At 36.7% G+C, this 53111-nt stretch overlaps 1 protein-coding gene across 1 annotated transcript; it reads left to right on the top strand.

Moving 5' to 3' along the window:
- Positions 1-10984: 10984 nt before the first annotated feature.
- nrtn (neurturin) lies at positions 10985-33130 on the top strand (the record flags this gene model as incomplete). Its single annotated transcript, XM_084395567.1, has 3 exons — positions 10985-11061; positions 29135-29408; positions 32703-33130. Exons 2-3 carry the CDS (start codon positions 29162-29164, stop codon positions 33128-33130), a joined length of 675 nt encoding a protein of 224 aa, XP_084251693.1. The 5' UTR covers positions 10985-11061; positions 29135-29161.
- Between the last annotated feature and the right edge of the window lie 19981 nt (positions 33131-53111).

The raw sequence follows: 53111 nt of genomic DNA, 5'->3' as shown, positions 1-53111 counted from the left end.
ACTGGTTTTTGTAATTGTGACTTTGTGTTGTGTGTTTCTCATAATTGCAACTTTATATCACACAACATGATTTTATTTTTCATAATTGTTGTGACTTTATATCTCACAATGTGACTATTTCTTATTGTAATATAATAGAAAATACCTTTTTAGTTTTTACTTCACTCTTAAAAATAAAGGTTCTTTATTGACATTTATATGGTTCCATGAAGAATGTTTAACATCCATGGAAACATTCCACTGCACAAAAGGTTCTTCATAGTGGGGAAAAAGAAGGTTCTTTAGAATATTAAAATGTTCTCCTCATGAAGAAATAGAGATGTGATCTCTGAAAGGTTCTCTGTGGAACCATTCTTCTTTTGGAACCTCCATTTCGAAAAGTGTCGGAGGCTTTCATATGGTCTATGTGTCTCTTTGTGTGTGTGATATTTAATTCATACATTCTTATGTTATGCTCTTTTTTTTTTTTGTCATCATGACAGAGGTAATATTTGCTTAAGTACTTTATTTTACAATGATTTTTGTTTTAACTAAACCATGAACAATGTGACCACTGAGCTCAGTGAACATTTATGGAGACATTTAAATAGGCAGGAAAATAACCTCCCACCAACAAATGACAATTTAAGCAGAACATTGCGGTTGTAAAGTAAATGAAAATGAGGGCTAATTAACTGGAAATTGTAAAACACAATCTTTTCCTTGTTATATAGAATTTTCTCACCCTTTTTAATTAAAGACATACAATTAAGTAAATGGATGTTTTGTTGACACAGTGATCCGACAACTTTTGTTGTGTTTCCAGCTAATGCTGGACAGAAGTCTGCATTACAGGCCCAGTGGTTCTCCTGTACACACATCTTCCAAACATTCTGATGGTAACGGTTATATCATTAGAAGGCTATTCGCACTCATGGCTCCTCCAACTAGCGTTCCGTTTTTCTGAGCGCAGATGTTAGCGCTTGCACAGCTGTGAAGCCGCTCTCATGGTTTACTGTAGTGTTTACACCACTGCGACCCTCTTCATTGCCTCACCTGCTCCCTGTCCTCTGGCCAGCGCTCAATCTGACCTCCCATTAGAGAAAGGGAGGTCCGTCTCTTCATCTTAATAACGGATGATAAACTGACGGCGGTGATTAAGAGTGTTGGAATGCAGAATCGCTCAGTTCTGCTCAGGCCTCCAGCTACAGTGGCTATTTTATGGTTTTTGCTTTTCAAAGAACAGAACAAAAGTTTGGCCTCTTGCATGTTTTGTTTTTCGAATCACTACATTTCCTAGAAACCCAAACACAGTGTGAGATGTATTTGGTGTCGCAGACCCATAGAAGTCAATAGGGTCAATACGAATGCCTCGGCTTGTTTGTTTTAGAGATTTTTAAAGTCAATTTTGGTCCAATTTTAAACGTTCTACCAGTAAAAGAAATATGTGCGTCTCAAACTAAATAAATACATTTTAAAATATTTTGGGTGTCTGTTTAGAAAGCTAACAGGGTTGACCGTTTTACAATTTAATTTGACATTACAAGCCTTGTGCTTAAGATCATAAAAGTTCAAAGTGCTTCTTGAAAAGAGAACGTCATACTAATATTTCAAAGAACTATTCAATGTTGTGAATATCCAGTCTTCAGTGTCACATGATCCTCGAGAAGCACTTCTAATATGCTGATTGGTACAGAACCCCGCACATGACATTCAGGGAAAAATATGGTTTAAGAATTAAGAATTTGTTCCCACGACTTAATACGTCAGCACGTTTTACTAATCCGTTCCCTCATTTTAATTCAATCAGGCGCACTATAAAATAATTTGTTCCCTCGTTTCACTAAATTGTGGCTACGTTGTAATAATTAGTTCCCTTGTTTTGATTGTGTTTTTATTTAAACCACGATTTACTAAAATTACGGAACAAATGAATAAGTCATGAGAACGAATTCTAAACACATGCCACGATTTAACTAAAAACTAAAACAAGTGAACAAGCTCTTAATCCATTGACAAGAGATATAGATATAGTTATATGTGGGGCTCCATAGATTTATATGTTGGTTGCAAACATGATTTTTACCATAAAAGTTTCTGACAGGCATTTCATTTTGAAGTTATTTTATGGATTTAGATTTTCTAAAATTAATTTTGTTTTAATAAAATGTTATGAATTAAACAGCTCATAAACATACTTTATCAGTCAAAAAAATGGAAATAATCTGTTAAACATGAACGTATTATGCAATAATTTCAGACATTTCTCCTTGTATAGAACCTTTTCGGTTCTTTAAAATGTAATCAAAAACCCTATGATTTGAAACCCCACTGAACCTTTTTTCTTAGATGCGCATGAACTAGCAAGGGCTAACTGCTAACATGCTAACCAGCCAAACTTTGGCTTCTTGAGTAGACCACACAAAAGTTGTCCTTTGATTCAAAGTGAGATTTACTTTACCTAAATAATCCATATCTCTTTTATGCTACATTCCTAGTCCTCTTGTGAGACACAGGCTTAAATTTAAATGGTTATTTCCTGAAAAACTCACACGCTAGCATGTACATTCAGATGGCACGCCAGGTTTGACGTCAGTGATCCGTGACCATCGCTGATTTCAAAACTGGTGCAACACGTCTTAACACGTGTAAATTTCCATCTGCTCCTCAACACAAAGCTATCATGTGGCTTCCGAAGATTTGGAATATCGTCAAATCTCTATGGAGCCTGACAGCCACCCTAAGAAAATTTGATGGGTTTTACGCAACACGAGGGTGAGTAAACGATGGCAGAATTTGTATTAAGGGGTGGACTGTTCCTTTAATTCAGAAACTTGGTAGACTTATAAAATACAAAATTAAATTTTACCTAAAAAATTCAAACATCTGTGGATTCTGGTGTGTGCGATTCACATTGTGCTTTCAACTCTGATATCCATGAACAGGTCAGTGATGTTCCTGCACACACAGCACTCCCAGTACCACAACCATCCCATGACTTTAAAAGCATTTATGAATGGACAATCCTCACAATGGCCTGTGTCTGCTGAAATGGTTTAACGCCACTCCCCAGAGATCAGTCATCAGGCTAAATTAGTTTCTATGGGAACTGTAATAAACAGCCATCGCTTTCTGTATAGATTGTATCCGATAAATAATGACCTAAACATGTTGAATCAAGACTCGTCTGGGAGAGACAGCTGATTTAATCCGGCTATACACCTCGTCTATAGTGTCTTATAGCATAGCTCTTAAGCATTTTAGGGCTTTGACTTTCCCTCTGTGTCAAGGTTAAAGTCTGTCATTCACTTTGACATCATGAGGTTTTCTTGTCGTCCTGCAGAACATTTGTGGCTTCAGGAAGCTTAGAGCATATCCACAGAATTGCAACGCCCCTAATTTAGCCGTAGACATCCATAACTCCTTTGTGTGCTTGCTTGTTAAATCATTTTTTGTCATCATGTTTTCGTCTACTCTAATATAGTCGCTGTATTTAACACATTTTTATCCCATGAGCACAGAAAAAAATGTGGGGAAAAGTATGCAGATTTATCTCATGCCATTAATGCTTGTATTAAAGAGTATTATTTTTCTAATTTAATTGAAAAAGCTACAGTTAAGATGTCACAAATTTGCTTTTTTGATTAGTAACCTATACTGCAAATCTTAAAGTCCCCTAGTCTATAATTGTAACCCTTAAAACTCATCTTTGATCACCAAAATGCACTGTGGATTTTTTTTTTCTTCATGCCTTAAAATGGCTTGAATGCATTATGGCAAGCCGTTTTAACATTTAATCCTTAAAACTTACTAGTATCTATTTTCATGCTACTAGTTATTTCTTTAGATACTAGTATCTATTCCATTAAGTACTAGTGCTTACTCTTTAGGTACTAGTGCTTATTCTTTAGATACTAGTACCTTTTTAAAAGATACTAGTAGTTATTAATTAGATACTAGCTTTAGAGACTGGTACTCATTCATTAGCTACTAGTACCTATTAAATAGACACTAATACTTATTAATTAGATTATAGTGCCTATTAAATTGGTACTAGTACTTATTCATTAGTTACTAGTGCTTATTATTAGACACTAGTACTTATTCATTAGATACTAGTACATATTAAATAGATATAGTTCTTATTCATTAGATACTAGTACTTATTTCGATAGTGACTAGTAACTATTCTTTTGTTACTAGTAACACATTTTACATTTTTGCCATTGACTTCTATGGGGATCAGTCATTCAGATATCAACTATTCAGTTCTGACTAGTATGCATTCTAATTGTGACTAGTACGTTTTTATATACTAGTAGTTATTCATAATCATTAGGTACTAGTACTTATTTTTTAGATACTAGTACCTATTACTAGATACTAGTACTTGTTCAATAGAGACTAGCACTTATGCATTAGATACTAGTACCTATTAAATAGATACTAGTTCCTATTAAATATATACTAGTACTTATTAATTAGCTACTAGTACTTATTCAATAGATACTACCTATTTATGAGATACTAGTATTTATTCCAAATGTTACTAGTAAGATTTTTTTATTTTACTGGTAAGATTTTTAATTGAACTCTACAGTATGGCAAGCCGTTTTAACATTTAATCCTTAAAACATAATAGTCTCTATTTTCATGCTACTAGTGCTTATTCATCTCTACTAGTGCTTATTCTTTAGGTACTAGTGCCTATTCTTTAGATACTAGTACCTTTTTAAAAGATATTAGTAGTTATTCATTAGATTCTAGTACCTATTAAATTGGTACTAGTACTTATTTATTAGATACTAGTGCTTATTCATTAGTTCCTAGTGCCTATTAAGTGAAGTGATCCAAGATCGCACGTGCATGAGACTGAAATTGTTATTAAAAATGATAACCTACAAAAAGATTGCGATCCAAATTGTCTGTGTGCTGCTTTGCAGCGAAAAAGAGAGAAAAAAAGAAGAGATTATGCAGGAGGAAATGGTTGGGGTGACGCGGGGAGCAAGGATTGTGTGTTCTGCAAAGAGAGTTGGGGGTAAATAAATTATTTTGCAATGTGCTGCTGGTCAAGCAAATGTTTGTGCTTTGTTTCTGTTTGATATAATTGTAAATATGTCTTTTAAAATACTGATATTCTGGTTTATAACTCCTCCCTGAACATCCCGCTGCCCTGTATTGCTCTCTCATTGGCTGTAGGTCATCGCTGATGTAGTTTTCACTGACAGATACAGATATTTAGCATGCCAAATATCTCAAGGGAGTCTGCGACTCATCGGCGATCACTCACGTGAACGAGAACCGATTTGCCTATGATTTTGGGGCATTTGTCGGCGATCTCACAAAACCAGTCAGCGAGCAAAAATCGGGCCTAAAATCGTTCAGTGTGAACTCGGCATGAGAAATTCACTCGGCCAACTTACTGAGGTAAACGCTGCACAATAGTAGCCTATCGCTCTCTACAACGTCAGACACATAATGGTAATCAATATGATTAACCTTTTGCTTGACTATGTTATAAAAAAGCTAATAATGTGTTGCTAATGTTACACAAACCATGTTCCTGTTCGCCATCTCAGAGTCAGGAAGCTGCCTTCTAGCAATCATCAGAAACACTTTGAACAACTCAGAACGTCTGTGGAGAAAGGCATAGAGTTCATCATAACATCGTAATATACATCATGTACACCCGCCATATTGTTAAATCTACCCGATTTTTCATATCAACAGAAAAATATACCGGGATAACCTGGGTTCTCTCGAGACTCCCCTGCTAGTTCGCTGTTAATGATATGCTAAAGCCCGCCGGCACGCTGACGTGATTGGTTACAAGGTAGTTTGTGACGTTAGAAACATCAGCGATTTCAAACTGCGTTTTTGAGACTGTCTTTAGATCATCGCAGTTTTAAAGAGAAAATAATCAGCAATGGTGTTGACTTATGAATTTGCACATGGTTTGTCTTAAAGCACATTAAAAACACCACATAGACATATAAACAACTTTTTTTTTTAAATTCACCACAGGGGGACTTTAAATCTGTGTAGACTATTTAAAATCTTCTGTATTAAAGTTGAAATTTTATTTTGGACCCTGTCATATTTACCTTATTTTTAACGTAAAAGTAGTTGAGAACGATTTTCACTTGAATGTGCAAGGCTTCCACTTCCAGTTATTTTACCTGTACAAAAACAGCAGGCGTTATGCTGCTTGATGTTGCACATTGGTATTTGTTATAGTATTATTTTAATTTAGTATCCTAAACATAAACACACTGGTTTGTAGCGCAAATAGTTTTACCTTTTACTGCACTTGGTTATTCTTAGTAGCAGCCAATGAATCAGAACTCTTGCACATTCTCCTGAAATTTCTTCTGTGTTGAAAAATAAGGTGGATACACAAGATGAAATATTATTCTCACATGATCAGTGAATTTAAACACTCATTTCACGCTAATGTATTGGAATGTATATAAAATGAGAAGTCGCTTTGGATAAAAAATATTTGTTAACGAATAAGTGTGACCGTAAATAAGATGAATTGAAAAGATCTTTAAATACTGCTGAAAGAAATCATGTTTTAAACCTTGGTTTAAGCATGTAATATGACATGAAATGAGTCATTCATAGAGATTACATTTAAATTTATAGCAAAAATACACACATTGTGTGAATCATGCATTGCTCTTATAAAACGCTGTTCATTTTTTGGTTTCATGCTTGTAATACAACAAGTCTCCATAACATTACCGCAAATATCTAATTCCAATTTAAAACCTAATAATAAAATAATAGTAAAATTGTAGGTTCATTTATTGAAGCTGTGTCACTTTGGAAGTGAACGATGTTGAAATAAAATGCAAACAGTCGATCATTTTTAAATTGTCAATATAATAATACAAAGTGTTATAAGTGTAAACTTGTACTCTTTACAGTTTGCATGCTTGATATAACAGTCATTGGGCCCTATCATACACCCGGCGCAATGCAACACCAGGCACAAAGTGTTTTTTGCTAGTTTCAGCCCGACGCAATTATCATTTTCACGTCCTGCGCCACCTTGTTTAAATAGTAAATGCATGCAAACGAGGTGTGTTCTTTTTTGTTTGTCTTGATTGTTGGCGAAATAGACTGCACCATTGACCAACAATATATATTTTTTGTTATTTAAAGAGCACATTAGTAATGTGCGCTTATTCGCTCCGTGCACAATATGGCGACCGTTGACGTTCGAACTTGAGTGTGTGGGCCAGTACTTCCGGTGAAAACTTCCGGTCATCTGACAGCGAGAGAGGGAGACAGCGAGAGCTAGAGACAACAGCAACCGAGTTCCATTACCAGAGAGATCATTTTTTACAATGAGTGTTTTTAGGATTCAAGAGAGGCGACTTGCCTTTCAGAGGGTGACAGCCTCTGCACTTCATTGTTGCATGCCGTTATGTACCGTTTCGTCACGTTACAACAAAGAAGTCAGCTTTCATGCATTCCCCGGTGACGCTGCGGTACGGGCTGAGTGGATACAGAAGATCCGGAGGGATGACTTCAACCCGACCAAATTTTTAAATGCATATAATTTTCAGTGTATTTCACCTGTGCGTTTCTATGCTTTTTATTACTGCATTTATTTTGTGCAAGTGAGATGAGTAAAGACCATCTGTTTCATAAATCATTATCTGTCTGGTGTTTATAGAGCTGGTAAGTCCCGCCCCTTCCGCTAACCCCACTGGACCTCTAGGTTGAAAAATCGTCAATGCAAGTGAATGTGAGAAAATAATTATTTTCTGGTCCCGTTTGAATTTTGCCATGAATGTGAACATATGTTGTCTGTGAATTTTTTATATAATTTTTCGTGTGAAGAATGCTACAATTTAGCGGGTAGAAGTTTGATACGGTTAGACTTTGTGTGAGAGCACTTTGTGGACTACAACTCTTCGCTGCTAGTTTTTACATCAGACGGGAATCTGAAGAAAGAACAGCCCATTTGGTTTGAATGGTGACATTTGGGTACAAAACACACAGGCATCTCGATCTGTCTCCATAGATTATCGCAGCATTAGCACAAGTGGAGGGAAAATGTGTTATGGGGTGACGTCACATAGGCGACATGTAGTCTTTCTCGTTATGTCTTTTCCACAACTGCTAGCCAAAGAACCATACCATATACTGTCAAACTCGTAACATGAAAAATTATATACAAAATTCACAGACAACATATGTTCACATTCATGGCACAATTCAAACGGGACCAGAAAATAATTATTTTCTCACATTCACTTGCATTGATGATTTTTCAACCTAGAGGTCCACTTGGGGTTTTACGGATGGGCGGGACTTACCAGCTCTATAAGCAGCACATACAGTATTTTACTACATGTAAAATATACACAAACTTAGCTATATTAAATTGTTTGTGGTACCTACAGTTAAAAATGTAAATGTAAAATATGTGATAATAATATTGATTGAGCAATTGCTGTAAGGAATTGAGAAAATAGTATTTACGGAGATAAATTGTAGCCTATCACAGGGCAAACGTGTGAATGTTCACGGTGCATTTTATGCAAACAACTCTAATCGTAGTTGTAACTCTATATTTACAGTAGGCATAATTGTCATTGTGTATGCAGCATGAGTCAAATACAATCTTCTGTTTGTGAACAGTTGTATTTCATTCATTAATCAGACTATGCATCCGTGCATTTAATTGTCATTGGCTCGTGTGATAGTAATATGGATCTTAGTAGTATTTTAAGTGATATAATTGATTCTATAAACAACTATAAGAGATCATTTTCGGCTTTCTCCGGCTCCCTGCACGGGGAGTAATTCTGATCGGAAATCCAACATGGCGGCCACGTGCAACTAGCCTATAGGCGGTTCCACAACGCGTGTACACTTTGTCCCGTAGATGGTCTGCTTGCACGCTTTAACCTTGCGCACGAGCAGATCCGTTTCCTCGCTAGAGAAGCGTTCAGTTTTTCCGCTTGCAAATTCCGCCATGTAAATAATGAATCCGCCATGGCGCGAGCGCAACTGGCTTTTAAAGGGAGATGAGACTCTGATTGGTTTATTGCACGTTACGCCCAAAAACACACCCATTACTCATTAAGAGAATAGGGACAACCCTTTTGGACCATGCGCCGTGCGCGCCGACCATTTTTCTCGTTGTTAAACTAGCAAAAGTGGATTCGGACACGGCCTAAGTGCACTTGCGCCGTGCGCTTTAGACCCTGTGCTTAGATCGTTAAAATAGGGCCCTTAAACATTACAAATTGCATATGCTTTCAAAGAGAGAGTTCATTTTGACAGACCAAGACCAAAGAAGATCAATTGCAATTGCCAATAAGAGAACTTTAATCTTATATGTCTAAAAACGTCATATAAATGTTTTCCAAAAAATAGTGTCACAATGTAAATTTCGCAAGTACAGAGTTTGACTATACGGATGTTAAATACTTATGGTTAGGGTTTAGAACAAACTCTAACCACAGTGTTTAAGGAATATCAACAGTGCGCCGTATTGCAGCCACTCTAATTAAGAAATAAACTAAATAGTACAATTTTGGCAGGACTTTGTTTACATCTGTAGTACTTAAACCAAGCTAAAGTAAATGTCCACAATGGACAGGGGGTGGAGCTCGTGTGTGGATATAAGGAGGGGGAGGTAACTCATGCCATCCGCCCTCACAATACCTCCACCAAGCACCCTCCCTCTCCTCTAGTCATCCACCCCTTTCTCCAGCTCTCCAGCAGTTCACCAATCTCATCTCTAATGCCACAGTGCTGCTCTCACTGTCATCATCTCACGGTGGAGTGGAAATAAACACTGTGTCTGTTTAATTCAGTTGAGTTGTCAGGGCTGCTTCATTACGTGGCGCAGCAGGTAGCAGCTGCCAAAGGCTTCTAATCCTCTGGTGTGGAAAGGATCAGGGAGAAGGTGGCGTGTCCTCTCGGCGAGAGCACAGGACACGTTGGACAGGTACCTGACTCTGGGATCCTAATCTCCATCTGTAATGAGGCGTAGGGCCGATGTCAAGTATTTGAAAACTCAGCTTCGGGTGACAGCGGCAAAAGTAATGGAATACAGATTTGGACATGTTCACGCAGAAGGACAGATCTGGCTTCATGGCAACATGAATGCGCCTCTCTCAGAGAGAGCGTGATGGGATTTTGGCTACTGTAGGGACTTGCAGTCAGCGGCTCGCAGCAACACAGCTTTTCCTCGCATTTATGAATCATTACAGAGGAATCTGTTGGATAAACATCTGTTTGAAGCTGTTTTTCGAAGTGATTACTTCTTTCGGAGTTGTGTATATGAAGGATGTAAGACAAGAACCTGCACAGTAAACATTTAAAGAACCGCCCATGAACAGCTGCTTTTGTAAACAGGTGAACGAGCGCTTCCAAATATATATATATATATATATATATGTGTGTATTTTTTATGAGTACTAGTTTGCAGGTGTTTTGAGTGACAGATGGTTGGCATATCCTTGAATTACTGGTTTTTGTGTGGAAGTGTAATGTTGGCTAGGAGAGCAGCTAATGGGTTTCTATTTGCAGCGCTCATTATTTGAGGCTGGTTACTCATCACAGTACAGATTGGGAGGACATTCTTCCATATTTACTTCTTTTTTCCTCCCAATTTATGCAAATAAGAAAGAACTCGTAACAAAAAAAAAAGTGCTTTTTACAGGACATTGGCTTACATATTGACCAAAACACCGTTCAAGAGTTGCACTCTTGTTTAAGGCTGGTTACACCACAGATTGTGAAGACATTTTCTTATTTTTTTTCCCATTTTGGCAAAAAAGATTTAATAGCTTAAAGCAGCATGAGGATATTCATATGTTTTTTACACTCTCGGCATCCCTGGATTTCTAGAGGATCTTGTAACTGAGGAATGCAGTGCGTATCCTGGACGAGCTCACAAATTTTCATAAACACTGCGCAGGATTCATCCATGTTACATAAAGAGAGAAACTAAAACACTCTTCTAAAGAGCTGGAATATTGATCAATGCCATTTTTACACAGAGGTCAGCTGAACAGGCACGCTGTGGAGTCTGGATAAGCCGGGCAGACGGTAAGAACACATCCTGTTCAGCTTAACTACAGCTTAAGAACTGAGGTTTTCTCAAACACTCAAATTATGGACAAGCAACTTAAATGCAATGAAAAATGACAACACGTATTGGTCTGAGGTGTGTGCGACAATTTGATTAGTACAATTAATTATTTGGAAAAACATAACACACGAAACCATAATCGCTGTGAGTAGACAGCACAGAATACAATCCCACTTTATATCAGGTTTCTTTAACTATAATGTACTTATACAGTAACTGTGTTCATTTTGTGTTGCAAAAAAATGTAGCACTTTCTTTTACAGTCCTCTTCTATGTACTTATTATAGTAACTACAATACCTGGGTAATAACAAGGTTCTAACCCTGAACCTACCCATAAACCTAACCGTAACCAATGTTGTTACCTTATATTACCCAGCACTTTCTTATGTAAGTTCACTGTAAGTACGTGTACTGTAAAATAAAGTGCAACCAAAAACACTTGTGCTTCTAATGAGGTGGATACGGGTAAGGTTAGTAACAGGTTTGGTGGTATGGGTAGGTTTAAGGGGTAAAGAAGGATCAATGGTGTAATTGTAGATGTAATTACAGAAATTATTATTTTTTTAATGTACACCATAGGTGCACTGTATCAAATGATTGATTTAAATGTTAGTGAATAGTAGTTAAAGACACCAAATATAAAGTGGGATGCAAAATACATATGGAGTGCAATTTGATGGAATTGCTGTTATGGAATTATGTTGAACCCAGGGGTCTCAAAAATGGTTTTCAAAAGTTATTTTTTTTTAAGTTTGTATGTTTAACTTGTCAGACCATCTTTAAAAAAAATTAGTGCTCATGGTGTGAGAAACTAAAAATAAAAGACACACCAACAATTAAAAAAAGAAAATGCAATTGCAAAATAAATCACTGTGGACTGTACATCGGTGATAAGCTTATGTTTAATGATATAAAGACAACCAGTATATTGACTTATATATTGATTATATATTATTGATATATAATTGATAATTTTCGTAATGCATTTTCAGTAACACTTTACAATAAGGTCTCATTTGTTAACATTAGTTAAAGGTGCTGTATGTAGGATCCAGCGGCCTCTAGCGGTGATGTTTCAGATTGCAACAACAGCGCTCGTGCTCGTGAAAAGCAATAAAGTTACAACTGTAGTCTTTCACATCAGATAACGTTAGCAAATGGTCGGCGTTAGCTGGCGAACTAATGATGTCTAACTTGAGCCAACTAAAGCACAAAATCACAATATATTTTACATGCTTTGAAGTATTGTTAGCTTACCTGTCCAAAAGGATGAAAGCCAACTCAGGGTCTGTTTTTATACCTAAAACAAAGCGGAGGTCTCTGCATAATTCAAACGCTCTGCCAATGTTGATCCGTGTTTTCGTCCTGAGTCGATCCGATTGACGTTTGGCCTGACGAGCTTCAGCAGATTTTTTTTTTATTTTTTTTTTGGAGTTTGTGTTGGAGTCTGTGTTGTGCTGGAGGCAGGTCGTTTTTTTGGTGTTATCAGACTCCATGTCGTTAGCTGCAGTGCCGTCGCAATAGACTGTATATAAAACGGAGAGGCTCGGGAGCGCGCATGCACATCACATCCGGTGGATTTCGCAGAAAATCCGACCCGGAGACTTCACATAAAAATAGGAATACTGGCCTTCGGAGGTAATAGCAAAACGCGAAAAGTGGATCATTGTAATGTGTGATTACAACCCATTCACAGACGGGCAATAAAAAAAGGATTCATTTGATAAAAAAAGTTACATACAGCACCTTTAATGCATTAACTAACATGAACTAAAAACAAGCAATATATATATTAACCTTTGCTAATGTTAATTAATAAAAATGTTCATGTTAGTTCACCATGCATTAACTACATAAAAACAACTTCTGATCTTAAAAATGTATCAGTAAATGTTAAGATTAACATTAACTAAGATTAATTAATGCTGTAGAAGCATTGTTTATTATTAGTCCATGTCAACGAATGTAGTGTTAACAATGCTTTACTCATCTGACACAATGATGCCCTTGAAGTATCTCTATAAATGTTTCAGATTTATCAGTCGTGAGTCACTAGTGTGCCTCTTAGATCCGAGGAGTGAGGTTTACCAGCACAGCTTTCACTAGCTGGCCTTCATTACATCAGCACTATAATCAGAATGGAAAAATATGAAGCAGAAGCAGCTCATCTGACCCTTCTCTCAGATGCAGTTTACACTTGGTATTAAGATTTGTCTCAAGGGATTATATCAGTGCCATATTTCTCCCAAATGTACTACAATTTTAATCTCACAACAGTAATTTTAGGCAAGCGTTCCTGCATGTATTGCACAATGAAATCAGGCATACTGTAGAAGTATTCTGTGTGCATATGTATGTGTTTTTACAAATGTTTCGATCAGACTGTAATGTCCTGTTTTTTACAGTCTATGGTTTAAACCCGGCAAAGCTTAAAACCTTTGTTTTAGGTTACTTGTTTGATACACCTGTCCTTAGTGTAATTTGAAAGCATTCAGACACATAAGCATTCGCACCACAACTGAAAGGGGTTTCAAACACCTCCAGATGGGGTTGAAGTGGACAAATTTGAAATACCTATGCCGCATTGAGCAGCTAGTTCCCTTTTTAAAGAGCTTGAGGAAAGATGCGATTTCCAGTCTACCAGCTGCTGCTAATTGGCTGTGAACTTTTGATGTGCTTTGTTAAAATCTGATGTTTCAATTTCATTGTCTTTGGCTCTGTTCACTTACAGTATAAGAGTTCAGCATAGACAAAGTCTTTAGGTGTCACTCTTAAATGAAGTATTCATTGTAACCATAGTGGTTACAGCTCTCTGGTTCTGTTCAGTTAACGTTCAAGTTTTATTTCTCAGTCTCCAACCACACAATTCCTTGTATTCCGCCATTTTCATAACCCAAGAGAAGCTGGCATAACATTTGTAAACATTAGCAAAGAATAACTTGCGTTGTGCATGCCTCATTTTGGTCACCGTGACAAAGCATTCTTTTTTTTTTTTATCCCATAACAACATTCCTTTCCAAAATTTTTGTCTTGACCAGTAACTTATCTCTAAAATCAGAGGGAAATGATCGATGAATAACACTGATGTAGAAGTAGGTTGTAAACCTAAACTTGACATAAACTGTAAACTTGTCCCTCAAATCTGATTGGTTGATTGGTATGTTGCTCCAGATATTGATCCAGGAACATGTGGTATTTGGTGAAATCATGTTCACCGCCTCATATCATATGTGTAAACTTGGCAAACTTGCGCTCAAAAATCGGTTGTGACTCCTGAAAATGGTATCTTTTTTATAGAATGCAATTGTCACTCTCGAAACTAACCGAACTGTGTATATATATAAAAAAAAAAAAACGACTGGCAATGGAATTGTGAACATAACCTTATAGTTTGCATAGATTTTTTTAGTGAACCATGTAATGTGTGTGGGCTCCTGTGGTTTGAATTCAGGACCCATTCCATTAATCGTTCACAGAAAAGCCCAATTGAGTCATTCAGTACCTCAACACATCTTATCCATAACTACTGTTATCACTATCTGGATAAAACAACATCTGCCCAGAGATGAAATTGTACAGCGTTCTGCATTGACAGACGCTTCTTCAGAGTTAATCTTCAAACTCAGATTCCATGTCTTTTGTGTGTAACAGTGTGCTTTTACATGCAATGCCAATACTTTACTCTACTAACTTCAGTTCAATGGCAAATGGCCATTTGTACAATCAATGAGAGTGAATTTAATGGCCATATGATCAATAAGAGTCAGCATTAATCCTGAATCAGAGTGATGGCGTTTTGATATAAGGCACATTTCAAATGGGCAGCCTGACATTAGCACAACCTAATAGATAAATGGGTATTTTTTTCTAATCAAATATCAATTGTTTGTTATTTTGAAATTTTATAATAAAATACTATATCACTTAAGCTTAGATGAATGAAAAAAAAAATCTATATATTTACATTTTACATACATTTTAAATGAAATTAAATGATTTTATATTAAACCCAAATAATTTATAGTACTCACTTACAGGGAAGTCTGCTTTTAATCAGTTGATTGGTGTGGACAGGGTGTGTTAAGGTCCGTCAACAGTTTTTAGAGTCTCCACATCTTCAGGATGTTTAAAAGCCTCTTAAACTCCCCTTGGGAGCTTCTGAGATTCATTGTGTTAAAGACTGCAGTATGAAACATCTTATTCATGCATGTCTCATGAATGTTTCATGCATTTGCAATTCATAAACACAAAGCTCTTATGTTACACTCCCATCCCTAACTGCAGAAATAAGCAATGTCCTGAAATCGAGCCATTCATAATATAGCTGATAAACATCAGGGTGGTTATGTTTAATTTAAGAGGCGTTTGTTCATTTTCTATGAGTTTTATTCTGTTGTTTAGTGTGTAGTGAACACAAGCCCAGAGCTGTGAGGTAACCTGAAACAGTTCTGCCCGTCAGAAGTAACAGAAGAAGAAGACAAGCCAAGAGCAGCAGAGTGATTGATTTTGTCCTGCTTTTAGCACCTCAACTTCCTCTGACTCTGCAGATAAAGAGAAACGTCCACTCTTTGTACCGTCATTTGAGTTGGATCGCACTGCATGATCACCTTGCATTGCTTGGGATGGAGGCAGAGTTTTATCAGTCAGAATAGCAGATTTCTCAAACATTGCACTAGAGAACATATTCATCTAAATGCTTCATTTGTACATGAGAGCTTTGGGCTGATCACAGTATTTAAAAGTGAGGCGTGTCATTTCTGGGACACTAGCGTAACCAAAAGCAATTGCAAAAATTTCCCAAACCAATGTGCCATTGGTCAAACAAAACTCACGCCACTGGTTGCCAGTGTTTCTGTGTCGGACCAGTTGAGACCAAAGTTTTGCAGCTGTATAGTTGTCTCTTAAAATACTTAGAAGAAAGTATTTCCAATGAAACCAAAATCAGAGTGTTGAGGCTTTAAAGGGGTGGTTGATTATTATTTCCCTTTTTTAACTTGAGTTAGTGTGTAATGTTGCTGTTTGAGCATAAACAACATCTGCAATGTTACAACGCTCAAAGTTCAAAGCAAAGGGAGATATTTTATTTTACAGAAATCGCTTTTCAAAGACTACAACAAGCGGCTGGTAAGGACTACAATGAGCTTCTTCGCAGTTAGTGACACCACCAACCCTAACATTTACATAAACCTCGCTCCCGGGAACGCGATTATCATGACATAATATGCTAATCAATGACTTGAAGATAGTTAACTCCACATAAGCTACACAAATTCATCAACTAACCATTCAGAAATGTCCTGTTGCATTCTACATGTTGTCAATTCTTCTTGAGTCTCTCCATCTTCGTCCGACTCTGGTTTAAACATAAAAGGCTAAACATTGTTGAAATTTTCAGTGAGTGTCTGTGTGAGGTAATCGAAGATGCTAACACTGGAGCACTTGAAGCTCCGCCCTCTGTGCCGCATTTAAAGGGACACACACAGCGTTAAACGAAGCGTTTTTGCTCTCCCTCAAAAAGTGACCATTTTAACATGCTATAAAAAAAATGATCTGTGGGGTATTTTGACATTAGAGACTTATTTTACATCTTGTGAAAAGGGCATTATAGGACCCCTTTAAGTCCATGTATATTCACAAGTCATCTATATTGTTAGTGCACTCCTAAAAGCTAAACCTTAAGAAAGGTTGCGTAAAAACGACAATCTTTGACCTCTAAAAAAACTGATCAAAAATATTGATGACTCATGCTGTCCAATCAAATCCTCAAATGAGAAAATACTGCCTGCAACCACCTAGCTACGGCTATGATGTAACTAAACCCTATTGGCTAATTAAAAACAAGAGGACTGGACATTCAATATCCCACCCATTTCCTATTGAAACCTCCAACCTAGGTTCATTGAAAAAAATGAGCTGGTGACGACATTTCTGCAAAATGATATTATGTTTCTTCTTGCATGTTGGGCAACTTTCAAAGTGAAATGTCTACACTTTTATTCTGTTGGCTGTTTTATGTATTGCAGCAGTTCGGCAAGTAAATGTCCAATGAGTGGCACTAAACGTTAATGCTCTATCACATTTGAAAATAATGTACCACCTACACTAAACTCTACTCTAAAGCTAACTGAGAGTATTAATAAAATCAAACATGAGATTAAAACACATTGCTGAAGCAGCTATGTCATTTTAGCTTTCATGGGACTCTGCTCGCTCTGCTCCGCATTGCAAGAGCAATGCTGTACCGGGTGAGCTACGAAGCAAGTTTACTGTCACAAAGCACTGGCTTTTGATTACGTGACGCAAACGTGAAAAATGACAAATCATGTGAAGTTTACAGATCATGTGCTATGACAAATATTTAGAAATCATAGCATAATTTTGTGCAAGGAATCGTGTGAAAATAAGTTCTCATCGATAACTTGCTCCTATCATCATAATTTGTATGAAAAGGAATAAAAGTTGTTGGTGTAGCAACATGATGACATATTATATCACTCTTCCCAAGGTTGCTGTAGGGGGACTGTGTTTAAAAATAGTGTACTGTAAGTTACTTTAGATAGAAAGCATCTTTGGGCGCTGTGGTTTAAAGTAATGCTGAGGTTCATGCCCTCTGCTTATGGGTAAAGTAGTAAATGTAGTTCACATCTCTGCTGCTGCTCAACTGGGAGGTATTAGCATTAATACCTCCATGAGCTGATTCAACTTGTTTTGTTTTTATAAAACTTGCTTTAAAATATTTCCTAAGCTTAAAGGGATAGTTCACTTTGAAATTAATTTTTGATATGTTTTAGCTTACCTCAAGGGCATCCAAGATGTAGGTGTCTTTGTTTCCGCAGTAGTTTCAATTGTGATATTTTTAGGTCAAACCGTTCTTGTCTGTCAGTCATATAATGCAGGTCTGTGGTCACTGTCTCAAAACACAAGCACAGAGTCCAAATTAAAACAATTCCCCATCGTCCAAATGAAACAATTCCCCATCATAAGTACACATTGATGGCCTAAGACACGAAACGAGCGGTTTGTGTGAGAAAACGAACAGTATTTATATAGTTTTTAGCTCTTGAAAACAGCACACGTCCAAATGGTCTGACGGCGCGGGCGAGTATAGATGTATACATAGATGTCGCCTTGGCTACTGCAGTTCATTGGAACGAAACCGTAGCAAAGCGACATCTAGTGTATATATCTATGCGGGTATAGATGTATACACTAGATGTCGCCTTCGCTACTGCAGTTCATTGGAACGAAACCGTAGCCAAGGCGACATCTATGTATACATCTATACTCGCCCGCGCCGTCAGACCATTTGGACGTGTGCTGTTTTCAAGAGCTAAAAACTATATAAATACTGTTCGTTTTCTCACACAAACCGCTCGTTTCGTGTCTTAGGCCATCAATGTGTACTTATGATGGGGAATTGTTTCATTTGGACGATGGGGAATTGTTTTAATTTGGACTCTGTGCTTGTGTTTTGAGACAGTGACCACAGACCTGCATTATATGACTGACAGACAAGAACGGTTTGACCTAAAAATATCAAAATTGAAACTACTGCGGAAACAAAGACACTTACATCTTGGATGCCCTTGAGGTAAGCTAAAACATATCAAAAATTAATTTCAAAGTGAACTATCCCTTTAAACAAAAGGAGTGTGCTGCAACTATTCAGTACAAGAGTATTCCAACTGGATAGCCTGTTTTTGATCTTTGAGTTTCACACATGTTTGAATTAGGATGTAAATCTTTGATTTTAATGGTTTGTTATTGACATCCGTGTATGAACAGTTCAAATTAAAATAAATAAAACGGTAATAACTATAGAAGCAGTTTATTTTCCAGCTTATAAGTAGGTAAACCATAATCAGTGTTGTTACAGTAGCTACAACTAAAAGTATTAACAGTTGGTAATTCAAATAAAGCTGTAATTTAAGCATTTAAGGTAGTACCACAATTATGTCAGCTTCATGGCAGTTGCACATCATAGAAAAACAGATGCTTTAAAAGTGCATAAAGTTTTTTGGTTTGTATTTTGCTGGCTCAAGGTTTGGCCTGTTAAAATTAGCAGTTAGCCCCCCGGAGGCGCTATAAATACCCCCTTATAAAAATCTTTCTCAATTGATATAGATTCAAAAGTAGCCATCTATTCTGAAAAAAGAAAAAAAAAAAGAAAAGAAAAAAAACATTTTTGGAAGTAACATATATTTTGCTAATATTTCATTACAGTATATGTTTTCCAATGTCCGAATGAGGGCCAACCCACCCAAGCAGATACAAACAATATATATATATATATATATATATTAATTATTTCATTGTGTTTCACTGAAGACATTGAAGCTCGAGGAACACACAGTATAGAAGAGTGTTGACTGTCTATAGATGACATCATCTGCAGTACATCAACAATTCAACAGACAGAGTCAGAATATCAAAACACGTGCTATTTCTATTTTCTCTGAAGCCTGAGAAACTTATTTTAGGAAAGGTTGCTCTTGGGATGCTATTGTAGCCATCTTGTAATTTTTGAGTGCCCACTTGACTAGACAATTTACTTTTTGTATGTTCCGTAAACACAGATCTGCTCAAGTCCACTTCCCTTGAAAAGAATACACATTTAGAACAATCGTCTGTTTCCTAATAAGGAGACAGTGTGCTTAATAGTGTGATTTGTGTAGGGTGTATCCTGGCTGGAGACTATGTCTGATGTCTGAGAAGAAAACAAAGAGGCAGTTTTTCTAAATTTCATTTGAGGGTTATTGTTATGTTTTGTTTACACAAGACTGAAAGAATACTCTGTCTTTCATTTAGTCAATGAGTGTTTCTCTGTCCCTGCTGTGAGCAGCCTCATGAACCAGCATCCGATGAAGAATAATCCAAATGAATATCTGCGATTTACTTGAACAGTAAAAGAGTCCTGGGTTACACTTCATTTAAAGGTGATCTTGTTGGAATGTAATTATGCATTTACGTTACAGATGAACTTACTATAGGGTTAGGGGTTGGTTTAGGGTTATTTGCATGTAAATATGCATAATGTATAGTTATTACCATAGAAACTACATGTAACGTGTTACAAGCACACTGTAAAATAAAGTGTTACCCAGTCCTTTCGCGTTTCGCGTGTACTTACTGTAGTACTGGCAATAATAGGTACTCTGAAACTACTCTTAATCCAAATCTTAACCCATATTACGTGTACTTTCTTGGATAAGTACACTGTAAGGGCATTACTGTAAATGTCACAGTCATGTTTAGTTTCTGTCTTGTTTAGTTTAATTGTTCGACATTGCCCCTATACCCTCGTTAACTATTCTCTACATTAGTCCACTAAGAGAGTGAATGAAAACAAGTGAGTGAATTCGGACACTGAGTTCGCTGAAAGGGCTGCCACTAGTTTGTGCTTGCTGTTTAATAATCATAAGAAACTTAGCAAACTGGCAGCTCCAGTAGTAATGAAAAGATTTATCTTCAACTCTGTCATGGAAACTATGCATAAACTTTAATTAAACAATTGAATAATCAATTAAAAAGGAATTTATACCTGTATGATATTACGCTGTAGCCACATCGGACAAACGGCCATCTTCTGGCGAGACGTGAGAATTAATTTGGCATTATGGGTATTCTCTAGCCGTTGAGCGTATACATCGGTTGTACACTCATTATTGCGGTGCATTGTGGGAATGAATGAGTAACTCACAATAACACTCACTATGGTTTTGGACACCACTACAAATGGCTGTTCTCTCAAATAGTGCTTTATTTAAGGGTATAGGGGGCAATTTTGGACACAGCCTTAGTTTTCATCGTCACCATTTGCTAGTTCTAGTCATTCATTCGTTGTCATGGTTTCGAATTAGTCCACACCTGTTCCCTGTTCTGGTGACTACCTTCCTCTGTGTATTTAAGCCTTCTGGTTTTTCTCTGTTCTTTGTCAACATTACATTGGTTGTATGTTAGTTTTGTTCTCAGTGTTTATTTAAAGTCTTAGTTAATATAATTCATTTTGAGTCACGCATCTCTCTTCTTGGATTATCTACACGAAACCATGACAGTAAAATTTCCATCACAAATTATTTTTATTTTACACTATATATTATGATCATAATAACGTGAATTGAAAAATTCAGATCAGAATTACTAGTATTTTGTTGTTTATACTTTTAAGCTAGAAAACTAGTTCTACAGTTTAACTGTTCATATTATGATCATAATAACTTGAATTAAAAATGTCTAGTATTTTGTTGTTTATGTCTGATTAGTGGCTTAGGTAGTTAGTAACTGTATATCGTTTGCGTCTGGTGGATTACTTTTATTAATAGTTAAACACTGTGCTGTCAAAATTGATATTGTGGCTTTATGTGTGATCAGACAGTTTCATGTGTCATTATATTATTCTTAACATTTTACCGAAATCCAGCTCAAATGGAGTTACAAGGTTTTTGACCAGTATGAATTTCGGTGAATTCCGGACATACATATTTTGTCCGTCATTAGAACAGCCTCATCTGAGGCAGTAAGTGCATCGCATTACATTTTCATCAACTTGCAGGTTATAAAGTTTACTGTAGCTATGTGAGTGCTCAGTTTTTTTTTTCTGTCATTTAGCCAAAATCTTATTTTATTAAAGACTTGACAACAAATTAAATCACTCTTCTCCACTTTTCAAATAGCCTACATAAAACGGTAGCGGGGGGACCAAAAATGGAGATACAAGGTTTTCTACCCACCAGCCATGATATATAATACCATTTAAAAGTTTGGGGTCAATAAGATGGATGGATTTTTTTGGAAAGAAATTAATAGTACTTTTATTCAGCAAGAATGTATTACATTGATCAATGTTTCTATTTCTATTTCTGTTCTTTTGAACTTTGTACTCATCAAATAATCCTTAAAAAATAATATATCATGGTTTCCACACAAATATTAAGCTGCACAACTGTTTCCAACATTGATACTAAAAATGTTTACTTGTGCAGCAAATCAGAATATTAGAATGATTTCTGAAGGATCATGTGACACTGAAGACTGGAGTAATGATGCTGAAAATTCAGCTTTAATCACAGGAATAAATGACATTTGAAAATATATTCAAATAGAAAACAGTTGATTTAAATGAATAATATTTCTCTAAATTACTGTTTTTACAAAAAAATTTAGACTTCTTTCAAAAACATTAAAAAAATCTCATGACCCCTGTGACGTGATTGAAAGTGTACTCCAGACAGGAGAGCTGATGTCAAAGCCGAGATGAACAGAGGTTATGAATCATCATTACTCACATTCAAATTCATCTTTACACATGCACACACAAACTAGTAGCCTATACTTTTTTTATGAAGACCTCCCATTAACTTCAATTGTTCTTAAATTAAGTTAATTATAATCACTATAGACTACTATCTTTATATGGCAGAAATAGTAAGAGTATATGTTATTATGCTATTTTGTTTGTTGACTTTTTTATTCTGACATCAGCATCTGTAGACCAATGGGAATTAAAGAGAGGCCGTCCCCTGTACTTTTGGAAATCCAGTTCACTGTTTGATATTAGACTGACCCGTCTCTTTCGACAGCTCAAAACAACAGTTTAAAGTGTTTGCATTCATATACTAGACATTTTTTGTACCTGCATTCACAAAATTTGATTTTACACCAAACAACTAAACTCTACCCCTGTATTTTAGAGTATACTAAACCTTATTTAGTCCCATTTTCTGGACATTTTTCACACATAAGGATTGAAACAAGTACACATTTACCTACACACAAATGATTGGAATTCAAACAGGCTCTTTATTTACGTTCTGGCATGTTTGCTGTTGCTACCATGATATTTTCACGTATAAACAGCAAAGCTTTGGCAGGCAAATCATGGCACATCCACACAAAACCTTGTCATGTACCGCTCCATATCTTTCTCTTTCCATGTTCTTCTGGACCAGAACCAGAGTCTAGTTTTGCCCAGTGCACTCTAATAACGTCTGGTGAAGTGTTTGAGAGCGTGTGGTCTGGTTTAGTTCTTAGTCTCTGGAAGACAGGCCGAGACATTTCCTGATTTCAGCTGCTGAATTGTTTGGTACCCCCTAGCTGCTTTTTTTCAGTCTTACAGAATCTTACGGGAATGGGATCAATAACTATAATTCCTATAAGAATTTAGTGTTTTAAAGGCAAGCAAAGGCACATCCATTGGCACAAACTCTTACAAGCATATGGAATTAATATTCTGTGTCTTGTTATGTGACAAGCAAAAGAAACATCTGTATATTTATGGTTTGACACATTTATAACAGAAAGAAAGACATTTCAACATCTCTATTTAATAAGAAGAAAACAAATAGTGTACCTACTCATTTCTTTGTGTTAATGGAATCGGGCTAATATTTTAAGTAGGTGAATAACACTATCAAAACAGTACTAAAAAGGACTCTTATATATATATGTGTATGTGTATGTGTGTGTGTGTGTGTGTGTGTGTGTGTGTGTGTGTATACAATATCATAAACTATTCAACCCCCATTGCAAATCAGGTTTATTGGCAAAATTTACAGACTTACAGCTGTCTGCAATGAACAAGTCAAACAAAAGTAACTGAAATAGCTCAACACAACAAATGTTTCAAGTGGTTTGGCTAGGTTTGTTGAGTGTCACGTTTGACGTTAGAAATATGGCTAAGACAAAAGAATGGTCCAAAAAGTTAAGAGAAGATATCATCACCCTTCACAAACAAGGAACGGGATACAAAAAGTTAGTGAAGGCACTAAATGTAGAGACACCGTTGGAAACATAGTTCGCAAGTTCAAAGTTTAAAGGAGTCATAACCTAGTATTACATTGGATACCTACTGCTGTATAATAGTCTTTCAGGCCCTTCTAAAAAAGAAAAGTGGAAAAAAAATAAACACAGACCTACTTTTACCCTTATTTCTGAAGGCATTATTGTCTCGCGAGATCAATGCGATGTTTTGGCTGTCGTGGACGCTCTATATGGCTCTGCACGCCAGTTGAAAGGGTTGTTGGGACAGCGTCATTAAAAATGAATTTCATCCACTGGTCCCTGATAGTTTCGTCCGATTTTGGGAGATAAAACACATTTACATGTTTTTTATGGCAATCAACCACAGAGCAAGTCCGGTGTGCATTCGGTTTCCCCATCTTTCTCGACTGAACTGAATATGAGGGGGAGAGGGGAAGGGGGGCTTCCTGCTGCGGTGTCCATATATGGTATATCCTACTACCTCATGACGTCAAGAGGGAGCTGAAATCAAAATCTCGTATTTGAGTGCGCGTGCACGCGCGCTGGTTTATTTACCCTGAGGTAAACAAACGCTTCACTTTTAAATATCGGCTTCCCGGCCAGTGTATAATCGTTAGTCGATCATAACATACATTGATTCTCGTGGAAAAGTGAAAATTGCAGGTTATGACTCCTTTAAGGAACAGTGGTGGTTACACTACCTAGATGGGGCAGAAAAAGGAAAACAAAGGAAGCTATCAACAGCTGCAACCAAGAACACTCTGCCTACAGTTAATCATGATGGTGCTCGGTGATGCTCTGGGGCTGCTTTACACCCTCTGGCACTGGAAACCTGCAGCGTGTGGAAGGAAAGATGGATTCATTGAAGTATCAGGAAATCATAGGAGAAAACATCATGTCATCAGTGAGGAAGCTGAAGCTGGGGCGTCATTGGACCTTCCAACAAGGCTTGGTTGCGGAAGAAGTCCTTCTACAGTGGCCATCACAGTCATCTGACTTGAACCCCATAGAAAATCTCTGGTGGGATTTGAAGAAGACGGTTGCAGCATGCAAACCCAAGAATATTACTGAACTGGAGGCCATTGCTCATGAGGAATGGGCTAAGTACAAAATATGCTTGCCATGGAGGGGTTGAATAATTTTCAGACTGCAGAAGCCATTAAAAGTTGAATTTTCAGTTGAATTTGGGGAAACCACTTGAGACATTTGATGTGTTGAGCTATTTCAATTACTTTTGTTTGATTTGTTCATTGCAAAAAGCTGCAAGTCTGTAAAGTTTGCCAATAAACCTGATTTGCATTGGGGGTTGAATCATTTCGATTACAACTATATACAGTTGTGGTCAGAATTATTGGCACCGCTGGTAAATATGATCAAAGATGGCTGTATAAATAAATCTGCATTGTTTATCATTTTGATCTTTCATAAAAAAAAAAAATCGCAAAATAAACTTTTCATTGAAGTAAAAGAATTGAAAGTGGGGGGTAAATCACATTATGAAATAAATGCATTTTTCCAAAACACGTTATATATATAATTTGAGGTAATAATTCGAATAATTAAGTATTTTTAACTTTAGTCACCATAAATAAGTAAACTTGGTTGAACTTTTTATTTTATTGCTGAGGCAAATCATTTTCAAAGAGTTGGAGCAAGCAATTTTTTCTCTCTTTTTTCCAATAGAACAGACAAAATATTTTTGTGATGTCATCATTTGAAATTATTCTGTACACTCAAAAAAAAATTGTACAATGAACTTAACTTAAGGGCAACTATTTTACGCCTGTACAATAAGACTAAAACGAGTTAATTTAAACAAATAATGTTTTGTTGAACCCACTTAATAGATTTAAGTTACTTAGCGAAAAGCTTGTTAGCATGCTAAAAACAATCATGTTTATCATAATTATTATTATTATTATACGTAGCATGTGATAAGCAAGTAAGAAGAAACTAGTCTCATACTGGCATAAGCTTAGTAATTGCTAATTGTGTGAAGCAAGCAATACAGATCTTGGTTGTCATGTAGCCTCCCACACACACACCTGGGCGTTGGGTGGACTGTATAAACATGATGGTTATTGTAGTTTTAGACTATAAATGTGAGCATGCATTTGTTCAGCTCACTTGCACAAAAACAGATTCGGTATTCCTCAAAATGAATAAAAACAGCCAAATGCAATCTCGGAATATTACGCAAACCTGCAATAATTAAATATATTAAATAGCACAAATATACTTTATGTATTTAATCTCACTTTATTAACCAATGTCTTTGCTGCTGACCTTCGATGATAGCAATAAGCCAAAATGACTAGATAAACATCACACTTTTTTTCATTACTAAGAGTGTTGATCTGTCTTTTTCTGCATCCTATTCTTCAGTAATCCAGAACAGCAGCACATCTGAAAGGTTTGTTTGAGCTGTGCCCTCTACTGTACATGAATGAATTTGCTTTTCCTTGTGCATTTGGAATTTTGGTTTGAAAGGGCCTTTACATTTGCCAAAAATATAACTTTTTTTGTAATTAAAAAAAAAGAAACAAGCAAGCCCAGCCCAGATGAGAAAAAGTAACTCAAAAGTTACTAATACATTACTTATGATAAAAAGTAACTAAGTAACATGATTAGTTACTTTTTAGACAGTAACACAATATTGTAACGCATTACTTTTAAAAGTAACTTTCCCCAACACCGGTTATTACCGTCTGATACTGATCACCATATCTTGGTATCACCACTTATTCTAGTCCTGTAACAATAAGCCCACTGATCCTAAAAACATCTCACTCAGAAATAAACATACCTGACAGATATGTGTCTAACAGAGCAAAAATGGAAAATAAATATTTATGTGGATGTAGGGAAATCACTGAAGAAAACCTACTGATGTACTTCTCTTGTGTTTGTTGTGATGTTGCCAAAGGAGAAGCTTGTGATCAGAGTAACACTACAGCCCAGGAGTAAACGCAATCTGTTTTGCTTGGAACTCACCATTTTATCCCCATCTGATAAATTGAAAAAGTAAAACAATACACAAGAGCGCATCGGCAGCATGTGGCAGTTTTTGTGTGTTCTGGATACAGTCAATTTGGGCCACATGAAAACGATGGACAATCCACACCTGTGTGCGCTCCGAGACCGGCGACCGGAATGAGATCAACAGAGGAGCAGAAAAGTTACGGATGGCAAAACCACTTGTGCAAACATCTGTGAATGAAATCTTTGGAATAACAACTTGGTTTGCACGAGGCTGCTCATATGTAGCTGAAAGATTTAGAATACACAATCTAAGATGTTTTAATTTGATTTGGCGTTTGTTAGTGCAGCAGTTCTGTAATTGTTGGACTGCTGTCCTTGAACCATTTTTTGAGAATAACAATAGTGTCAAACATCAATGTCAATCATCAGTGCAGCCAAAAAAAGATGAATAAGTGATTGTTAATGTGGTTATTTGAACAATAAATGGAATTTAAGAAACATAATCCACCCAAGTATGAGAATTAAGCTTCATTGTTTTCCCCAAATGTGTCAACACATTGTATTTTCAGTGTTGCCACAAGGGGTGCCATATGGGGCAGTTAGCACATTATGGGCCCTATTTTAACGATCTAAGCGCATGGTGCAAGTGCACTTAGGACATGTCCGAATCCACTTTAGTTTAACGACGGGAAAAATGGTCGGCGCGCGCGGCGCATGGTCTAAAAGGGTTGTCCTTATTCTCTTAATGAGTAATGCGTGTGTTTTGGGCGTAACGTGCAATAAACCAATCAGAGTGTAATTTCCCATTCCCTTTAAAAGCTTTTCCAATTCCCTTCTTTGCACTCGCACCATGGCGGATTCAATATACATGGCGGAATTTGCAATTTGCAATTGCAACGCTTCTCTAGCGAGGAAACAGATCTGCCATCTACGGGACAGGCCGGATTCCACCATGTCTTTATGTACACAATATTAATCTTTTACAATGTAATAATTTTAGTTCAAATATTTGGCTAGTTTGTGTGCTGCTGCGCGTGTGCCCCCAATAGCACCCCGTGTGTGTAATAAGCAGAGTGTACACGCGTTGTGAACCCGCCTATAGGCGCATATTACTAACGCGCTCTTTAAATAACAAAAAAAATACTGCGCCATTGACTTTAGACCAGGTTTGTGTTAGTCAATGGTGCAGTCTATTTCAGTTGCCTCAAAATAGCAACGCGCCAACACACCTCGTTTTCAGACCAACACGCCCATAGGCAAACAGAGGGGCGCAAATGCATTTGCTATTTAACCATGTGGCGCAGGATGTGAAAATGATAACTGCGTCGGGCTGAAACTAGCAAAAAAAGCCCCAAACTCATGCTTGTCACACTTTCTGTGGTAAGCAAACACACACGAAGACGAATATTCTTTGAAAACACGCAGGAGATCGTTGGAGATTAACAGGAATAATAAATAAGCAAAAACCACATACTAAACAAGGTTGAGAACTGACAAGAAACAACTGAAATACATAGCAATATACACAAGAGGACAGCAAAGGCAACTTAACTAGACACAGGTGACACTAATCAATAACTAAGGCAACTAACAAGGGTAAATCAAGCATTAGACAGAAAGCAAACACAAGCAACAGAAACACAAGAATGAAATGATAACTGATACGTTCACACGACAACAATGTACTAAAAATGTAAAAGATTTTCCTTTAAGTTTTTCACGTACAGATGACAACGTTGTCAAAACAATCCCCATCCACTTGGATCCACGAAAATGATTAAAAACACTGTAGCTATTATGCTGCCAGGCCAGTAGTTGCCAGGCTCTCCCGTGGCCTCATGGGATAGTAAAGTGTCCATCGTATGCACACTTCAGAATCTCGCCGGAAGAAGTAGGTCATCCAGTTACTTTTTGCCTACACTTTTATGAGTACTGTGAATTCGGACATTCCGGAATTGTCTCATCCTGTTTTTCGCCTATTATATAAGTATGCGATTTCGGATGCAGCCATTTACTTCCCGGTTTAACATTAGTCAAACTATTAACATGCTTAGCTGGCCAAGGGGTTAGGATTTTGCTGGTTAGCTTTAACAGTTAGCTTCTGCTAGTGAATCATTATTAGACATCTTTCTCCAATGATGACCATTCAGCATTAGCGTATAATCTGACAAAATTAAAATTATGTCTAACGTTTCTGATGTGTGATGACAAAATCTAAATAGAATAACAAAAAATAAAAAGGTGTTTGTTTTACATTTTGAGTGATGGATGTTTGGTTGTTTTGCAGGGGCCCAATGCTTCTCCTCATTCTAAGATGAAGTTATGGAAGTTTGCTGCCATCGGCCTGATTCTCTGTGGTGCTGCACTCCCCCTGCTTGTCATTAAAACCACTTCCTCTTCCAGAGCCCCGCCCCCTCCTCCCCACCGCAGAGCTTCATCCTCATCGTTTTCACCACCATCATCTTCATTACACACCAGCAATCCGTCGCCTTCCATTGGGGTTGGTGGCCGGCAACGGAGGGTCAGATCAGCTGACGGAGGAAACTCTTTCGTCTCAGAATGTAAGATCATACGCCTTTATGTTCTCATATTATAGCGCAACTTATATCTTTGTTTAAATCAGACTGCATTTAGCATGCAGGCCACCCAGAAATCGTTATAGCAGATAATCACGATAAGGAGAATTTCATGTGAATTTAACCATCAATCTGATAACTAGGATATTCCCTGCAGTTCAAAATCACTGTGGTCACCAAACAAAAAACAAACAAACAAAAAAAGGTTTCTCAGTTTTTTTTTTTCTGAGTTTTTATCTGTATTTCAGATAAAATGTGGTTCTACTATGCATTCTTTTACTTAGATTTACACAGACACTAAAATGTAAATATATTATTGACATCATCTAAAAGATCAATATTATGTATGAACAACTTAGTTTACAGACATACAAATGTTCACGAATCTATGACTATTTAATTGGTTGACTATATTGTATTTATGAGCAATGCGATTGGTTTCAGCCAAATGTATTTGTTTATTTTAATTTGAAATTATATCATTTCATTCTGCTGCCAGCACATTTCAAAAGATTAAATCATGTTAAACAAGACCACACTTCCAAATTCCAAAATGAATACAATTTCTGTAATTGTTTAACCATAACTTATGTAATATTTATTATATCTGCCATAGGCAGTTTGGGAAAAAATGACCATGTGTACTAATATTTTGGGAAAAGGGCTGGATTTAGAAATAGCAAATGAATTATGTATATAATTGTATATTGTAACAAATTATTGTTTGGTTTTTTTTATACATATTTTTTATAAGGTTTTAGATTTGTTTAGATTTTAGATTTGCGAAAAGAGTAGAGGGATCTAAAATATATCTATAACTTGGTAAAATCAGTAGAAAATCAGCAAGATTTGTTTCTCTCTTCTGTTGAAGATTAAGAGATTGAAGAATATGAAGTACATCAATGCATTTACACAACAAGAAGGCAATATGTTGCTATATCAGTGCAAATGAAAGTTGTGAAGTTAGTTTATATAGCTGATAATCATACAGGTATACAGAGACTCAGTCATTTTTAAAGCTTTATCTACCGATTCCAAATCGAATTTTTATTACATATATTATCTGTAAATATTTATGGTCATTTAAACTAAATGTTTAATAATAATTGTTAAACTTATTTGTTAAACTGGATTAGGGGTATAATAATTATTTAAATAATATATAAATAATCTAAAATAATTATAATAAATAATCATTGTTAAAAGCCAGACAATTTTGTATTTAAAAATCTTTTACAATGTAGTGACCTTTAATTTGAAGCAAGAGAATCTGGGGGAGTGACTTTATTGCATCAAAGATGTATCACTTTGCTCACACAGCTAATTGGTCCAATTTCGGTTTGAGATCTCTAACCCAGAACACAACCTGCCCAGGAGCAGGTTAGCTGTGGAGCGTATGTTACTATGGCGATGCACACCGCTAAAAGCCAAGCCACTTTCATGGTGCCTAAAACCCAGGGTTGGCGCAAACTAAACTGAAACATACCTGGCAATCCACCTAAACCAGCTTCATGGTATAGGCCCAAAGCTGTGTTTCCCCCTGTCTGCCATTTGCTGGGTAAACATATAGCTCCGCCCCCAGACTCACACTATTGGTTGAGACAGTAGTCGAAATGCTCAAACAGCAAGGCTGTTTGAAAAGGTGCGTTCACACCAGGTCGAAATTACCGTAATGTTTCTGAACTGTAAAAAGTCTTTACATGTTTGTAGAAATTGTAATTGTACAATGTGTAAACTCATAATTTTCTGAGAGCTACGACTTGTAACACGTGGGTGCTGTACCCACTGCAGATTTAAGGTGTGTCTGACTTGAAGTGGCGCTGTGCAGACCGATCAGTGTATGACATCAAATTAACGCTATAACGATTTGAAAGCACACAGAGTTTTAAATACGGTAATTACGACATGGCGTAAATGCAGCATAAGTAGATCGTAGAACCAATGCCACCAATGGTCTCTAAAATCAACTTAGTTCACAGTGATTTTGGGAAACACAGCCCAGATTGTTTTAATAGTTAATCAGCCTATTGTCTTATAATTGGCACTGAAAGTGATACACTCGATGTTTCATCTGTCTGAAACTCCAAAAAGTTAGTTACATACAAATTTTACATTAGCCAAGGATCACATTTTCTCTTTAATGGAAGGAATAACAATTTATGTAAATATCCACCCCAATACATCTAAGGCTCTGTTTACACCTGGTATTAAGATGCGTTTTGGTTGATCGGCACAAGTAGACGAGGGAGACACATTCCCGTTTACACCTGGTGTTTTAATCCGTCTGTTTTGTCCACTTTCAACCACTTCTGACCTGATTTCTTCGACGGGAGGGTCTATGGGCGGGAAAATGTGTGTGTTTTTTCAGATCTTTCAATCTAATAGACGAAAAAAGCTTGTGCCATTTAGATATGAACACGCCCGGACACTACGGAAAAAGCATGCAGCTTTCATTTCTGCTCTGACAGCCGCAAGACCACGCCGAAAGCGGTGAGTGTGTGTTGGGAATGGTGAGAGAACAAACCCATTTGTTTTTCATCTTCAAACCAGACTTGGGTCTTCAGCCAACAATGTTTAAATCCCATCTGGATTGCGCACTTCCCATAATGTTTACGCGTTCGTCAGTAGGCGGAGAGCAGACGGTCTTTTGTGGCTGTTCAAACACATATGACCACATGAGCAGATGCGCACGGTCAGATGCGTTTTCGACTACCTCTGGGACTAGTTTACTCATTTCCAGGAGATGGCACAACACCCTCCTAACATTCACGTAAGCCACCTAACATGGGTTCGAATTCATTCAATAGTATTAGTGCACAGAAAGTGAAAGTGATGTAGTTGAGTGCGATGAAAAAAGGGCCGAGGGTCTCCACAAAATCCGAATGCGAGTGGCCACAGAAGACGCATTTGAAACACGTGATAACACCAGGTGTAACGGTAATGCATCTTAATACCAGGTGGAAACAGACTTTCTCTCTCGCTCGCTCGATTTCCGGGATGTTATATATAATTTGTGGGTGTCGGGGAGCTGCTATCGACATGCAGGAGACTCACGGACCTCCCGGGAGAGGTGGGATGTCTGACACATTCAAGGGGTTGAAAAGCAAAATATGTGCAGCTTGCATTTGTTAATTACTATTTCAGCTGTTAAGTTTAGGTTAGCACTTTTGGTCTATTAGCCTTATAGACTTCCATTGAAAACTGCATAATATAATTGGAACAATGCTAATGTTTTTATTATGCTAAATGCTAAAAATAAATGAACCCTTTTTTTCTCAGTCATGGAGATGTTCCAGAGCTTTACAGAGGGCGAGCTGAAGCAGGTCATTGGGACACTGGTGGAAAGGAAAGCCCGTAGAGATGCCCAGCAGAGCAAAAGGACTAAACGGGCTAAAAAGCGAGCGAAACCCTGCTCGCTGCGGGAGGTGGAGGTGACGGTCAGTCAGCTGGGGTTAGGCTACGTCAGTGACGAGACTATAGTCTTCCATTACTGCAGCGGGAAGTGCACCACTAGCCGCAAAAACTATGACCTGACGCTGGCGTTCATGAAGCGCTCGCGGCTGCTCACAAAGGACCAGAAGGACAAGGCACGTCACAGCCCCTGCTGTCGGCCCACCGCGTACGAGGAGGACATCTCCTTCCTCGATAACTTCAATCGATACCACACAATCCGAGAGTTTTCGGCCCAAGCATGTGGATGCGTCTGACTTTGAGGGTCAAAACTCATCTGAGTCCTCAAAACATTTAGGAACCATCAGATGTTTTAATCAATCAAGACAAATTTAAATGAAAAATATAGACCCCTAATTCTGAGAAGAACATCTTGGTCTTGGGTTAAAAGCATACAAGAGCATAAGTCTTGCATTGCCTTTACGGAAAATACTTGGCTGACAGATTCTCAGAAACTTCTGCCAGTCCTGATGAAGAGAAACAGAAAACGTATCATACAAACAGTAATTATTCCCATGTTAAGTCATTGCTAATGAGATGCTGCTGTATGTCTTGTTTATATTGCCTTCGTGGGTCTATTTCAAATAGCTTGAAATGATGGGTGAAGGTTGAGCTCAGAGTTGAAATGCAGAACACCTCTAGAAAATGAATTCAGGGCTTCGGTAAACAAAGCAAAATACACAAAGGCACACCCAATGCTGAACATAACTTCCTCATTGTGCTGAAAAAGGAAAGGACCTGACATGTAAATGATTGCAGCAATTCTGAAAGGTTTCAGTTCTGAGTCTCTAGTATTTCAAAGTCAAAACATTCCCAACATCAACTTCAAACTAACATATTAATTATACTAAACATCTACCTCAGCTTTGATATAGTCAACATGGCTCTGTAAAAGAAAATTGGGAATCATGCACTTAAAAACTGAGGAACGTACACTATACCAGACTTTCAAATCCTTTCGAACACTACAAACTCAAGGAGACAATATCCCTGCACATGCCTAATTCCCTAATATATAACAAGTTAAAAACAGTAGGAGCAGTATGTCCAGTGTTCCCAGATCAGGTAGACGATTTCCAACCCAAAAGCTCTCAAAAACCCGCCCAAAACAGAGTTAGATATATTTATAAAGAGCCTTCGAGTCATCTCCAACCACAGGTGTAATCCACGTTTTGAGAGTTGGGTCATTCTCCCACTCTTTACTACAGATACAACTTGGCATAGCGATCCCTTACATATACAGCTACAAGTTATTGCACTAAATACCCGTCACTCATGAATGATCACATGTCCCTGCTAATCGTTGGTTGGCTAAAAGTGCGTACTCGTCGGCGACGTCAACACCAACGGCAGCCGACTCTGCAGTGGGAGTGTATGCGTTTAGTAACGTCATGACTGATTTTATGGAGTACATGCACACTTGAGCTTTGTTTATTAACCAATTAGACTACAAAATTTTGAACACCTCAAAATTGACCAAATTTTGTCTACACAGCTCTCATTGCTCATTGCTTCCAGCCATTTCAGGAATCCCTCCAGAAACGGTTGCAGATACCAAAGGTTCCTCTCATTGTCAAAGGGTTTTTATTCCTTCGGATTCTTGTAAGTGTGTTGGAGTCGAAGGTAACCTCTCAGCAGCAATCTGTGTGTTCTCAGAGCGCTGTCAGGAAATCTGCACCTGAGGTCTTCCCTTAGTTAACCTGACCAAATCCACTTAGTTTGTGTAAATCCTATAACACATGAGTCTAATCCACTTAGCTCCTGTCAAGCCTTGGCCAAAAATACTGAGAACTAAAGTGGGAAGAACAATACCTGCAAAAGCATCAAATGAGCCAAAATAAAAGCGTGTCATGATTTTAGCCCTGAACTCCACCGAAATAATCTCCTGTAATCAGGCATTAAAGCACAGATATTAGTTAAACCAACTCCTCGTTTCGACTTTCCGTAGTCAATCATGTTTGCATTGGAATAAAAATAATACTATTTAATAATATTATATAATACTATACTTAGTGGATTACAGCTGCAATAAGACACTTATGTACACATGATGTCAACAGATTGCAGATGTGATAATCGCATGTAAAAAAAAATCGGAGACTAGTATACATGAAGTCGCTCACATTTACGATGAATCTAAATGAGAGCTGAAGTGGTTGTCTTGTGCTCAGGAAGCAAATGAGTGTCCCTTTAAGCCACATGTAAGTCTAATGAGTTCATTAGAGCACTGATATAATTACAGGAGAGGACTTAAGCCCTAACGCGCGCCCGGCCTTAAAACTCAACCAACCATGTGCTTACAGAGGTCTACAGACTTTGTGCTGCTGTAACAAACATTAATAGAAATTGTTTTGATTTATTTTGTTTTTACATATGAACAAATATATATATATATATATATATAAAACTAAATTGAAGATTTATGCAATACACTTGTGTGGTAATGTGCATGTATATGGTTTTAAGAATCTTTTAGCATGCGGAACTAGAAAAAAATTATGAAATCGAATCTCATTTCACCTCAGAATATCCTGTATTCCACATTCATAATCAAATACCCTATGCATTCGGAAACTTTATTTAATGTTTAAGCAATATCATGCAAGAGTGCTATATTGAATATTAGCATGGTTTCTAGTATGATATTGCTTTTATGCAATAAAGTTAAAGAGATAGTTCACCCAAAAATGAAACCAATAATGTATTCACCCATGTGTCGTTTCAAACCTGTATTATCTTTTTTCTTCTTCTGTGGAACACGTGAGAAGATATTTTGAAGCATGTTGGTAACCAAACAGTTTTGGTGACCATTGACTTCAATTGTGTATCCAAAAAATATATAATAATAATGATGATTTCTAAAATATCTTCCTTTATGATGACAAAATGGTCCTTTTGAGTGAACTATCCCTTTAACTGATATTTCATGCAAGCTATTTTTTTTTTACACTATAAAAAATGTATCTAAATTAGTAACTGATTTTATTCACGTTAAAAACAAATAATTTGGCTGATTCAACTTGGCTACATTGTTACACACACACACACACACAAATAAGGTCTGGTCAAGTAAGAATAACATATTAAATGCACAGTTTCACTTTTTTAAATGTACAAAATAATTCCAATAATGATCAAGCTGAGAAATAACAAAATATCAGCACAATATAAAAATGTTGTTGTATAATCCATTTATATCTTAATCTGTCACTCTGCGGTTAATCGTATTGGTTCTTTTACTTTCTTTGGAGTAACTGTAAACAGAGTTTATCTGTCCATCCATATGGCCTCAGTCTTGTTCCACCTGCTGCAGTGGGACGTCCTGTTAACCCAGTGTGCGCACTGACACACACACACACACACACACACACACACAGCCTTTCAGCTCGAGCATTGTTGGACCCTGTTGACCAACTGCAATAAACATTGATGCAATGCATCTATATAACAAAGTATGTATATTTATTAAAGAGTAAGTTATGGTATGTTTATTTATTTAGATGTAGAATCACTGACTTAACGAGAACATATTATTTATTAATTTTTTTGGTGCCAAAAAGATCTCATATGTATTACATTCGATATATAACATGTTTAATAAACTGTATCAGCTTTAAAACCAACCCTTTGTGATTTATACTGTCATGCATTTACTTTTTTTATTTTTATTTTTATTGTTACTATTAAATGAATAAATATCAATTAACTTTGTACAGTAGCAGAAACATTATGAGCTTTTACGTCTCAGCCTCTGACAAAACATTTTTAAACCAGTTACAAAAGCTGTACATTTTCCTGTTTTGTCTATTTTATTTGTTTTGTTTTCAGAAGAGCAATTTTGTGTGGTTATATTGTAACAGATGGACAAGAGTTTGAATGCTTGTGTGCTACACTTGTCTAATCAATGTTATTAACTGCACAAATGTGAAAAGTCATTGTCATTTATATCGAAAGCTGTCAACAGAAAAACAAGCGTTCCAGCAGGAAACACAACTTTACACTCTTTCCGTCTGCTGCAAGTCTCTGAATGTTGTATATTTTAAAGTGAGGTTTCAAGAACTTCATTTCCATCATCCTCTCGGTCTCACAGGTGGATGATAAATGTAAGTTGAGGAAAATGAATCTCTTCAGGACAACACATTACCCATAATCCCCCCCGAGTCTCAGTTCAAAGTGAATGGCCATTCCTGACACAGATGCATTACTGTCACCAGCTCTTGGTGTACGTGAATAAATGCCAGTGTAAATATACCTAACACACACTTGCAAACTCTGAGACTCAAAAGACTGTGAGAGAAACTGGTCCTTTAAAAATGACATGCATTTACAGTACATTGCAGCATTTAAATTACACAGTTGTGGGATCATTCTTAGGAAACTATCATTTGCCATTGTGCCTTCAGTGGGAGAATTCTACTGTCTAAAGCTGAAGGAATGTCACACATTGTTTACCCAACTTTATATCTTTGGGTTGACTTTAACAACTAATCTATCGACTCTCTTCAAATAAGTTCATATGGAAAAATAAGCTGGAACACATCACTAGAAAATCTTTGATAAAGCCGTACTCAGAGGGAGGACTGAACGTTTTAGACGTCGACAATGAATTGGGCAGGAGTTTTGGATTTGGATGCCTAATTTGATTTTTAAGAAGGAAATTAAAGGTATAGTTTCACCCCATAATGAAAAGTCATAATTTACTCACCCTCAAGTTGTTCCAAACCTGTATGAGTTTCTTTCTTCTGCCGAACACAAAAGAAGATATTTTGAAGAATGTCGGTAACCAGTTGACGGCACCCATTGACTTTTATAGTATATTAATCAATGGGGTACATCAACTTTTTGGTTACCCATATTCTTCAAAATATTATTTATTTTATTCATTTTTTGTGCCCAGCAGAAGAAAGAAATTCATACAGGTTTGGAACAACTTGAGAATGAGTAAATCATGACACAATTTTCATTTTTAGGTGAACTAATCCTTTAAGAAGGAAGCATTCAAACTGGCTTTCAAATAAGCAAGCTTGAGTCATGGCAGCTGATCTTTAAACTTTTCACCTCATTGCATTTGAAAGAATCCATATACTGTATATTACCAGCTCATAAATCTTCAAGCAAGCAATACTGGGAAATTTTACAGAACAATATGGGGTAAATGCATCTAAACAGAACTTTATAACAAATATTATACATTATAATCTGTTCTTGATTAAATCTTACACATTTTATAGCAATATGATTTGGAATATCGGTCAACCATTTACACAAGGTGTAGCATTTTGGATATAAAATATACAAATCAGTTTATGAGAAATTACTGGTAATAATAACTCAATTACTAAAGCCTATTAGAAGTCTGTTTATAAATTAATCATTACTACCATTGTAATAAAAGTTTAAGTTCAACCAAAACATTTCACCACTGTCTTCCTTTTTCCAAGAAGTGAAAGAATCTCTCACTCACCTATTTTATTTTTGTTCATACACTACACATCTTTGTCTTCAAATATCAGCAACTTTATTTCTTATGTTTTATCAGACTATCAGACTGTTTTATCAGACTGTTTTTTTTTCCCAGTTTCCACAGTTTGTATGATGGGGAAATACCACATTCACAAAGCAAGACATCTTAAAAGTTAAACCTAACTGTAAAGTAATAGCTTTAGATTTACATTTACTATTAACATCAATTAAAGGAACACTATGTAACTTTTGGCCCTCTAGCGGTTAAAAACAAAACTGCATGCATTTTGCAGAACAACATTGTTTTGGTTGTGAATATGACCCTTCACAATAGATCATGCTTTACAATGAACTCTGTTAGAGAGCTAGTTGTGGTCAGAATTATTTTAAGATTTTTTTGAACGATGAACAATGCAGATTTTATGTTTACAGCCATCTTTGATCATATTTAGGGGTGCCAATAATTATGACCACAACTGTACCTATGGCAATTCATCTGTTCAATAAAATACCTTACTCACTTGAGTAATAAAAACACCATCACTGCGTCGCTTTTACACCTTTTCAAATCCGCCGGTTCTCGGCATCTCCAAAAAAACAAGCCGATGTTGATTCTTGTTTTATTACGAGCTCTTTTTGCGGCAGACTCTCCTCTTTTTTTTTTTTTTACGGGTGATTCCCCGGAGCTTCAAGATTTAGCTGCTCCATGTCAACCTTTCTCACTCATTGTGACATCTAACCTCTGCCACTCCCACGCCATACATGCGTCAAAGTAGCCAGAGCAACTTTTCTCTATTTACTAATATGACAAGACACGGACAGGCGAGTGACGCATGCACACAATTTCCCACGATCCATCCAGAAGGGTTTAAAATATAAACACTTATAACAGGCTTACCATAGTGAATCAGGGTAAGACAAAAACACGTTTTGGAAGAATGATTGATGATGTATTGACTCATTTGAATTGTGTTAATTTTGAACAAAAGAAAATGACAGTGTTTCTTTAAAACATCCCACATTATTGACCTACTTTTAAACAAACTGTATTTTTTTTTTTTTATTCCCCACATGTTCTAATTCTGCGTAATGTTGTATTATTATTGAAATAACTCTTGTAATTTTTTTTTTTTTTTTTTAGATATAACAATATTGAATTCCCAGACGGCAAAATAGTGTCGGCCCAGATCCGGCCCACATCTGGGCTGTGTGGAATCCATGTGTACCAGATGTGGGCCGGATCTGGGCCGACACTATGTTGCTGTCTGGGTTTAGTCACAGTAGTTGATAGATTTAACTTGGTTATGCATGTAATGCAAACCAAATTTTAAAATAAGTTTACATTTATTCTTCCTAAAATGAGCTTTTATTTAAATGATTTTACCGGATTCCTAACTATGAATGTTGATGGCCCAGTTACTTTGGGTCTGATGTGGGAAAATAAGTTTTCTTGACAGATTCGCAGTACCTTTTCAAATGAAACTCTAAAAAAGGTTTTGCCCTGAAATGTTCAGGCACAAACGGTGCCGTTTCCTGACAAATGCTTCAATAGGCAGTTGTGATTTAACATTAAAGCCTGTAAGAGCCTTTCAAGACTCATTTATGACTTTTCTATTTTTGTATTGCTTATCTAACCATAAGATTAGATTTCTTTTTCCCCTTATGTGGTTCTTGCTGTGTGCTAAAAGAGTCTAATGCAGTGTAGCCTGTAATCTATAATATAAATTAAACAATCCAGGCTTTACTTCCAAACATTTCAAACACAAGTTGAAATAGCCTACATGGTGATGCTGTAATTGGCCGTGTGCTGAGCGCCCTCTGCTGTACACTGACAGAGAGAAGCACGTAGTAATAGGCGGCCACAGGCTTGTTTGACTTTGAAATGAGAATGCAAGTAGACGAGAGATTCTGGCGAGCCTGCAGGGTGATCACACTAAGCAAACACTGATCTGCTTTGAGGAATCGATCACTGTAATTTGGATGGTAAACTCCTTTGACCCGTGAGAGTGTTACGTTATCTTCTCAACACAAACATCATCTATCACTGCCAGGCCCTTCTGTTTGCCTGGACTCTGTTCTGTCATTATATGATGTCTGAATCTCACTGGCCATCTGAGTGGGTCACTGAGTGGTGAACCCAGACAGACTAAACATGTCGTGAGTCATTATTTCCGGTGACGAAGCTGGTCTCGATTACCTGAAATCAAGGCTTTGGGCTCAGTTTTCATGTTAAAGTGATCACTGATTTGGTTGTCAGTGCATGAGAAGGTTTTCAACCAGAACAGTCTCATTACGAGCTCTGATTGTCTAATTTTGTATCAAGAGGACTTCAGCGTGAAACTTATGTAACACTGCTCAGAAAAGTATCGTTGCCCGTGTTATTTTTTTAAGTCACCATGAAATAAAATCATGGTGGTTATTGCAGTATTTATTGTAAATTATTTATCCATGCACGTATTTTTTAAATTCATGTGCACTCGTAATATTTAGAGAAATTAACTTCCCCTCCCTCTTGCAGTGACATTTCTTCTCTTCTCTGATGATGTGTTCACTGACAACCTGTCAATCACATGAGATCACAGCCAATGCAAACCACAACCATACGATCAATTCCCAAAGGACAAAATCAAGTCCCGCCCTACTTTTTTGTTTGTTCCAGAATCCCAATAGGGATGAAAATACTATCGCCAGTTCTGTTTCATGCTGACTTCAAGCAGACAGTTTTTCTTTTACAGAGCCCTAAAATACATCTATCACAGAGTCTCTAAGAGGACAAGTGACAGGAAAAAAAAAATTTGAGAAGGGAGGAAAAGTTATATTTTAATGCTTCTCCATTCTCCCGCAAAAGTATCGCGTTCCCCCAAGAAACTTTGCGTTCACTCGCAAAACATTTTGCTTTCTCTCGCAAAAGTATTTTAAAACCCCTTAGAACCTTTGCATTCTCTCACAAAAGCGCTGAAATATATTCGGATTACTAGTCAGACTCTCTAACCATTAGGCCACGACTGTATTTCAATGCATTAGTAAGTTCACATTCGCAAATCCTTTGCGAGTAAACGCAAAAGCATTTAAATAAAATGTTTACTCCCATCCCAGTCTGCAGGATACTGGCACTGCAGGACTGGAGTTGGAGAGCCCTGCCCTTTGGGGACATGATGATGGAAAATATGAGATGGGAGGAAAAATTAAATTTCAATGCTTTTGCTTTGCTGCGCTCCCTTGAGACACTGCAAAAAAAAACGCAACTACTGTCCAAATGTCCATTTTATACTTTCAAAACTAGAATCAGGATCTGGTAAAACTCTACAGAGCCCCTAAAGGGACATGGTTTGGGAAGTAAAATTATCTTCCAACGCTTTTGTGTTTCTACAAGAAACTTTGCATTCAGTTTTGTGTTCTTTGCAGTTTGTCAGGGAAGCAGAGCAATTGCAGAGGAAAAACTTTTTTTTTCTTTTTTCTTAAAGGGATAGTTCACCCAAAAATGAAAAATCTGTCATCAATTACTCTCCCTCAAGTTGTTCCAAACCTGTATGAGTTTCTTTCTTCTGTTGAACACAAAAGAAGATATTTTAAAGAATGTTGGAATTGACTTACTATAGAAGTCAATGGCTGCCGTCGACTGTCTGGTTACCAACATTCTTCAAAACATCATCTTTTGAGTTCAACAGAAGAAAGAAATGTATACAGGTTTGGAACAACATGAGGGTGAGTAAATTATGACAGAATTTTCATTTTTGGGCGAACTATCCCTTTAATTCTGATTGTATTCAATTAGACAGTCAATTACACTGACAAACTCCAATTTATGGCAAGATAAATTTTCTGTTTAGTTATCACAGTTACTTTTGCTAGCACGTCCACATTGGTTGTGATTGTAATGAGGCAAACAAAAATGTGTGAGACTTATGTTTTTCACAAGGGTAGTCTCCAAATCTGAACACATTCGTCGCACACAAGAGAACTGATTGTGTGGAAACGTGTCATACTCTGGACTTTTAAAGAGGACCGTTGACTGGCTAACATCTAATTGTTTGAGAAGTGATTTTAATCATATTTAATCTTAATTCAGATGCCTCAGAATTTAGTTTGGATCAAGCTCATACAAATATGACCACCACCACCACCCCCAAAATGGATTTGATTCGTATCCTATTTTCCTTCAGTTTATGTGAACATAGAGTGATTCATCAATGTGTTACTCATTCCACATTTGAAGCGGATATTTTGCAGAAAGCATTGAGAACATAGACAAATATTCAGGCACAGATTTGCCCTTGTCTGCTAATAATTAGCTGATTAAAAATGACTCTCTTTAGAATGTAATCAAAGATTAAATGATGGCTCAATGTGAGCAGTACAATTCCAAACGCTTTAACCAAATGAGCCAAATCTCATAAAACAGAGAAAAATACTGAGATTAGGAGATTAGTAAACTGACTTTAATACAGAAAAATAGATTTAAGTTACACGATTCAGTAGAGAACAGTCGGCATAATATGAATCCAAAATGAATAAATAATAAGTCAAAATTGAACGGATTCCACAGCTCCACCGCGAGCATGCTAATGGAGAGGGTAATTATCATCATCTCTGTCGGTGATTCATCCAGGGAACATTTTCTGTGGTTGACCACATTTGTTTTGAAAGGGAACAGTGAGGAAACCCACAATCAGCGCTGAGAGACGCCACACACACGTACTCATTACACTCACGAGTATGACTACGTCCATGTATACAAACGTGCGTTTCAAACATCTGTATCCATAAACATTCGGACAGAAGCGAGATGTGGCACTGAGGCTTCCACCACCTTATTGTGTCTGGAAGAACGAAAAATAAGGTGCTACAATTTTAGACTTGAAATCCTGCAACGTCATTTGTTGCTGCACAAAAAAAAAGAGGAATATTATAAAGGGTCATTTTTGTCAGTGGCACAGTAAAATAAATAACATGAAATTACAAAATGAGTTAGCCTTAAAAAATTAGTTAGCCACAGGAATCATCCACATCAAGAGACATGACTGTATATTTATGAAGACTTTTCTAGAACTCATGTTTATTGTCCTAAAGCTGTTAGCATGAGACACTTTAGGGGAAAGTGTTCCTCACAGTTCATCTGAAATGCTGCATTCACGGCCTCACGCATGCAAACTCTTTCTCGGCCGATCCCAGATCTCACCAAAGCTGACGTATCACACCCTCACTGTTAAAATAAACTGAACTGAAGCTGTCCAGAATGAGTGACGAGTTTCAGAACTATGGAAAATTACAGAAATGCCCCAGTGGTGGAGAAGCACAAAGATATTTTCACATATCAAACCAAGCATTGAGGATAATTGCTCTTTGTGTACTTTCTTCTACTGTACATGCTTTCAGTCACTACATTGTTATGGTCAATGTAATTTTTCCAAGTGCAACATGTTCCTGGATCAATATATTCAGTTGTAAGCCTAAACTTTACATAAACTGTAAACTTGTCCCTCAAATCTGATTGGTTGATTGGAATGTTGTTCCAGGATCAACAAAGATGTCGATCAACATGTTGCATTTGGTGAAATCACAATCAACACATTGATATAGTCAAAAATACTTATTTATCCTGATAAAAACAAAAAATAAAGTTACATTGGATATCAAACCAAGCTTGATCAAATCAAAGACTAAGGGGGTTCAGGAGTTTATTTTAGTAAATGTTTGAAGTCAGTTTCACTCAAGTTCACTCAACCACAGGTGTAGTTCATTAAGTTCAATACAAGCACAATCACCAGCATTTGTTGCATATAATGTTGATTACCAATATTGTCAAATAGTATTACAATTTAAAACAGCTGTTTTCTGTAATATATAGTAAAATGTCATTTATTCCTGTGATCAAAGCTGAATTTTCAGCATCATTAGGCCTACTCCAGTCTTCAGTGTCACATGATCCTTCAGAAATCATTCTAATATGCTGATTTACTGCTCAAGAGATCCATGTTGAAAACAGTTGTGCTGCTTAAATGTTTTGTGGAAATGGTGATACTTTTTTATTTCAGGATTCTTTAAAGAACAGCATTCATCTTAAATAGAAAGCATTTGTAACAAACACTACCATTCAAAAGTTTGGGGTCAGTAAGAATTTTTTGTTGGGGGAGAAATAAAAGAAATCAATCCTTTTATTCAACAAGGATGAATTAAATTGATCAAAAGTTCATTATGAGAAACTTATTTCAGAATTAAAACAATTGGAACTTTAACATAAACAATGCAAATAAAGAGGTGGTGGCTCAAATGGGAGAAATGAGAAAGGAAAGTAACAGCTTGTTGCAGTCAGAAGTGGAGAAAAAGGCCAGATTCTTGAAACAAACTCACTATGAATCAGGACCAAGAGCACTTAAATTATTGGCAAGACGAATGCGAAAGCAACAAACTGATAATTTAATCTCCAAAGTACAAGACCCCAAAACAAACAGATATTAGAAATATATTTAAGAAGTACTATGAAGAATTATACAAACAGACCTCTGGTATGAATAGAACAAACGCACTAGAGTTCCTTGATACATTAGATATGCCCTCTATTGGTGAATTACAAAATAAAAGTCTAACTGCAGAAATAACCACTGAGGAATTACAACAGCTCATGGGCAAATTAAAATCAGGCAAATCACCAGGGAGCGATGGATTCCCTTCAGAGTGGTATAGGACTTACTACAAAGAACTGATGCCATTACTAAGGGACACATTCATTTGGGTCATAAAAGAAGGGAAAACTCCTCCATCATGGAAAGAGGCTATCATTTCTGTTATCCCCAAGGAGAAAAAAGACAGGGAACACTGTCAAAACTATAGACCCATATCACTTCTTAATACAGACTATAACATTTTTTGTTCTATTTTGGCATCCAGAATACAATTGTTCTTATCAGACTTGATAGATGAAGACCAAATAGGTTTTGTTAAAGGTCGACAAACATATGACAATATAAGAAGAACTCTCCATATAATACAGTGCTATGCATAAGTTTAGACACCCATGCTAAAGTTGACTAAAAAGAGGAATAAAAAAATCATCTTTTGGAAATTGAACTTAATGCCTTAATTTAAAAAATTAGGAAAAATCCAACCTTTAAGGACACCAATTTTCTTTGTGAATGAATAATGTATCATAAATAAATAAATGTTCTTCCTTAAAACACAGGGTGCATAAGTTTGGACACCCCTATGTTAAATTCCCATAGAGGCAGGCAGATTTTTATTTTTAAGTATTTTTTTTAAATTTTTTGTTTAGGATACTATGCATCCTGATAAAGTTCCCTTGGCCTTTGGAATTAAAATAGCCCCACATCATCACATAGCCTTCACCATACCTAGAGATTGGCATGGGGTACTTTCCATAAGATCATCTCTCAATGCAAATCAAACTAGCTATTAGGCTAACTGAAATAAAACCATGCCAATCTCTAGGTATGGTGAAGGCTATGTGATGATGTGGGGCTATTTTAATTCCAAAGGCCAAGGGAACTTTATCAGGATGCATAGTATCCTAAACAAAAAATAAAAAAAAATACTTAAAAATAAAAATCTGCCTGCCTCTATGGGAATTTAACATAGGGGTGTCCAAACTTATGCACCCTGTATTTTAAGGAAGAACATTTATTTATTTACGATGCATTATTCATTCACAAAGAAAATTGGTGTCCTTAAAGGTTGGATTTGTCCTAATTTTTTTAATTAAGGCATTAAGTTCAGTTTCCAAAAGATGATTTTTTATTCCTCTTTTTAGTCAACTTTAGTATGGGTGTCTAAACTTATGCATAGCACTGTAGATAGGGCTCATCGAAATAAATTCCCTGTAGGTCTAATCAGTCTTGATGCCGAGAAGGCCTTCGACAGGGTCAACTGGGAATTTCTTTACTTGGCACTAGAAAAGTTGGGTTTTAATGACAAATCTGTCCAGAGTATCAAGTCATTATATCAAAACCCAACAGCTAGAGTAAGAGTAAATGGGTCTCTTTCAGAGAGATTCCTCCTGGAAAGAGGAACTAGACAGGGTTGCTGTCTCAGTCCCTCTCTATTTGCCATCTATATAACCACTGGCTCAATTAATCAGAAAGCACTTGTTGATTCCAGGGGTTGAAATTAACGGCATGGAACATAACATTTGTCTTTTTGCAGATGATGTTATGATTTATTTAGCTGAACCCAAAAAACATTTCACAAACCTTATGCAAGTATTTTCCACACACATATTTTTTGGAGCTGTGAGAAAATTCTGTCTTTTTGGGACGATGTGCAGGTGGTTATGTCGGAAGTGTTTGGATTTAAAATCCCTTTTTTTTTACTTATGGGAAATATTAAAGGCATAGTTCCTAAAAGTGATCAATATTTATGTAAGATCCTTCTTGCGACTTGCAAAAAAACTAGGAACTGGCTTAAAGATACTACTTTGAAGTGTAAACAATGGTTTGGAATTATTGAAGAAATCATGGTTATGGAAGAACTAACATATATTCTAAAGACGAAAAAAGGTGCTTTTAAAAGGGACTGGGAAAAGTGGTTGATATATAAAGAATGTAAAGACATCCTCAACTAAGTAAACAGTAATGGTTATTAGAATGGTTAACCTCACCAGTTTGGCTTTGTTGTTCAGCGTCCTTTTTTTCTTTTCTTTTTTTAATAGGGGGGTCAGTGCATACATATAATTTTAGGTATGTAGGTATATGATGATTGATATTTAAGAATATGCGTGGATATGTATAAGTATAAAGCTGTCTATGCTATGTAGCATATATCTGCGATGTATTTATGCATAAGTCCTTCTACTCCCTTCTGTTAATATTGTTTTTACTTTAATTGTTCATCCTGTAAATCAAAAATGAAAAATAAAAGTGTTAAAAAAAATTGATCAAAAGTTACACTAAAGGTATTTATAATATTAAAAAAGATTCTATTTCAAATAAATGCTGTTCTTTTGAATTTTCTATTTGTCAAAGTTTCCTGAAAAAAATGTGTTCACAACTGTTTTCAACATTGATAATAAATGTTTTTTGAGCATCAAATCAGCATATTAGAATGATTTCTGAAGGATCATGTGACACTGAAGACTGGAGTAATTATGCTGAAAATTCAGCTTTGATCACAGGAATAAATTACATTTTAAAATATATTCAAATAGAAAACAGTTATTTTAAATTGTCATAATATTTAACAACATGACAATAGAAGGAAGTCACTTGCGCTTCAGCCTGGTTGGTGCTCACGGAACAGGACACAATGTTCAAGAGAGGAAACCCAAGGTCTATCTAGGACCACGGAAACAGAACCAGAGCACACAACGTTTTTAATAATTTATTAATAAATAGCGAATAACGTTTCGACGCTCATGAGTCTTCTTCAGAGGCGTGAAGAAGACGCATGAGCGTCGAAACGTTAGTCTCTATTTATTAATAAATTATTAAAAACGTTGTGTGCTCCGGTTCTGTTTCCGTGGTCCTAGATAGACCTTGGGTTTCCTCTATTTAACAACATGACTTTATTTTTTAATCAAATAATACAGCCTTGTTGAGCAGAAGAGACTTTTAAAAACATTAAAAATCTTACCGATCCAAAACTTTTGAACAGCAGCTGCAAAAGTGGACCATTGAAATAAAGTGTAAACTGACATGTTCCATGTTCTGTTTGTCAAATATCAGTTACAGTTGCTGCTGCTTTGCCTTCATCACAGAATTAAACTTTTCTTTTGTTTTAGTTCTGCATTTAGTGCTTCAAATTGATTGTAATCAAGGAGTTAAACAGCAGAGGATTTAAAATGACCAGATGTGACTTTACCTTAAAGTAAGCATGAAACCGTAATCTTTTCTTTTCTATTGTGACATATAGCAGTGAAACGGCTTATCGTAACAGGTTGCTGGAGAAGAACAATTGAAACTCGTCTGGCTATTAGACAACCCAGCCCTTGTGCCATAAAAATAATAATTGTCCATTTTGTATGTGACTAACAGTAAGTGGCAGATTGGAAGAAAATTACCGTCGTTATTTTATACCGTTGCAGTAAAGCAAATAGCAGTGGGCATGAACATTTAAATCTCTTCACTTAAACCTGCAGTTTGTCTAAATAGCAGAATGCAGCCAATATCTGTTTTTATTCTGTGGCTATTTGTACACAAAGCCAACCGTCAAAGAGTTGCTGGTGTTTCTTAACCATGCAGTTATAGTATAAATGAAGCTATAATTAGTTTACAAAAAAAAAAGGTTCCAAACATCCATTAACAAAAATAACTTGCCCTTGACCTTTAAACCGTTTAAGCGTGAGAGAATGGAAGAAAACAGTGGATCTCTTAAAGTATACAGACCTCCACTGTGACCTCTGCTTAACCATGGCTCTGTCATACTAAAATCAAGTTAAAAATGGAGAGTTTGTGGCTTTTAGTCTATGCTTGAGAAACTGAGGTCATCTATATGGTAGTGAACTTCTAAAGCTGACAAAAGTAATAATAAATATAGCTGCAATCAGCAATTATCAGGGCCAAGCAGAATAAGATGACAAGACATGGCTGAAAGTGTCAGACCAACTGCAAGAATGAGCAATTAAAGACATTTAAAGAGAATTTTAGGCGAAATGGCTGAAAAATCATATAAACAGTAATTAAAAATATGATTTAATGGATTATCACTTTCAACCAATAGGTGGCGCAGTTACAAAACTGATGTGATGTGGTCAGAGTTAAGTGACACTAGCTGCGTTTACATGGACACTTATAATCGGATTGACGGCTCAATCGGACTAAAAAACCTTCATGTAAACACCTTAATTGATCCGACTGAGCTCGATCCGAATGAAATTTCGATCGGATTGAAAGGGGTGGTTTATCCCTTTTGTAATCCGATCGAGAGAACATGTAAACACTTGATCGGATTGAAAACCGAAACTGAAAGGACTGCGCATGTGCAATGACGTTAAATAGCGTAATGACGTATGACGCGCGGAACGAGCTGTTCTTCCTGTTGAATAAAGTGTCATATTAATAAGTTTCCCGTCATTCTAAAATTCTCATTTCACTCGCGCATCTGTGAAGTGAAGCAGGACAACGTCCCACCAGTCCTTGTTTTGGATTCTCATCCACAGACGTCTGGTTTTGGCCGCGGGGAGGGGCATTTTTACTGCGTGATCAATAAGCAGCACGGCAAAACGGTTAATGTGCTCTAAATTATGACCAGAGACGAATTAATATTACGTCTGCTGTTTAAAACAAATAAAGATCCAATAGAGGAGAATATTTATGCGCGAAAAAGCGGGAAACTCTGTATATTCGTGCAGTGTGCGCATGTCAAAACATCAGATCCGATTTGAAACTTGTGACATATAAACGCGCGCATCAACCCGATTACTTTATTTATCATTCATGTAAACACCTTGTTCGGATTCATCAGTCGGATTGATTTCATTCCGATTGTGTCCATGTAAACGCAGCTAATGACACATACAAAGTTTGGTGTCAATATGTCAAGGCATTGCAGAGATAAAGCCTGAATAGTGCTTTTGGCATCATGCCTCAACTTTGCTGCTGCGCTATACGAAAACGGTTTCGTTTATCGACACAACTAACTTTTAGTCGGCACAGTCTGGAGATGATCTGGTTCAATTTTCGTGAAAATTGGAGCAACGGCCTAGGAGGAGTTCGGAAAAGTAGGTTTTGAATGAAAATCAAGATGGCGGACAGGAAGTTCGGCCAAATAAGGAAAACTTGGTATCTATGTTATTGGTGTGACCCAAGGAATCTATTAAGACCAGTGGCATTTCAATAGGCCAATTTATTCAAAAGTTATTAGCCTTTTTGGAAATTTTGTTATAACTTTTGACCACTAGGTGGCACTGTCTCGAAATATTTTGGGTACCTTCAGGGGATGGTGCTGATGGCACATTCTGAGTTTCGTAATATTACACCAATGCGTTTGTTTAGTATAGCATTTTATTTCACAAAACTGTATTGAAGTCAATGGGAATTTCATGTTTTGTTCTATTATAGCGCCACCAAGAGGCTCAGTCCCACCATTTTTTTTACGTGTCCTCAGAGTGAGCCCATACATATGCGTGTCAATTTTGGTGAAAATATCTCAATTCACTTCGGAGTTATAGACATTTATATGAAAAAACACGTAAAAAATGACTGACACATGACTTTGTATTTTACTACCCCTTACTATCAATATTTTCGCATTTGGGCATTGGCGTTTAGCTATCGACCTATGTTTCCAAACTTCTGACGGTGGTTTCGTCTCGATCGGACTAGCGGTTTCGAAGATATCGGCAAATGTTTTTTAAGCGCTAAATCACAACGCTACACAAACCATAAGGCGAAACCTAGCATGTTTGGTATCGTTGGACTCGGCAAGGATTCAGGATGAGATGAGTCTCATGAAAATAAGTCGACCACACCCAAAGTTCTAAGCATTTGAAAAAAAAAAAAATTAACCACTAGGTGGCGCTGTTTCGAAACTTCTCACGCTCCTTCAGGGCATCGTGCTGATGACCCATACCAAGTTTCGTAACAATCCGTTCATGCCTTCTTAAAATACAGCATTTTAGCACAAAATTCTAAATAGCCGACAGCCAAAATGGCCGATATAGCAAAAATTGGATATCAGTCGACTCAACATGTTGCCCTGAATCTAACGAGACCTATTTTATGATTTTTGGACAAACTGTTCAGAAGTTATAAGCAAAAATAGAAATGTTTCATATCTCCGGACCAGTAGGTGGCGCTGCGCCAAAACACAGCATGTAGCCTCAGGTCATGCTTGTGATGACATGTACCAAGTTTGGTCTGAATACGATAAACCGTTGCGGCGATACAGCCTTACGACTGTTTTTGCAAGCACTAAGTAAAATTTGTTCGAGCGTTTATCGAAAACGGTTTGACGAATCAATTTGAATTCCATAAATTTTTATCAACACTGCCTGAAGATGATCTGGTTCAATTTTCATGCAAATCGGACAAACCGTCTAGGACGAGTTCGAAAAAGAATCTTTTTCGGAAAATTCAAAATGGCGGCCATATTTTTATGACGGAAAATGACGTCATAGGGTGCAATCGAATCGACATGAGCTCAGGAATCAGAGGGAACAGGAATTTTGTTGATTGGCCATACGGTTCAAAAGTTATTAGCATAAATATGAGTGAAACTTTGGACAGGTGGTGGTGCTAGAGGGAATGAGTTAGACACACCAAAATTGGTGTATTTAATGTTGGGACTGTCCTCTATCAGAATGTCAAACCGTTACAACTTTCCCGCAAACGCTACCATAGGCTGCCATAGACTCCCATGGCGGAAGAATAATAATAAGAACGGGAACAGATACAATAGGTGCCTCCGCACCTTCGGTGCTTGGCCCCTAATAATAATTTTCAACAGATGTACACATTTATTACATGGCTCTCTGGAATACTTTAATGTGCCCCCATTATGCTTTTTTGGATATTACCTTTTATGTAGTGTGTAATATAGCGTCTGTTTCATGCTAAACCTCAAGAACAAGATCATTGCAGAGGAATATTGTTTTGGTGATTATGGGCATTGGTGAATCCTATATTTTAGTTTGCTTAAATAATCTGCCATAAAATAAACCAGCCATTGAAATTGTCAACTATGAGTTTAGCGTTGTCAAGTTTACATTTTTATTTCCATGCACTTTCAGTTTGTATGTTCCTGTTTTTCCTTGGTTTTAGTTTCTGATTCCTGTGTTCCCAATTCTAGTTTGTTTCCATTGTAACTTCTTATGTTCACCTGTTTCTAGTTTAGTTCTCGTATGTAGGACCTTGGTTTGATTCTGCCCTTTGTCCTGTATTGTCTTTGTGTGAGTTGCATAGTGACCTATGACTTTGCTCCGTGTTGGATTGCCTTTGTTGCTGTAGTCGCTATTCAGACTGTCAGTCCTAATCCAATTGAAATCCGATCATATTTAGCAAGTGTGAACGGCAAAAACATCACATGAAATGCGATTTTCACAAATCCTTTTTGAGCTACATTCATATGTGGTTTGAAATCCAATTTAAATCACATTTCTGAAAATCCATTTTAGTCTGACTGCTCCAATCAGATTTTGCGTGGATTTTACACAACATGTTGTAAATAAGACAACATCTGTATTGCAAACCCCTCCACGTTGCTGTTGTTGTGGGGTTTGCCTACCAACGCAACGTTATTGGCATAGAAACCATTCTGGAAAACGAAAGAGACGAAAGGACACACAAATCGAATCTGAACAGTTACGATTCACAAAGTGGACAGTCAATCATTTAGATCAGATTCCAATCAGATTTGGACTGACAGTGTGAACATAGCATATGCAGAGCCAACTCTTAGACAACGGTTGTCATAAACGTACTGTGTTGATACGGACTTTATCAACTGATAACGAAATGTTGGCCCTAGATTGACTTTTTATAATAAATTATTTTCTGTTTTTTTGGAGACAGAGTTTAAGTGTGCATGAGCTAACAATGTGTACAATAGTTAATGTGGCCAGTCAACTATATTACTTGTGGGGGGGAAAAAATCACATTTAAAAAAACTAGAATGCAGCTTCTCATATCCTTTCAGAGAGCATTTATCTCCACAGGTTGACGTTTTGCATAACATATCTTAAAATGACCAAAATGATGAATACTTAAGTATTCATTACTTCAACAAGCTCATTGTTTCTGCATTTAATTAAAACATTTTTGTATTACAAAAATACATAACTTAAACAGTTACCTCTGATAACAGATCACTCAATAATATGGACACTTT

This window comes from Rutilus rutilus (assembly GCF_951802725.1).
Source record: "Rutilus rutilus genome assembly, chromosome: 22".
Taxonomy (NCBI): Eukaryota; Metazoa; Chordata; class Actinopteri; order Cypriniformes; family Leuciscidae; genus Rutilus; species Rutilus rutilus.
The sequence above is the reverse complement of the archived record's forward strand: the minus strand, read 5'-3'. Positions and strand labels throughout refer to the sequence as shown.